Below are 64,254 nucleotides of genomic sequence, written 5' to 3'. Positions count from 1 at the left end.
ACAGCCTTGGAGGGCTTTGGCCTTGTCAAATGTGGAAAAGGATGTCTTTATCACAGGCAGGCTTTGTGGGCAGATGGACTTCCCGAGGGAGATTGGATCAGGGAAGGGAGGTAGATAAGTAGAGGAAGGCGGGTGATGAAAGGCAAGGGTGGGAGAAGTACTATGGAATCAAGATTAGGGTGATTTTTTTTTTTTTAAAGCCATTTTCAAAATGTGGTGATTTGACTGTTTAGTTTTGGTGGTTATTTATAACCCCAGCTGCAGAGGCGGGGAGCTATGCCTGAGCCTGCTGGGATCTGTCCAATACCTTCCCCCAGGGTGGGGTTGGGGAGGGGTGGTGGCTAAGGGGGATACAAGAACCAAATTCCCAAGTGGCCAAGAAGGTAAGAGAAGTTCCAGGCCACCTCCAAGAAGAGTAAGAAAGACATGACCATTCGTGACTGCGCTGACTCCATTTTTAAGGCAGCTGTACACAAAAATATTTTAACATGAATTATGGTCACATCAGCAGCCTCTGAGCTTCTCCCAAAGGGATAGAGACTAAGCCAATACCTCTACTTAGAAGTTACGAGACTGGCCTGGCTACCCTAGCCGCTAAAATGGCCAAGGCATGCTTCTCCACCTGGCAGGTCAGCTTTCTGCACGCAGAAGAAACTGCTGTTTCTAACCCTTCCTAGACCCATCACTGGTCAAAAAGCAGGTTTAAGAGGAGAGAGGGTGGCTGGTTCCTGACTGAGCCAACACTTGGCAGTGGCCACTGCATTCACTGGGCTCTTTAAGATGTCAGGCAGCAAGGGAGAAGCTGGAGACGGTGTAGCCAGCCAGGCAAGGCTCCCAACCTCCAGGAGCTCCCAGGCCTTGGAAGGAGACAACCACCAACCACACTTTGCATCTGATATATGGTACCTATCATTTTACTGACAAGGGAGCATTTTAAAGGAAGTTGAGGGATTTTTTTTTTTAACATTTTATTTTACTTTTTGAGAGACAGAGAGAGAGCACAAGCAGGGGAGGGTCAGAGAGAGAAAGAGAGAGAGAGAGAGAGAGAGAGAGAGAGAGAGAGAGGGAGGCACAGAATCCCAAGCAGGCTCCAGGCTCCGAGCTGTCAGTACAGAGCCCGATGGGGGTCTCGAACCCACGAATGGGAGATCTTGACCTGAGCCGAAGTCAGATGCTCAACCGACTGAGCCACCCAGGTGCCCCAAGGAAGTTGAGGAATCTTTTAAAGAGCTTACAAATGTGACTGCGACAAGATACAGACACAAGAAAGAAAATGCACAAGAACATACACAAAAGACTACCCCCACTTCTGACCTTGCTCTGTTCCTCTTCAACTCAGGGCAAGTTATCATAGAGTCTGATGTTTAACCAACTGAGCCACCCAGGCACCCCAACACAGATGTGAGAGACAGAGAATTTTTTTTTTTTAGTTTTTTTTACGTTTATTTAGGTTTAAAAAAAATTTTTTTTTAATGTTTATTTATTATTGAGAGGCAGAGATACACAGAGCATGAGCAGGGGAGGGGCAGAGAGAGGGGAGACACAGAATCTAAAGTAGGCTCCAGGCTCTGAGCTGTCAGCACAGAGCCCGATGCAGGGCTCAAACTCACGAACTGTGAGATCGTGACCTGAGCTGAAGTCGGTCGCCCAACCAACTGAGCCACCCAGGTGCCCCTACATTTATTTAGTCTTTGAGAGACAGAGCATCAGCAGGGGAGGGGCAGAGAGAGAGAGAGAGGGAGTCACAGATTCCGAAGCAGGCTCCTGGCTCTGAGCTGTCAGCACAGAGCCCGACGCGGGGCTCGAACTCAAACCACAAGATCATGACCTGGGCCGAAGTTGGACGCTCAACTGACTGAGCCACCCAGGTGCCCCCCGCACCCCCCCCCCCCAATCTGTGTTCCTTGAGCTGAAGTGAGGTTGAACAGACAGTAAGCAATCATTAGACCATGTGCACATTCACAAACATTAGGATGCTAGCCATGACTAGGGTGACTGGAATTATAAATATCAGTAACGACGGCCATTTATTGAGCACTTACTCTGGTCAGGAACTTTGCTAAGCGCTTTACCACAATCACCTCTTTTGAGCCTTACAACAGCCTTGTGGGGGCGGCTATTGGCATCTCCATTTCACAGATAAGAAAACCGAGGCACAAATTCGAAAACTTGCCCGAGAGCACCGCAGAGAGAAAGTGGCAGGGCTGAAATTCAAAGCCAGATCTGACATCAGAGCCCTGTACCAGACACTAGGAGAGCTGATGAACGAAATAAATAGGAGTTATGTTCCTATTATCTGTTTGGAAAGGAGAAAGGGGAACAGGACATCTACCAAGTTGTATAAGGAAAAGTATAAATATAGCAGTGCAAAATATCATATCACGGTGCCTTACTACCTTAGAATGAATAAATCAGGAAAGACTTTCTGAAGAAAGTAAATTTTTTAATGTTTATTTGTTTTTGAGATAGAGAGACACACACACAGAGAGCATGAGCGGGGGAGGGACAGAGAGGGGAAGACACAGAATCCGAAGCAGGCTCCAGGCTCTGAGCTGTCAGCACGGAGCCCGACACGGGGCTCGAACTCACAAACTGTGAGATCATGACCTGAGCTGAAGCCGGATGCTTAACCTACTGAGCCACCCGGGCACCCCGGAAGAAATACGTTTTAAAGAAAGTTGGGGAGAGGCATCCAGGCAGGAGGAAAAGCCTGTATAAAGGCAGGAAAACCAGTGGAGCTACCTACGTTAAGTCTGGTGGATGAGGATGGGCAGGGGGCAACTTAGTCAAGAGACTCTGAAACGCAACATCAGTCCCTGCTTCAAAAGCTAATTGTGCCACGATGAAAAATGACCCTCAAAGTAAAGATTATATTTAATTCAGAAAAAGAAAGGAAGAAAAAAAAGCTTTTAGGGTTCTCTCTTCCCCATTCTAAATACGCCTACCCATTCCGCTTTAAGTATACATTTTCCTTAGGACCATCTTTCTATCCTATTGATGTTAGTTTTTTTCATCTTTTTTCCAGAGTGCACATTTTCCAAAGATAAGAACCATGTCTAAATGAAACTGTACATTCTTTCGTGTCAGCCGCAGTGTTGGAGAATCCAGTGTAAGAGATTAATGTTGAACATTCGTAACGCTGGTGTTCGTATGACGAGTGGTTACGTCAGGATAAGATCTTCTAAAGTGCTAATTTCCAGGGAGGGATATTTCACCATCTTTGAGGGGTATCCATTCAGAGGCTGTGAAAGGGTAAACATGATTTGATTGACTAGCAAGCATTTCCTGTGCATAGAGGACCGTTTGGGCACTACTAAGGATGACACACAAAGCTGAGATGTGCTTTTAGCCTTAAGAGCTCCAACAAGTTCTTATGTCCAGTTCAACCTAAAGCAGGTTATTCAGAGGTATTTATACTAAACCCTAGAAGCTAGATACTAAATACTGAAAGCTGCTGGGGCGCCTGGGTGGCGCAGTCGGTTGAGCGTCCGACTTCAGCCAGGTCACGATCTCGCGGTCCGTGAGTTCGAGCCCCGCGTCAGGCTCTGGGCTGATGGCTCAGAGCCTGGAGCCTGTTTCCGATTCCGTGTCTCCCTCTCTCTCTGCCCCTCCCCCGTTCATGCTCTGTCTCTCTCTGTCCCCAAAATAAATAAACGTTGAAAAAAAAATTAAAAAAAAAAATACTGAAAGCTGCCTGTATTACCACCGGCCCAGAATGCCCCCCCCCCCCCCCCCCAGGAGAGTGCTGGCTAAGGGTCTGGAACTTTAACTCTTCCTAGTTCTCTGTTTAGCGCATCAGTCAGATGTTTACCTTCGGCTGCTTTGTTCTTTAGCTCTGCTCCAGGGGGAAAACTCCATCTTACTTGGCCTCAGGTGAAACTGGGGTCCAGGAGTCTAACTTAATGACTGAGTATGCCTGGATTCCACCCGGTCGCTCTTCGCCAAACTTTGGTCCTCTCAAAGCATTTCCTCCAGAGAGATTACATCCTCAAAGCCTGCTCTCCATTTGCCAGCCTTTTTAAATTGCTCTTCTCCTAGCCTTACATCCTTGACCAACTCTTCCTTCCTCTCAAGACAGGCCTTATTATTATTATTATTATTATTTAAATATCCATGCCTTTTTTTTGTTAAGCTCCAGCTTTACTAAAAATATTCCTTCTTCTCTTCTTCCCTCCCCCAACTCCTGGCTCAAGCATCTAGATTTCCAGAGTTAACTTGGGCTAAGTGGGGATCACTGCTTCTCCGACTCTCGCTACCGCACCAGCACCCGCCCCCACCCCCGCGAGCCACCCAGGGCTCTCAAACCCACACAGAACGGGGGAAGGAGATGGGCGCTCACCATAGAGCGAATTTGGGAATTCTCTGGAGCTACAGCCTCTGGAGAATGGTTCTGCCTCTTTCCGCGACCTGAACGACTAACTAACTTACTTGCTGTTCGCTACGGGCAAGGACAATGTCTCCTCTACCAGACAACAAACTTCCTGATGATGGACGCTACCCTTCAGTTCCTTTTACAAGCCCCCATTCCCATCACTTTGAGACACAGGATGGCTTTTAAGATGCAATTTCCGGGGCAAAATATCCCTTCCCAACGTTGAGTTTAAAGGATAAACAGAAACGTCCTTTGGTCAACCAGGCAACCAAGGGGTTAAACCTCAGCCACCTGATGGATTCTGGGGGTTTCCTTCCTCTACTTCAGAAATTAAAACGAACGGGAAGGGAAATTTTGCCCAAGGTAAAGATGAGAACCGTTAACTTCAATTGTCAGGCTTCAGCCCCAAACAAGAATGGCTGCCCACGTCCACAAAAGGTGCCAATCCCCTGACTAAACATGGCTGGCCCGGGTTTCTACGACCGCGCTACTTTCTGCCCAATTCTAAAATGGCGCTCACTAGCCTCACCAGAAGGAGCGAACCTCCCAGCACCCTCTCTGGCCCGTAACGTCAGGTGACGCGAGCCCCAGCCGGAAGTGAAGGAAAAAGCGCCTCAGCCCGCGGCGCCTGCGCAGAAGGGTCTAGACGCTGTGAAGCAGGAGGCACTTGGGATCGTCCGCAGGATTGGGACTGCTACAGAGGCCGCCACGGAGCCCGCCGGAGCCACCGTTCCTGCTGCTGCTGCCGCCGCTGCCCGAATCGGAACTGTCGGGCCGCAGCCGCCGGCAATGCCGCGAAGGAAGGTGAGAGGAACAGGACAGAGGGATGGCGGGTGTCTAAGGACAGTCGACTGAGCAACGTGACGCAGTTGGCCACGCCTCACGGTGGTTGGGTGCCAACTTCCCGCTTCCCCCAATCTAGCTCAGCAACCCTCTCTTCTGTCCATACCCGACAGAAAAATGTGGGCCCGATCCTGGCCTCGGCCTATGCTTGCAACTATTCCCGCCCTCTGCTTGCCTGGCTCGGAGGCGTTCTTCTCGGTAATTGGTCGCTGAAACGCCTGGAAGCATATTGATTGGCTGGTGACACCGCCCATTTGGGTCCAACGGTCACCTCCCCGCGTGCGGGGGCGGTGTCGGGGCCTGGCCCTACAGCTCTCCGACTGGCTGTAGAGAACGATCCCTCCTCTCTTGATTGGCTAGACTTGGCAGTCTGTCCCGTGGGGGCGCGGCGTAGCAGTAGCGCGATTGGGGGCACGAATCCCCGCCCTTCCGGCCGGGGATGCTGATAGGTGCATGGGCGGGGTTTTGGAGCATCCTTCCTCTCCAGGCGGGGGGCACAACAAAGCAGAAGACTGGGTGGTAGAGAACCAGCGCCCACTCCCTAGGGATCCCGCTCAGGCCCTTTTGCATCTAAGACGTATTTTTTTCCTTAGCTGCTCATTTGGACAGCGGCCAGAAAATGTAGTTCGTAAAGTCAAAAACTTTCCACAATTAGATAGGATTTATAAGGTCACCCAGGGACACCCCCATCCCTTTTCTTTGCAGCTGAACAAACAGAGGCCTAATGGAGTGCTCTAAGCCACTCCCATTAGGCAATAGCAGAGCCTGGACTACAGAACAAATCTAATTCAACAAATGTTTATTGACTGCTTGCTACTGTGCTAGTTGCTGGGGATTCACAAATTAATCAGACATGATCCCTGGCTTAAGGAGATCACAGTCTGATGGGGAAAACGGACATATAAATAAATGTAGAAGGAGCTAGTAAATTCTTTACGTGGAGGTATATACAAAGTATTATGGGAGGGAAGTAAGAGAGCGATTAAGTCTGCTCTGGAGTAAGATGGGAAGGAGGTTGGTGAAAGCCGGAGAGAAGAGCTGAATTCCAGGGTCAAACCAGGAAGGGATGGTCAGGGATTCAAATAACTGGATAACTGGACTAGATGACCTGTAAGACTCCCCCTTCATCTTATGACTCTGAAGTCTCTGCTCATTTCTGGGCAGTTTACCCTTGAAATATTTGGAAAGCTACATGATGTTCTTGCTTATTTCTGCAGAAATCTTTTTTTTTCGCAGAGGTTTTCAAATAAAACATCTGAACCTTTTATTTTCTCCTAAAATGGCCTACATTGGTAGGTGGTATTTATTTATATGAAGGCTAACCAAATGCAGGAATAGTGTTGGTGCCTTGGAATAGGTCCACAGTCCCTTTTCTGCAGTTCCCAAATACAAAGAGCTTTTGAAAATGTAAGTGTTTTTAGTAACTTATTTGGTGGCAAAACCTGTCCTAAACTATCCTGAGGCTACTTATAGGTTTTGTGTGTCTGATTTGGTGCGATTGTTTCTATATTCTGCTGTAGAAATATTAGTGTGTTTGATTATGGAGTGATGATGAGGGATATATGCAAAGTATTCCCTTTCCAAAAAGCCAAAAAGTTAGGAATTTCAAGCACAACTGGCCCTAAGGGTTTTGGATAAAAAAATAGAGGACTTGTGGTTTGAGGCTTTGTCTTGTTTTCTAAGCAAATGCTCTTTCCTTCCTGGCTTAGTAAAGGGTGTAGCGGTAATGCTCAACCGATAAAAGTTATCTTTATGGCTAATCATCTTCAGGAGGCTAAAAATTGTCAAATGATTATTGAAAAGATGATAAAATCTCTGTTCTTAGATATTTACAAGTCTTCACATGCAAGCCGCTTTTTTTTTTTTTTTTTAAAGCACTTTCAGCATTCACGTGGAGAAACTTCGTAGATAGATAACATAAGAAGAACTTTAGTCTTTTCCTTTAAGTTCTCTTGGGATCAGAGTTGTGGACCCTGGTATTTTGAATTAGTATATGGTTTAAAAAAAAATGTGATGGCTGTTCGTGGAGACTTTGAACAAAAGCTGCTCCAAAGTTAAAAGGGGTCTAGCGCTGACATTTTTCTCCCCACCATGGACTCGAAGTACGTAGTTATGTCAGCCAGACCATTTCGAATTGGGTACTTTTATTTCCAGTTTGTGGTACTGACCTCTAAATGTACTTGTTTCAGAATTAGTGACAAAAAAGTAAGAATTAATTCTCTTTTTTATTTAACCAAGGTGCATTACTTGCAGGTTGTTCCATTTAATGCCTTAAATAAGGGAATTTGGCGGTGGAATCCTTTCTTAGTGTTTTCGGTATCATAATTCATTTTATTTCCAGTGTTAAGACAAACCCACAGAGTAAATGCTTCTGTGCTAATGTCTGGATCTATGGTGTTACAGAGGAATGCAGGCAGTAGTTCAGATGGAACCGAAGATTCCGATTTTTCTACAGATCTCGAGCACACAGACAGTTCAGAGAGTGACGGCACGTCCCGGCGATCTGCCCGAGTCACCCGCTCCTCAGCCCGGCTAAGCCAGAGTTCCCAAGGTATAAGAATTCATTCTTCCTGACCGTGCCTCATAGCCACCTCGTTGGTCATCGTATTCTTGTGGGAATGTGGAAACTCGTCCTTTGGCTTGGTGTAGATGACAAAATCTGGTAAAATGCACGGTCAATGCCTGCAGAAGTATCAGGTTCTTAAAAATGGTTCTGTTGGGGGTTGTCCAGTTTGTAGACCCAAAAGAACTATATCTGATACAATGACTGTGTGGCGCGTATATGTCTTAAGTCATTTAACTTTTGTTTAGAATAATAGTTTTTCCGTGAGTAAAATGGGAAGACCATATTTTTACTTTCTGTTAGAATGGCTTAGACTTAGGCATTTAAAATAGTCTCTTGAACTTGTTTTTGGAGGAGGTTCAATACTTCTAAATACTTCCATAACTTATATGTAATTCTGTAATGTGGTCAGACATGATTCATAGACGTAAGTAGTTGCATCCAACGACTTTACAGTTGTAAATACCCAGAATTTTGCTTTGGTAGTAAAGAATAGAGGACCTCTGTGTTGGAAGGCAGTTTGAAGGTTCTCTAGTGCGATTAGCCATCTGGGCTTTGATTTAGAAGGTACCCCTCATCCCTCCTGGTTCTGCTCTGGGATTCATTCCCTGGGGAGGAAAGAAAGTTTCAGTTAATACAAAAAGCTAATGATCAGTAGCCGATAAGAGATTAAGGGGGAAAATTTTGTAATATGCTTCAAGCACTTAAATAGTGCAGGTCTAGTTTCTGCTTTAGGAGCACGTTACAAAATGAGAGAAAAACATCAGTTTTTCAAGGGAGAAAATGAGAACATTCTCAACAACTGTTCCTAACTTTATTTTTGTATTTAACATTTCAGCCAAAGTATAGCTGTTGTCTTTTTGTAAGTTTGTAAGTTTTGTAAGATTCTCAATTTGTAAGTTTTAATTTTTTTAGCATTGGGAATACCGATAAAAAAACTACTGTAATTCAGATACTATGCTATGTATTGGAATGCCATGATAGAAAAATCGTAGTTCCTGCCCATAAGGAGCTCACAGTTCAGTGTGAAATATAGTACGTCAGCTGATTGTAGTAATGCATTGTGGCTAAGAGCTCTGAGATGTTTGTATAGCATATTAGGGAAGTTCAGAGCTGGGGCCGGTCTCCAAGATGGAAATCTTAAAGGATCTGCTAGGAATTTACAAACTGAAAGGTGGGAAAACATCATTTTAGGTAGAGAGAACAGTATATGTAAAGGAAAGGGAGTAATATTCTCACAAAGTGTAATTGGCTGTGCCCTGGCCACCTGAAAGTTGAAAATATTCCAAACGGCTAGGCAATAACTGGGTCCTGGGTCACTTCTTAGTTGTTCTACTTCATAACTATGGAGTTGGACAACGCCTAGGGGCGTCATTCACAATGTAGTCTGTGTAAGGTGGCTCTCTCTAAAGCAAGATATAGACCCTATTATGAATTGGCTGGGCCCCCTGGAGGCGTGCAAGCTGATAACCTAGCTATGTGCTTTTTTTTTTTTTTTTTTTAACCCAAAAGTTTGAGAATTTCAATTTTCTTCTTTGCAGAATAAGATGTACATATCATCTTAGGATCTTTTGTTGTTTAAAACATGCTTTAGTTTCAGCTTTGAATCTTTTTCTAATTCTTTTTTCAGTGTCATCAAATTAGAGATGTGAAAAGGCTGCTGGGTAATTCAGAATAGTTTTGTTATCCAAAAGAATTTCAAAAGCTGTGTTCTTGCCTTACCCTTCATGAATCCATTATGACTTTGCTTCAGAGTATCAGACAGGGTAATCAGGAAGAACACAAGAGATGTCTGAAGAAAGGAAATATGTGTATTGTTCTACCTTTAGAAGTAGAGTACCTGTTTGATGGTGGGTTGGAATAAGGAAAGAAAGAGACGTTGCAGCTAATACTTCGAAAGCTATAGATTTAGGTACCAGGGATTACGTTAAACGTTTTTATGAATTATCTTACTTACTTCTCACAACAAAGGTGAGGAATGTACAAATAATTTACTTTTTTTTTTTTTTTTTTTTTTTTTTTTTTTAATAGTTCAGGGAAACAGGCCTGGAGAGATGAACTTGCCCAAGATGTTATAGCTAGTTGGTACGGTGCAGGGGAATTGAATGGGAGTCAGTTTTGATTCCAGAACCTAAAACTATTAATTCTGTACTATATTGGATTTCTATGCCTCATCTAGTCTCTTTAGCTTCCATTTTATTTAATAAAATAGACATGTTAATGATCTGTTGGATTTTGTGAAATACGAAGAGGAGGGCACAGGTGGTAATAAGTCATATGGATGAGAAATAAAACAAATTTCCTTCTTTTCTCTTTAATTATTTTATTATCTTTTAAAATTGGGGATCAGATTCCAGCCCGGTTCGAAATTTGCAATCTTTTGGCACTGAGGAGCCTGCTTATTCTACCAGAAGAGTGACCCGTAGTCAGCAGCAGCCTACCCCAGTGACTCCAAAAAAGTACCCCCTTCGGCAGACTCGTTCGTCTGGCTCAGAAACTGAGCAGGTGGTTGACTTTTCAGATAGAGGTGAGTGAGTATAGTATGAATTGGTCAGTTACAGAGAAGATCTGGTCAGTTTCCTCTTAAGGAAGGCTTGGGGCCACTGCAGGTAGATGCCTGGTACTGACGAAATTCAGCTAGGTAAATGCTGTTTGCCGGATTCCTTTCTTGAATGTCTTGCTGAGGACAGTTTTGCTCTAGAGTACTCTTGAAGTTTACAGTCTCTGGAGTATATTGGGTTGGACCTATAACAGGCAAAAGGGACTGTGGCCCTCTTACCCACAGATGAGGAAGGCCTAAACCAGATTTTCTTACGTTCATGCTTGTCTGTCCATTTATCTCTGAAATTCCGGGGAGAGGTGACCTTCGGTAATGGGGGATGGCGAGCTGTTGTGATCGTGATTCACCAGCCCAAATCAGAGGCCTTAGCGCATGGCTTATAGACTGGGGAGCGTCTAGTCTGCTAACACGCTCAGTTGGTTTGCTTGCACAGGGTTCCCATTTTTATTTTTTATTTTTTCAAAGTTTGTTTTGAGAGAAAGAGAGCACAAGCAGGGGAGGGGCAGAGAGAGAGACAGAGAGAGAGGGGCTCTTAAGCAGGCTTCACGCTGTCAGTGTGTGGAACCTGATGTAGGGCTTGAACCCACAAACTGCGAGATCATGACCTGAGCTGAAATCAAGAGTCAGACACTTAATCGACTGAGCCAGCCAGGTGCCCCACTGTGTTTACGCTTTTAAAAGTTTGTTGCCAGCATTTGAAAATACAGAGATTTCATATAAAAACCTGAGTTACTAGTTTCCTTTAAAAAATGCAAGTCTCCGGGAACATGAATGAGGTAACCCATTCACTCACAGTATTGACTAGAGCGGAATAGTAGTTGTCTCCTTGAGATGGACAATTGGGTCTCTGTTTGGCCTTGCCCACCTCCTATAGGCATTTGGTTTACAACCCGTGATTTATAATCTACATTGTTAGATTACTCACAAGCTATCTCGAGAGCCAAGTTCATTCACACTCACACACCAAGCCTGTCATCCATTTCTCTTCCATCCTGTGTGTCTCCTAGGAGTGGAATGGGTTATTTTATTTTATTTTATTTTATTTTATTTATTTCATTGCATTTTTATTTTTGCTTTTTGAGAGAGGGGGAGAGAGAATGAGAGTGCATGCGTGCGTGTGCTGTCCAGCGTGGGAGGGTCAGACGGAGAGGGAGAGAAAGAATCCCAGGCAGTCTCCGTGCCCAGTGAGGAGCCTGAGGCGGGGCTTGATCCCATGACCCTGGGATCATGACATGAGCCAAAGTCAAAATTTGGACACTCAACCGACAGCCAGCCAGGCGCCCCTGGATGGTAATTTTAAAGAAAAACTTGCCTCCCATCTAGTTTTGATTATCCATGGTTGGGGGTTTGTGAGGAACACAGATAAGTGAAATGTATTGGGGAAACTCCAAACTTAATTGTAGTCGGAATGTAAAGTTGCACAAAGGAATGACGTTAGTTTCTCTTCATTTTCATTTATAGCAGATAAGTGGTTAGAAGTTACTGGTTAAACTATAGAGGATCTGGAAAGTCCATAAACTCTTCTGAATAGTAAACCTCAAACAAATGAACTTCATTCATGAGCTCTACCAATTACTTTTGCTTTAGAAACTAAAAATACAGCCGATCATGATGAGTCTCCACCTCGAACTCCAACTGGAAACGCACCTTCTTCTGAGTCTGACATCGACATCTCCAGCCCTAATGTGTCTCACGATGAGAGCATGGCCAAGGACATGTCCCTGAAGGACTCAGGCAGCGATCTCTCTCATCGCCCCAAGCGTCGTCGCTTCCACGAAAGCTACAATTTCAATATGAAATGTCCTACTCCAGGCTGTAACTCTCTAGGTGAGTGCGCCCAGCTTCACGATGCCTGTGTTCTGTGCTTCTCGCCCTCTGGACTTAGGCTCCTGAAGAAATGTTCTGTGTTCCCTTGTGACCTAGCTCCTTAGGTTCTTCAGTGGTGCTCAGAGTATCACTGGGCTGCCCACTTGAATATTTTTGCTTCTTGGCCTGTTGTCCGTAATAACAGATCCGATTGCAAGGAAATTAAGTGGGATGCACCGTTCTGCTTATCGAGAGCTCCCCCCCCCCCCCCCCCCGTGAAAAATTTCCTCCTTTTTCCTGCAAAAAACAAAACAGAGGACCAGTTACCTTCAGACAACTCATTGTATGGTGGGTAGTTCAAACTCAATGAGTGTAAGCTAATGCACAACACCGGTTGTGCGGCCACAGCTGTTAAGGAAGTGAGAAAAACAGATTTCTTGTTGCGTGGCTTTGAAACTAAAAGGGCACAGAGGAGACCCTGGCCTTTTGTGACTTCAGTGGTTTTAGGTCTTGTGTGCTTAATCAATACAAACCAGACAAGTATTTCTTCTCAGATAAATGAGTGTGTCTTTGTTTTCTTATGACCTTGACTCCTGACTGACAGATTCTTATAGTGGTTTAAACCTTATTAATTCTCCTTAGGTGAGCTTCAGTGCACATGTTGGGCATAAGTTTTTGTCTAGAGTTGGAAGGTGCTGACTTTGAGATCACAGGCATTTCTTCACCGGGTCTCCTTCTCAAATTTGTGACCTTTTGAATGTGGCCATCAGGTTCAGAAAAGGTAGAACAGAGTGAGCTGCTGCTTTGTGGGCCCACAGTATGTTTTCCCTAGTATTTAATTTATTTGGATCTTTTCCGGGTCTTGGCACTGGTTTCTCAGATAATTTGAACTCAGAATGCACAGAGCGTAAATTCCCCTGAATGTCATACCAGCCTTCGCTCAAAGAAGCTAATTGGTTCAGGCCTAAATCTGTTTCCTTGTGCAAATAATGAAAAAGTAAGACTAGACCTCATCATATAAACACCAGTGTTTAGGAGCTAGCCAACATGCTGTAAGAGGGTAAGGGGATCGACTTGCCGCACAGCAAGGAAAGGGACTCCAGCGCTGCTGGTCACTGTCCGTGCATCCCTAAGTTGTTCCCTTTATGTCGTGTGTTTTTTTTTTTTTTTTTTTTTTCAACGTTTATTTATTTGTTTATTTTTTTTGGGACAGAGAGAGACAGAGCATGAACGGGGGAGGGGCAGAGAGAGAGGGAGACACAGAATCGGAAACAGGCTCCAGGCTCTGAGCCATCAGCCCAGAGCCCGACGCGGGGCTCGAACTCACGGACTGCGAGATCACGACCTGGCTGAAGTCGGACGCTTAACCGACTGCTCCACCCAGGCGCCCCTATGTCGTGTGTTTAATTAGCTCTTCAGTACATAGTTATTGAATGTTTGCTATGTACCGGACACTGTTTTAGGTTCTGGGGATGTAGCTATGAACATGTCAAAGTTCCTACCCTCACGGAGCTTATAGTCTAACTGGGAAGGTCAAAACAGGTAGGTGTACAATAGGTCAACTAGAGATCATTCTCTGAAGGAAGATAAGGTAGTGCTGAGAGGGCAAGTAAGGTGTTGTGCATGTGTACGGCCATGCACACGCACACACACACACCAGTGCAAAGGGTATGGGACGGGAGAATGCTTAGGCCGTTTGAGGCACACTCAGGGGCCACTATGCCTAGGGCGGAGCAGCCACGGTGGACAGGAGGAGGTGAGGTCAGAGTCGGGCCTGACCGTGTGTTATCTTTGCTCAGTACTTAACCCCCTTAATGGAGTAGATGAGCGGATAAATACAAATCTGTTGCATCAGAGAAAGTTCACTTTGAATTTTGGTGTTAATCTGCTGGCAAAGTTTGAAAAGTGTGAACCTGAGCTTCCAAAATTATTTTTGATAAGGCTGCACCCGGCTGGCTCTGTCAGTAGACCATGTGGTTCTTGATCTTGGTCGTGAGTTCAAGCCCCACATTGGGCAGAGATTACTTAATAAAAAAAAAAAAAATCCATTGCCAAAATTACTTTTGATCCTGTTCCACTCTTTATGTTTGGGAAAATAATGTCGTTAATTTGTGTGTGTGTGTGTGTGTGTGTGTGTGTATAATTTTGGTATAAAAGTATTATGTGCTTGTGCAAACTTACAAGCCCTGAAATGAATAAGTAAAAGTTCTCCTTCACTCATATCCTCGGATATAAAACTATTCTTGGTAGTTTTTTATGAATGCTTCTAGTAAGTTTGTGTGTTTGTGTGTGTGTACGTACACATGTATATGTACATATATTTCCTTTTTGTTATTCACAAAAGGGAAAATACAGTGGTTGGTTTGGCATCTTGGGTATTTTACTTACTTAAGGTTCCATCTATTTAAAAGAATACAGAGCGTTCCGTTATATTGAAAGCTTATAAATTAAAAAAAAAATTTTTTTAATGTTTATTTATTTTTGAGAGAGAGAGAGAGAGAGAGAGAGAGAGAGAGGGAGAGACAGAACATGAGTGGGAAGGGGCAAGGAGAGAGGGAGACACAGAATCGGAAGCAGGCTCCGGGCTCTGAGCTGTCAGCCCAGAGCCTGACGCGGGGCTCGAACCCATAAGCCGCGAGATCATGACCTTGAGCCGAAGTCGGACGCTTAACCGACTGAGCCACCCAGGCACCCCTAAAGCTTATAAATTTTTTAAATTGTACGGTATAAGTTGACATTTATATTTCTCATTTTTAGCTACTTTGAATATTACTATAGTGGATAGTCTTGTACGTATGTAGTTTGATGTCTTGCTAGAAAACCTGTGGAATAAATTTGTAGCAATAGAATTGCTAGATCAATAGATTAGCTATCCTATTTATAAAACTTTTAATATAGACTCATTTGATTGGTTTTAGTTTATTTATTATAAACTAAGACATTTGAATAATTTACTCAGAAGATATAGATGAATAATATCTTAGAAATATCTACAGAAATATTTTTTAGAAATAATCTACAGAAAGAAGACTTTCTAAAACATGGATGCTTTACATTTTGTACATGGTGTTTGATCACTGAGGTTAGTTTTTTGTGTGCAAGGTAAATTGAACAGATCTCTAAAATCACATTTTTAATAACACAATCCTGGAGAAATGGCAGTCTGCATAACATGTATTAATTCCTGTCTTTCCCAATATGTGAACTATTGTTCTTTAAAGCTTACTTTATAAATCATATATGATTTTTAAAATCCCATTGTCTCTATTACCCAAAGGTTTTATAAGCTTTTTGGTTAAAGAGACGTATAAAAAGGAAGTAATGTTCAGTTCCCTGTGTGTTTCCCAAAGCCACATGAAAAATTAAAAAGTGAAGAGATACCCCTTTAAAGTGAGCTTTTTGTATTGTTAACTCCTCACGTCATCCCTTCATAAGAAGGAGCTTTGTGCTAACTTGTGCCTATGTATTTGTGTTACAGTGGTATATTAGTTTCAAGTGTATGATATAGTGACCCAGCATTCTATACATTACCCAGTACTCATGAAGCTAAATGTACTCTTGAACCCGTTTATCTGTTTCACCCCTATCCCACGTGCCTTCCGTCTTTGGCGTCACCACTTTGTTCTCTGTATTTAAGAGCCTGGTGTTTTTTTGTTTGTTTGTTTGTCTCTTTTTTTTTCTTTGTTTGTTACTCTGAAACAATTCCACTTATGAGTAAAATCATATGGTATTGGTCTTTCTCGGACTCACTTATTTCACTTAGCATTATGCCATCCGTATTGTATAAAATTTTTTTTTGAGTTTATTTGTCTTGAGAGAGAGAAAGCACAAGTGAGGGAGGGGCAGAGAGAGAGGGAGAGAGAGAATCCCAAGCAGGTTCCGTGCTGTCAGCGTGGAGCCCGATGTGGGGCTTGAACCCACGAGCCACGAGATCATGACCCAAGCTGAAGTCGGACACTGAACCTACTGAGCCACCCAGGTGCCCCTATACCATCCATATTGTAAATGGCAAGATCTCATTCTTTTTTATGGCTGAGTAATATCCCATTATTAAAAATACCATCTATTAAAAAGTCTGATTACAGAAGCCTAAATCTTTAAACAAAATCAGCCCCCTTCCAAAAAATGAATATATTTAATCTGATTCAAAATTATCAACATACGTTTATTTGCAGAATAGAAGAGTCCATTTTCTTTTTCATTTTCCAGAAGTTTCTTTCGATTATTGAAAGAAGTTCAATTCGGATTGGGTAGCATTGCATAATATGAAGGAGCACTTGATAATACATATAACTTGATAATTTAGCAACGGAAAGTTAAGTTTCACCAAAAGAAAATGTTTCTGCTTGTAATCTTGTTCTTTTTATAAATATATGGCTTTATGATTTTTTAGAATTTGAGAAATACATTATCAGAACAGAAGGAACTGGGGCGCCTGGGTGGTTCAGTCAGTTAAGTGTCCAGCTCTTGACTTTGGCTCAGGTCATGATCTCACAGTACCTGGGTTCGAGCCCCGCATCCGGCTCTGTGCTAACAGCACAGAGCCTGCTTGAGATTCTGTCTCCCTCTCTGTCTCTGCCCCTCCCCTGCTTGGTCTCTATCTCTCTCTCAAAATAAGTAAAAATAAAGTTAAAAAAAAAAAAAAAAGAACAGAAGGAACTACAGTTTATATTGAACATACACAAGTATGTTCAAAGATTGCCAGATCCCTCCTGTGGCAAAAAAGAATTCATCAGTGGGTGCAAGTTATGGCCCTGGCAGCACTTACTTTTGGTGGATTCAATCCGTGATCAGATACATATTGGATAGAAATGATACAGTCAGATTACACAGTTGTCCTATAGAAAACTTATCACTTTGGGGCGCCTGGGTGACTCAGTTGGTTGAGCGTCCGACTTCAGCTCGGATCATGATCTCATGGTCTGTGGGTTCGAGCCCCACGTTGGGCTCTGTGCTTGACAGCTCAGAGCCCAGAGCCTGCTTCCGACTCTGTGTCTCCCTCTCTCTCTGCCCCTTGCCTGCTTGCTCTCTGTCTCTCCCTCAAAAATAATAAACATGAAAAAAATTTTTTTCACACACAAAAAAACCCACGTCACTTTATGAGCTTAAATCTTCTGTCTCGAGATTAAGTTTTTTCCTCTTTTAACAGGACATCTTACAGGAAAACATGAGAGACATTTCTCCATCTCAGGATGCCCGCTCTATCATAACCTGTCCGCTGATGAGTGCAAGGTAATTGTATTCATTATTTGACTCTATACTTAATCTAGTGAGTGCTTTTCCGTTGCCAGGCACTTGGCTAAACACTGGGGATACAATGTGAACAAAATAGGCAAGGTCCTTTTTCTTATCTTCCAGTGGAGGAAACAATAAAAATACAGCTGGGTTTTTTAAAGAAAGATTTAAACAGATAAATAAAAGAATTACAGTATGTAATGACTGCTTCGAAAGAAATTAATAGGGAGATCTGGAACATTTGGAATATCATCCTGTGTGCATTGATATTTTCCTTCGAAAATGGACTTCGGCGAGGCAGGGACCTTTTCCACGAGGAATTAATTTGCCTAAATATGTGATCTCAGTATTTGTGCATTAAGTTCTCTTCTCGTGAATCTGTGAAGACATTTTGCTCTTTAAATTTTTGCATGATTATTTTCCTTTGGCTCTGTTTCCGCAGAATACGTTTCCTTTTTGTTCCTCTCAGTCACACCCACTCTTGGCCAATTTTTGTCTTAAATTCTTGAAAAATATAGTCCTACGTAACTTTTGGGATTTGGGGGTGATGGATTTAGGAGAGCCTAAGATCCTATTTTGTGGGCTCCTGTATCGGCTGCTGCTACCAAGGATGAAACTAATAATGGGGAAGCAGGAGTTGCAAACACGCTTCATTAAATGCATTGCGTGGGTAGTGTTTGGACAGGTTATCCAAGCTCATGGCATCAAAGTATTAACTGTTCCTGTGGTTGTTATTTTCTAACAATGCCAAGGTCACAGATTTATTCCTGTCTGAGCCAGTTTCATCCTAAGAAAAATGAGAATCCCTAACTAACACTAGTTCTTTCCGATTCAGGAATTTGTCCTCTTTTTCTTAACGAGACCACACGATGGGAAGTTTCTTTGCATGTTTAGTCTTTCAGCAAAGTAGTAGACTTTGAAAGCTTACATGGATTTCAAGGGTGAAGACACTGTCATTTTTCTTTATTCCAAATCTCTTGTGTAAGCAGGCTCATTTCTTCTGCTCTGTGTAAGAGTGAGTGGTTGGTCTGCCCATTATCTTCCCATTAGTCTGAGACCAGATCCCAACAGGAGCAGCTCTGCCGGTATCTGCAGCAGAAGCCGACAAGGCTTTGGGTCTTTCATTCTCTGAAAATAACCGTGATCTCTTTCTTCGGGAGTTGTCCTCTACCTCTTGACTTTAAATATCGTGATCCGATACTAAGCGTGGTCTCGCATTGACGTCTTCCTCAGGTACAACTTTCAAAAATTGTTGGCTTGTAGCAATGTGAACGAGTTACCTTAAGCAATTTATTTTTAAAAAAGAAAAAGAAAAATGCCAGTTTGGGGAAGAAAGTTCTGAAGAAAAGGAAAGCATTTCCTGAATTCTTCCTCTGTCGTGTTTTCTTCTTTGCAAGAGAAATCAGGCTCAGCATAATCCATCTTGACTACTGGAACTTGGACGATCCAGAGAATTTCTGAAGGATATAGGTTTTTATTATATTTAGAATCCCAAGTGGAAGAATTATAGACTAACTCCTCACCTAAATTGAAAGCTCTGTCTTTTTTTTTTTTTTTTAATTTTTTTTTTTTAACGTTTATTTATTTTTGAGACAGAGAGAGACAGAGCATGAGCAGGGGAGGGTCAGAGAGAGAGGGAGACACAGAATCTGAAACGGGCTCCAGGCTCTGAGCTGTCAGCACAGAGCCCGACGCGGGGCTCGAACTCACGGACCGTGAGATCATGACCTGAGCTGAAGTCGGCCGCTTAACCAACTGAGCCACCCAGACGCCCCGAAAGCTCTGTCATTTTTAAAGTACTTGCCTATATGTGGTCACTCTGAGTTTCCCAGTGGACAATTGCAATCAACCTTAGGACCGTTTTTATTCAGTTCCAGATTGCTGTGCCAAACACTGTGACAGATATCTGTGGGTTCTGTGAATCCAGTAAAAGACTGCATTCGAGGAGCTAACGTTCTCGTAGGGGGAGGCAAAACACATACAAACTAATCAGTGAAGAAGAATTTCAAGCAGTGATAAATGCTGCGAGGAACCAAAAAACTACAAATACAGAGAGTGGCTGTTTGGGGGTGACGGGGATACGGCACTGTTTCCGCTTGGGTTGTTCAGGAAGACCTCCCGGAGGAGTTGGCATCTGACCTGAGACGTGGCTGATGGGCAAAGAGACGGTTGTGTCCGGATCTAGGAGGAGAGACGTTAAGTAGAAGGACGAGCAAACACAGAGGCTGAGAGGTGGGGGTAAACGCCTGGGTTTGAGGGACCAAGAGTAGGCCAGCGTGGCTGGAACACGATCGGGAATGCGGAAGCCGGATCCAGATCATGAAGGACCTGTTAAGGCCTTGGCGTTGGAAGTGCGTCTTTACTGTGATGGCGGCGGGACGCATTTGGAGGGCTTTAGCAGAGGTGTAATAGAATTTTCACGAGCACTTTTTAAAAGTCACGGCTGGTTCGTGGTGTGGAGAATGGACTGGAGGGGGCAGGCGCTGACCCAGGTAGACTAGTTGGCAGACCGCTCTGAGCTCAGGCAGGAGCTAGTAGCCCGGACTGGCGTTGTATCAGTGGAGATAGTAAGAACTGATTGGACTTGGGATATGTTTTGGAGGGGAGCAGCCTGATAGACTTGCTGATGGATTTTGTGATGCGAGGTGTGAGACAAAGAGAAGCAACGAGGGCCACCTTCTCGTTTCTGACGTGGTGAGGTGCTTAGAAAGCGTTGCTGTTGATAGACGGAATGTTTGGGAGGAGCCGATCTGTGGGAAAATGTCAGTCATTGTGTTTTGACCTGCCAAGTCCTAGCGTGAAGTTGAACAGGCGGTGGGATACGAGCCCTCTCCTTCCCTCTCCTTCCGGGAGATGGTCCTGAAACGGTTGGGAGAGCTGATGTGATCCGTCTTAGGATCACCCGACTCCAGAGGTCAGTTTCCCTATAGACTTGACCCCGGGCGTCCACCCTTTCCCTCGCACTTCTTTGCCCTGTGTTTGCACTTCCTCACGGTTTCTTGTGTCTTATCCGTTGTACGGTGGGAAGGGTCCAGGCTCAGAGTCCTCAGACTGAATTAAAATCTTAGCCTTACCACCAGTCAGCGGTCTTGGTTTCACTTCTCTGACTCTAGTTCGTGGCTGAGGAAACAGACTGTGACGCCTGCCTCGCCTATTCTTGTAGAGATTGTGCTAATAAACGCGAAGACCCTTTGAAAGTGAAAGTGCAACGTAAATTCAAGGGATGACCATTGTATTCTTATGCTTTCAGTAAACTTAGTCTTAGAAGCAGGTGGATTTATTGACGTTGTTGATGGTTGCAGGTGAGAGCACAGAGCCGGGATAAGCAGATAGAAGAAAGGATGCTGTCCCACAGGCAAGATGACAACAACAGGCATGCAACCAGGCACCAGGTATGGGCCTTGTTAAACTCTGGCCGCTCACAGTCTGAGAGCCAAGTCTGGGATCTCCTCTGCCCCGTTAACGGTCTTTAGGTCTATCTGTGCCTCTCGTTCCCTGTGGTATTTCTAAATAACTGGTCTTCAGTCATGAACTCAGAAGCGTTTTTGTTTTGTTTTGTTTTGTTTTTCCAAAGAGTAAAATTTCGTGAAACAAACACCTCTGCCTCATAAATGAAGGACTCGTGCTATTTATGATAATGATAGTAATAGTGATAAAAGATTATCCTCATTCTTTGAAAGATACACTTGCTGCTCTGTTTCCTCACTTTGCATCTACTTTTTAGCCCTTTGTTACTTTCAAACCCCTTCGCTCTGCTGGCATGTTTCCGAGGTCACCGGTGACTTTTCCTTAGCATTTGACACTTGTTGGTCATGTCATTTCTCTTCCATTTCTCTCTTCCCTTGGATTCTTAGATGCTGCTTTGCCCTAATTTGTCTACCTCTTTGAACGTTCGTGCTTGTTGATTACGCTTAAATTCCTAGTTCTTCCACGAATGCCTTTGGTCTTTGGTCTTGCTGTTTTTCTGCCTAACTCTGTGCCTATACCAAGAAGAAATTCTGCTTATCCTTCAAGGCCTTCAGCACCTCTCAGCTGTGGTAGGAATTCTTCCTAGATCTCCTATCAAGAATGAATTTCTTCCTCAGCTGTTCCATCGTAATGTTCTCCGAAGGCTGGTTTAGCCTTTATCACAGTTCATCATATGGATGTCTCTTTTTGTGGTTAGATTATAGGTGGATAGCAGAGGAAGGCATGGTGAGGAGGGAGAAGTTTGGGTTTGGAGCCAGACAGATCTGGATTTGAATACTGTGATTCTGTGACTCTACCTGTGTGGTCTTGGGCAGGTCAGCTAACCTCCCTAAACTTTCTGTCCTTGTAACACACCTGGCATTTTTTTGTTAATAAAAACGAGTGAAGAAGAATACCTACCTGGTAGGGTCGTCAGCTAACAAAATACCTATATCCCCAGTGCTTGGCAGGTAATACGCACTCTGTAAGTGGTAGCTCTACTTTTTTTCATTGTCTGTCTTGGGTTCTAATCTTTCTCAGTGTAAAAATTGTATTCCTTGTCGTATCAGTACTTGGAAAACAGTAAACGTTCAATAAATGCTTACTGAATTGAAATCATCTTTATTTTATTCGTGTTGCTCTGGTGGAGACGTCCCTCCTTAATATGTGTTCTTTTGGGCTTAATATTTAAAATAAATATGAACTGCCTGTAACCACGGTGTTCAGGGAACCCAATTTGGAATTTTAAAATTGCCGTCATAGGCATAGGGTGGCCTTCACACGTCTGGCGTTTTTTTCTTCCCTGCCATGTTTTGTTTTGTTTCGTTTCATTTTGTTCTTCATTTTGAAACTTACTGACATAATGAGTTTTCTGGCTAGCTTCTCAGTTTTCTCTTTCCTTTCAGGCACCAACAGAGAGGCAGCTGCGGTATAAGGAAAAGGTGGCCGAACTCAGGAAGAAAAGGAATTCTGGGCTGAGCAAAGAGCAGAAAGAGAAATACATGGTGAGAAAACGTTGACCATTGGCATGAACTCGTGTAATTGCATGTGATTGCTTTTGGTTTTCTAAACTCTGCTTTTCAGGTTTGCTGTAAAAGGTTAAATTTAGCCCCTTGAACAAATACCAAGATATTGGAGATGTCTGTATAAGGAAAAGTATTCCAACTGAGTGAGAGTCTGTGTATTTTTAATGGGAAAACAAAATTCCTACATGATAAAGAGTATTAATTGGGGGGATGTATTCTATATAATAAGATTTCTTTGGTAGTATTTTAATTTTTTTCTAGTTTTAAAAGTAATGCACATTTGTAATAGGGAATACAGACCAATTAAGAAAAGTACAGGGAAATAGGGACGCCTGGCTGGCTCAGTCAGAAAAGCATCTGACTCTTGATCTTGGGGTTGTGAGTTTGAGCCCCACATTGGGTGTAGTGGTTACTTAAAAGTAACCACAGTTAGCGTTTGGGGGAGAGCCTCCTCCTGACCTTTTCTGACCTTTTACATAATGCCTTATTTATGTCATTTGGATATTACTGTAAGTACAGCTTTGAATTTCTGTGTTTTCACTTAAATGGTTTGAACTAATTTCCTCAAGTTCATGAAAAATTCTTCAAAACATTTTTGCAGAAAATTTAAATAAAGACTTATTGTAAATGTGATATATGAATATATGTAATTGATAAAGATTTATAAACGTGTTCATAAATGCTTACTATTGAAAATACCAAAGGGCACCTGGGTGGCTCAGTTGGTGAAGCATCCGACTTTGGCTCGGGTCATGATCTTGCAGTTCGTGGGTTCGAGCCCGCGTGAGGCTCTGAGCTACCCGCCTGGAGCCTGGAGCCTGCTTCAGATCTTGTGTCTCCTTCTCTCTCTGCCCCTCCCCCACTCGCACTCTGTCTCTCAAAAATGAATAAACGTTAAAAAAAAGAAAGAAAGAAAATACCAAAAATACAGAGAATAAAAATCACCCTCTGAGATGTAACCCCCTGGGTGTTTTGCTGTGTGATCTCTGGGTCTTTTTCTGTTTTTTATTTTTTCATGGAATTGGAATTTTGGCTTCTTGAGTCATCAGACTAGATGGGTTGTGAGTGCTTAGACAGCGTGGCTTCACTAAGGCCAAAACGTGCTAAACTACGTATTTACTTTATTTGATGGTCCTTCCTGCCCTGAGAATGAGAATCTTATGAATAAATAGCAAACAGCCAGTAGGAGATGGATGGTGGGCTAATTTGTAGCTAAACACCTACACCAGACTGTTGGGTTTGTAGAGGGAGGGCTCTAGTATGAGGCTGACTGCTGCTTCCCTTGGCCTGGTTCAGGGCTTTTATTCACATGTTGGGTAGATGGGGCATAAATAATACGGTAATAGCATTTATCGAGTGCTTGTGTGTTAGTTGTTATGGTTACGTTGTTCCCATCATTTCTAGGACAGCCCTCTATGACGGATGGCGTCTTACCTATTTCGTAGATAAGAATGGAGAGGTTTAGAGAGGTAATTTGCCCAGAAATCATATGGGTATAAGGAGTGTCCGAAGGAAAAGCTCCTGAAATTTATCTTACAAACATCTACTTTGCAATAATCTGAGCTAGGTGATGGGGACCCAACCTTCCTGTTAAAAATGCTGGGTAGGGTATTTTTTTTCACTTAAAAAAAGATGTGTATGAAACTAGAAAAAATACTTTTAATACTGAGAACCTAAATCGTAGATAACAGTCCAAATTCAAAATATACTGGTCAGATGGGCTCAGAAGAACCTGAAGAAATTGTAATAGCTTCAAGATATTGGTGAATGGTTTTTTCATATGCTAATATGTGTGTGAACTCTATAATGGTCTCCCTAGGATGAGCCATCCACTCCACTTAACAACCATTATCTCCTATTCTCTGGGTGGGAGGTGGAGTCTAGGATCAAGTGGGAAGGGCTAGAATTGGAGGTTTAAAAGGGAAGTTTCCCTCGTGCCCTTCCTTTCCTGCGCAAGGATACTTTACTATCATGGTGAGATTTGATACTTTACTTATTAAGAACTGGGTTATTTTTATGCTTCGGATTTTCTATGAATATTGCCTCTTTCTTCTTGCTTAATATTTAGTAAAATGTTTTTTAAAGAGGCCATCCTCTTTTGCCTGTGCACTTGGGCTGGAGATCTGAGTCGGGAGCTTTGGGCCTTTGGCAGACCGCAGTGGGTGCAGCGACTCGGGACAGAATTTACCAAGGACCCCTTAGCGCCGCTAACCCTTCCCCTTTGCAGCTTTCCCTTTCAGTCTAAACTCTCAGACTCTGAGTGTCAGAGATTTGGTTTTTTGTTTTGTCTAGGAATGTGTAGTGCCTTTGGGTTTGTTATATTTTTATTTATTTGTACTGTCATGCACATTTTCAGATGAAGAAATGGAGGCATAGAATTCTGATCCTCGAGGTGCTCATTTAGAGATAGAAGAATGAAGCTCCTTTTTGAAGGTGTAGGAGCATTTTCTTTCTAGATTCATTAGGGTGGATAGTGGTGGTTTTTGGCATTAACCTGATAGTGCGTCTTACGCTCAATTCCTGGTGCCGAGTATAATGCCTGGCATATAGTAGGCACTAAGTAAATAGCTTATAGTTGTGCTTGGCCCTCTGGTTGGCATCAGTTGAATAGATGAAGTTCTTAGAAGCAGAGAGAATCACGCTCTGGCTATTTTCCTAGGAACACAGACAGACCTATGGGAATACTCGGGAACCTCTCTTGGAAAACCTGACTAGTGAATATGACTTGGATCTTTTCCGAAGAGCACAAGCCCGGGCTTCAGAGGATTTGGTGAGTATGAAAACCTTCAAGCTCTGGACCACTTGGGAAGGGCATGTGGGACTGCCAAGAATGATCAGCCATCAGTTGGCCAGGAATTAAACAAACGTACTTTGCCGCTTGAATCTCTTTCCCCTTCCCCCAGCTATCCAGCTTTGAGGTGATCCACCCCATTCATAGTTAAAATTAATTACCCCTCCTCCCTTCTCTTTCCTTTGCCTGATGGGTTTTCTCTCTCCCTTTCACCTCCCGGAAGGACCAGTTCGGGTGTGGAGGTATTGAGGCTGGTAGAGACAATAGGTGCCCCTGGGTCTCAGTTGGGTAATTTGCAATTCTGAGAGCCTCTGGACTGGTTGATGAGCCTCTCTGTTCTCTTAACCCCCTCCAGGAACTTGGCTTAGGCTTAGCAGTTTCTTCAGCCCTTCCAGGCTAGCTCTAAAAGAACAGTGAAGAGGAATAATGGAAAAGACTGTAGGTGGATATTTTAGAAAATTCGGCGTTGACCTAGCCAAGTTTCATACATGAAGCTGGTTTTGTGTTCTGCTTTTTATTTACAGTTAGTTTTACACGTAGTTTTGATACCCTAGGCAGAATTTTCAACAACTTTGCTTTTAAAAACTGTGGTACCTCTGATTTAACAGATTAAATGTGTTGGGGGAAACTTAGCTTAAAACCTGAACATCCCGTTAAACCTTTTTTTTTTTTTTTTAATTTTATCAAACACTTAATTTACAAATCCTCCTATAGACTCCTTATTGGAAACGTAGAGGAGGCAGGGTTTGATAGCTGCCCTGGGCTGGGCTGGGTTGGGCTGCTGTGCTATGGCTGGCTTTCTCTGCTCTGCTCCGGAACAGAGCATTCCCCAGGTGAGTCTGTTTCACCGCTCTCCACCTGGTTATGCTGACAAATTCTAGCGATTGAGTAGAGATAGATCCCCAAAAGTATTTTCTACTTTATCTGGAGTTTAGATTACAGAATTAAAGCACCCGTCCATATTTCAGGAATGTTTTTTTTCTCAGGGACCGAGGTTGAGAGGATGGCCCCCTATCCCAGTAGATTTCTGTCCCAACCATCCATAAGCTTTAGAAGCAGATCTCAAAGCACATTCTAGATACTCTCTTCTGTTTCATTTTAGAAGTGTCCAGTAAGGGTGGGGCATTTGCATTCTTGGTAGATTGCTTTAAAATTTGGTTTGGTGCAGGCTGGTTAAAAACAAAATTTTACCAAGGACTTGTTCTGAGGTTCAAGAGACAAGGCCTGGAGCATGGTAGGGGGGAGCAGAGAGAAGCCGCTTGCTGTCTGTTGAGACCTGTGCTCCAGGCAGTGTGTAGACAGGAGTTTTCTAGAAGCCTTCCTGATTATCCATGCCCAGGTAGGTAGCCCTCCATAGTGCAAGTTGCTTGTGAGTTAGAAGCCAGTTCTATTTTTCTCATAGCCTAGCGTGGTAGTATGCATAGTAAGCTAACTACGGGTTTTTTAATAACAAAGATGATCAATTCTAATCTTCTGACTTTGGATTTCTTCTCCACACTAGGAGAAGTTACGGCTGCAAGGCCAAATCACAGAGGGGAGCAACATGATTAAAACAATTGCTTTTGGTCGTTATGAGCTCGATACTTGGTACCATTCTCCCTATCCTGAAGAGTATGCACGATTGGGACGTCTCTACATGTGCGAATTCTGTTTAAAATACATGAAGAGCCAAACGATACTCCGCCGGCACATGGTAAGTTGTCCGGGTCTGGGGTTCCGCGATCATGATGGTGATGAGCTTTGGAGCTCTAGATATTGCTGTCTATCTGGATGGCCTTTATCCATGCATCTCTCCGTGGTCCATAGCAATGAGATAAAGGCATAGGAAATTGAAAGCCACATTTCAGGGTTGGGGGATTCAGCCTGTGGCAAGGTGTGCTGTGTGGCACCTGAAACAGCTGTGCTGTGTGTCCCTTAACCACATCCTGTCATACACATTGCCTGCTCCTTTCTGTTTCTCCTTGAGATATAAATGACCTGCCTGCAGTTTTTATGTGTCCCAAGCTAGATGAAAACAAATAGACTTCATTAGATTGACTTCATTAGACAGAGCAAGGACAACGTTGACTCACTTTTGTATATCCCTAGCAACCAGTGTGGGCAGTAAATGCCCAGTGACTGTTGAATGAATGCTTATTTAAAGGAGGCAAGTTACGAAATTTACAAAATGGGTCCTTTGGTGCCTTCTCAAGTTTAGTGCTTTCTGGTTCCTGAACATTGTCCTTCTTATTAAAATAGGAATAAAGACACGACACTCGCTTTATTGGTTGCTAGAAATTTTGTAGCTTGAAGCCATTTTTCTTTCCCTAGTTGTGGGGTGAAAAGTCTTGTCTGAAACATGGGAATTTCTGGGAGCAGAGATGGGGAAAGACTGGAGCGTTTCCGGCAGGGAACCTTCCTTTCCCTGTTTCTGCAGTCACAGCATATTTGGCTCTAAAACCTTTCAGGGTGTCTTTTCTTCTGTTCCCTCCCCCCTTATTTTCCAGGATTTCCATATGGCGAGCATCTACAACCCAGGGTTTCTGTCTTTCCACTCTTCTCCCTAGTTGGGTTGGGGGATAACTGCATTTTTGTGTTCCCATCGCTGAACACGTGGTCTGTAGTGTTGTGGCCCAGAACCGCCCCTGTGAATTAAGCCATTCAGACCCCTGCACGCTTGACTTCGGGTAGAGAGGGACTGCTGGAGAGGTGGGCAGGACTGGTGGAGACACCAGTGTGGGGAGAGGGTGGGGAGCGGTACCAGAAGGCCTGGTCTGCAACCGTTGTAGACCATGAGAAGCTAAAATACCGTGCTGCTGCGTGAAAGTAAGGCTGGTATTTTTATGGATGTGAACTTCTTACCATTTAAGTCTGTCTTCTTCCTTTTTGTTTCTGGTTATTTAGTGGCATTAACCAATGAAGTAGTCAAAAAGAGCAGGAAATAGTAGTAGAAGGGTAAAAAAAAGGGTTTGGATAAATCTGAAGGTCAGGTAAACATTATGTGTATTTGAGGACCTCCTGCATTAAGTGAGGTGCAAGAATCGAATTTCCGGAAATGAAAACCTGTTTTCGTCCACACCTCTTCTGATTCCCATTGCTTTAGGAGTAATCCCTGATGTGGGCTTTCTTTGGCCTTTTGGCCAAGAGTTTGGCTTCTGTTTCTAAACAAATGAGTGTCACACTAATTAGGTTATTGGAAAGAGCCAGCGTGAATAAGGAGGTGGATATAGGAACAGACTGGATGGAGCTTTCTCAAAATAATTCCAATTAATACTTGGATTTACATGTGACCAATTGGGCCATGATTCTTTTTTTTTTTTTTTTTTTAACTTTTTTTTTTTTTTTCAACGTTTATTTATTTTTGGGACAGAGAGAGACAGAGCATGAACGGGGGAGGGGCAGAGAGAGAGGGAGACACAGAATCAGAAACAGGCTCCAGGCTCTGAGCCATCAGCCCAGAGCCCGACGCGGGGCTCGAACTCACGGACCGCGAGATCGTGACCTGGCTGAAGTCGGACGCTTAACCGACCGCGCCACCCAGGCGCCCCGGGCCATGATTCTTGAGTTGACCAAAAGTCACAATAAAACTTGGTAGAAAATGTTCCACGTGCATGCGCTTCTTAAATGATATTTCAAAATGTATTCACATAAAACTTTTCAAAAGAATCCATCCATGTACAGCAATGGCTGACAGCCTGCATTAAATCGGTTAAGAGGGGCACCTGAGTGGCTTAGTCCATTAAGCGACTGACTTCAGCCCAGGTCATGATCTCAAGGTTCGTGAGTTCGTGCCCTGTGTCTGTCCTGACAGCTCAGAGCCTGGAATCTGCTTCAGATTCCGTGTCCCTCTCTCTCTGCCCCTCCCTCCCCTGCTTGTGCTCTGTCTGTGTCTTAAACCTTAAAAAAAAAAAATTAGATCTGTTAGCCATTGAAGGTGAGGAAAGGGGGGGGGTACATTGTGCCCCCTTGTGGCCGGGTGCCCATCTACCCCTGCAGTTTCTTGTTGCTTGACTTTTTTTTTTCCTTTTTTTTTTTTTTTTAAAGCCACAGAAAGGACTTGCTCCTCCTATTCCTTATATACCAAAAGGAACACTTTGGTGGGGGTAGTTTTTATTACAGGCCTATTTTCTGATCTGAAAACAAGACTAATGGCTAGGTGGTAGCAAAGTTTACTGGTAAAGGTGAACGTCAAGTATTCTTGCCCTTACTTAGCAACTCTAAGCTGCTGGAAATAAGCTGCTTAAGAATTTCCTGTTGGCACAAGGCGTTTTATAATAAGGGTATTTTTTTATTTATCTGTCTTTTACGTAGTAGATGACTTTAATCTCCTGGGTTGAAGCAGGGCCAGAATACCGTCTAGAAACCTTGTTCTAAACTGCTATAAAAATACCATAAAAACATTACTATGATCTTAGAAAAAAATTTTTTTTTCAACGTTTATTTATTTTTTTTGGGACAGAGAGAGACAGAGCATGAACCGGGGAGGGGCAGAGAGAGAGGGAGACACAGAATCGGAAACAGGCTCCAGGCTCTGAGCCACCAGCCCAGAGCCCGACGCGGGGCTCGAACTCACGGACCACTCACGGACCGCGAGATCGTGACCTGGCTGAAGTCGGACGCTTAACCGACTGCGCCACCCAGGCGCCCCAAACATTACTATGATTTTAGAAGACTTTAATTGTTTTACTGAAACAGAAACTCTCTCTTGCTGTACCTTCTCAAGTGTGTCAGCTGTCTGTCCTCTCCGCTAACTAAGGTTTGACCTGTGATTCATTTTCCCTCTTGAGCGGTAGTCTTGTTGGGGAAAGCTTGTTTCCCTGATAGGAACTCCATTCTCCTGCAGGCTAAATGTGTGTGGAAACACCCACCCGGCGACGAGATCTATCGCAAAGGCTCCGTCTCTGTGTTTGAAGTAGATGGCAAGAAGAACAAGGTAAACAGTGGCAGGAGGGGCGGCGGCGGCAGTGGTGGCGGTGGTGGTGCATATTCGCAGGCTTCAGAAGGCGTGTGTTTGGTCTCCATCTCGCCCTGTAAAGAAGATAAAGTTCAGCTATTGACCAAAGTACACTTGCCGTTTCATCAGCAATAACGATCTTTAATTTTAGGCCTTTATCTGATAAGTGTAGGAGTCGCTGGCCCACACATGAATTCTGTTTCTCGGTTTCCAGATCTACTGCCAAAACCTGTGCCTGTTGGCCAAGCTTTTTCTGGACCACAAGACATTATATTACGATGTGGAACCCTTCCTGTTTTATGTTATGACTGAAGCGGACAACACCGGCTGTCACCTGATTGGATATTTTTCCAAGGTCAGCAGGATCTGGAGATTAAGAAGCTAATGGCCACAGCAGGGGTGATTGATGTTGGCATATGGGGACCCAAATCACTGACAAGGAAGAGGCAGTACCCCGGACAGTGATGACCGCCCTTCCCTTGCAGGGGCGGGGGCTCGGGGCTCGGAAATCCATGTATCAAAGGTTGTTTAATGAAAATGTGCAATTCTTTATTGAAAGCTTCTGGTTTATTCATTTCTGGACTTGTGGGCTGGAGCTGCCTATTAATTATTGGCCATGGCCCTGCCTGCTAACCCTTAAAACCCACATTTTGTAGTCAAGCCAACCCTCCTGGCTCTGCCCTCTGTTATTAGCCTAAAACCAGGAATATATTCCTTTTGCCTGGCTTTCTAGCTGGGCTCTTTTCAGTGATAACCCCACTGTGCCTTTGAAGACCGAAGGCCAGATTTTGCCTAGGACTTTTTAATATAAACTTTATTGAAGTGTAATCCACATACCATACGAGTCACTCATTCAGAGTGCATACTTAAGTGGTTTTTAGTAGAGTTGTGCGGCAACGGCACAGGCCCCACTGTTTTTGTTACCCTGGCGAGAAACCCCTAAGCAACATTCCACATTTCCACCCAACCCCTCCCAGCCCTCTATCTCTAGAAGTGTGCCTCTTGTGAACATTTGACATAAGTGGAATCCTACAGAATGTGGTTTGCTTGTTGACCAACCCTTTCCAAACTGGGGGCTTACTGTTTGGGGTCTCCCTCCTTTCCAGTGGGCAACCCCCTTTTAAAAAAATTGCATTTACAGAGGGTTGCCCGAGACCAACTCAGCAGTCGAAACCTCAGACCTCCTTGCCTTGCGCTGTGACTATAAAGAACTCTGAGTCCGCCCCCTGAAAATGAGACTGATCCCAAGAGCTAGGGAAACCCTGGGATTAATGGCTTTGGCCATACCTAGTAGGTGTGGACGTAACAGCTGTGGGCCTGCCAGCCACTCCCCGGGACTGGTTAGCCAGATATTTTGCCAGTGCCTAATTCTGAATCTGTGGGACCGCGGACCCCTCTGGTTCCAAACCCTCGTGACCTGCTTCCATCTGTTTGCTCTTGATTTCAGGAAAAGAATTCATTCCTCAACTACAATGTGTCCTGTATCCTTACCATGCCTCAGTACATGAGACAGGGCTATGGCAAGATGCTCATTGATTTCAGTAAGTGACACTGCTAAGGCCCACGCTCCACAAGGGGTAGGGGCTATGGGAACATTGTCATCTTTCTGTCCTGTGGTCCCCGTAGTTCCGGGCAGGCATGTAGCAAGTGAATGAATATGTGGAGAAAAATCTGAGCGATTCCGGCCAGCCTGGTATACAATGAACCTTCGTTGTACCAACCCGGAGTTGGTACCTGAGAGTAGGAGACAGAGATAGTGAAGTAAGCTTTTGAGGATTATCCCCGTTTGAGGCTTAGGAACAGCACATACGTGCATAAGGCTTCAAATCTGCTCCTGGATTAGGGATTTCGGTTTTGGAAGGCCTTGTCTAGAGGCAGTCCATATATATATATACCTGGTAGGGGCTTCGGGCCGCATCAATAGTGTATTCTGTATTTAGGAATCTATTTTTAAACCCCAAGTCAATACTCTTGGCACTTTTGCAGTCACTTGTAGACACGCACACAGCAGCAAAAAGTTACTGCATTTTCTCAGCTCCAAACAAGCAGGTGCCTTGTTTCAGCATTCATGGTGTAAACAGATGTTTGTTTCACGATCCGTTAGTGCTACATTTTTCATATTTTTGTGCTTTTTGTTGCTGGTTGTATTTGTTGTAAATTTTTTTTAACACTTAATTTTTGAGAGAGAGACAGCAAGTATTGTAAATTTTTTTTTAACACTTATTTTTGAGAGAGAGAGAGACAGCAAGACAGCATAAATGGAGGAGGGGCAGAGAGGGAGACAGAATCTGAAGCAGGCTCCAGGCTCTGAGCTGTCCACACAGCCCGACGCGGGGCTCGAACCCACAAACCGCGAGATCATGACCTGAGCTGAAGTTGGACGCTCAACTGACTGAGCCATGCAGGTGCCCGTTGGTGATTTTAAATTGCCCCTAAGTGTAGTGCTGAAATGCCATCCAGAAAGGCTGTGGGGTGCCTCGCAGAGAAAATACCCGAGTTAGGCAGGCTTCATTCAGGCATAAGTTGTGGCGCTGTTGGCCGGAAGCTGGATGCTAAGGAGTCAACAATGTATGTTAAATAAGTTGTGAAACAAACACTTACAACAAGGTTACATAATGGCGGGTTGATGAAAATATGACCAAAGGCTCATAGAAACCGAACCCGGTATTTCCCGTAGGAGCGGTGGTGCGGTATTTGCCGTGACTTTTGAGAACATTTAACTCCTTGTAAATGATGAGAATCGACTGTATTCTGCGCAGGGTTCACTGTCCTATGACACGTTTTGGTCAAAATCAGAATTCTTAGAGTTAGCCTTCCAGCTTTTCCATGTTTAAACCACCTGGGAAGAGATGAAATCAGGAAGTGGAACAGTCCCACTACCGGGGTGGGGGTGTGTGTGTGCCTGTAACTCTGAAGAGGTAACACCTATCTTATAAACTTGTCTTCATGGAAAATTTCAAACATGCGTAAAAGTAGAATCATTGCCTAAAACCCTCTATAATGAATGATTAGCATTTTCTGGCCAGTCTTGTTTTACCTCTGTTTCTACCCTCAATTACTTTGCTGTCTCTAAAAGAAAAGATCTATTTCAGGTTAAAACATACACAAAACTAAACCTCCCCAAATCCCTTAATAACCTAAGTTAGAGTATTCAGATTTCCTTAATTTTATGATTTTGCCCCTTTAAAAAGCACGCGTAATTATTTACTTCATTCCAAAGAGAATTGATATATTGGCATTGATAGATGTGGCTTGTAAATCACTTGCAGTCTGAGGGTTCCCACTCCATCTGTTTCTTGTTTTTCTTTGCTATTTATTTGTCAAAAGCAGGTTAGTTTCCCAGTAAGGTTTCTCAGAGTGGAGTTTGTGGACTGCATCCCCATAACGAGATGTGGGTACTGAGATAATAATCTATTTAAAAAATTTTTAAATCTCCGAAAACACACAAAGTGATGTAATGAAATGGCTTCCCGTCTCTGTGCCCACTCCCCTGTTCCCAACACACACCTACAGGTAACCATTGTTCTAAAGTTTCTACGTGTGAAACCTTCTCGAGTTTTCTTCCTGTCTCGTACAAGTAAATATTAACATAACGTTCTTTCTTTTGGTTTATCCCGAGGTAGCATACCATACAGCAGCCACACTGTATTTTGTTGAATGTCTGAATCCTAACGTACTGCACAGCAGACGGTTCTCGTTAGGCCTGCCACGTTGGCACAATGTCGTTTGCCGTTCGGATGAAATAACAGCGTGTGTGTTCCATTCCCTGGCAGGTTATTTGCTTTCCAAAGTGGAAGAAAAAGTTGGCTCCCCAGAACGTCCCCTCTCCGACCTGGGACTCATAAGCTATCGCAGTTACTGGAAAGAAGTGCTTCTCCGTTACCTGCATAATTTCCAAGGCAAAGAGATTTCTATCAAAGGTTGGTGTTTTGACTCTTGAAGATGGTTGGTACCCAAGATGTTAATGCCGCTGAGTAGTCCAGCTTTTCCACTGGCCCCGGTGTGCGTGTAACCTGCAAAGAGAATGCCTCATTCTGTGTTTCATCTGAATATGAGAATAGAAGGCCCACTGAATACGGGGCACTGCAGAGACTCTCCCTAAAGGTGCCTACGGGTTCCAGAGCGTTTGGCCCCTTGGGAGTGGTTATCGATTTGGTTTCACAAACCTGGGGTTGGTAACAAAAGTCCAGAAAGAAGAAAAACGTTTATTTTCCATGAAGTCTTTTGGCACACACAGGAGCTGGTAAGACATCCCTGTATCTTTACGCCAGGGTGGAAGAATTTAATCAGGTCTTTGACCTTGATTTCCATAGGGGCCGGAGTGATTTCTTGCTGTACTATTCCTCTTTTGTAGTTACTAGAACTGGTCAAATGAATGTTTTGTAAGCTTTTTCTGAACAGGTTGGGTTGAGTATCAAAGATTCCAACCATTTGGATTTCCTCTAAGTGGGGGGGGGGGGTGGCGGTAGGGAGGCTCAGTTGGGGGTTTGAGGGTTTGCACTTTGACCAGGTTCTCAGTAGTGCTTCTATTTCAGAAATTAGCCAGGAGACAGCTGTGAATCCTGTGGACATTGTCAGCACTCTGCAAGCCCTTCAGATGCTCAAGTACTGGAAAGGAAAACATCTAGTTTTAAAGAGACAGGTAAAGTTTTTGTCAGCTGCTGGCTCATGGCTAAATGTCTCTTAAGGCTTAACAGCGAAATGGGGGCTTAAAAGGCAGCCCTCTCTTTTTTTTCCTTTTTTTTAATGCTTAGTGTTTTGGAGAGAGAGAGACAGTGAGTGGAGGAGGGGCAGAGAGAGGGAGACACAGAATCCAAAACAGGCTCTGAGCTGTCAGCACAGAGCCTGATTCGGGGCTCGAACTCACAAACCATGAGATCACAACCTGAGCTGAAGTCAAGACGCTTAACCAACTGAGCCACCCAGGAGCCCCCCGCCTTCTCTTCTTAAAGGAGGAGTTTGCTTAGATACACCTTTCACTGGGTGTCTCTCTCTCTCTCTCTCTCTCTCTCTCTCTCTTTTTTTTTTCATAGGCAGCAATGTCTGTTAGGCTTATCTCCCTCCTATCTTCCCCTCTCAGAAACTTTGGCTAAGCTCCTGTCTCAGATTTGGATGACACAAGTGAAGCCGCTCAGTTAAGCAGCTTTGTGTCCCACAGTACTCATGTCGTTGCGTGATTTTCTTCGATTGGAAAAAATTGCCCATCTGTAGAGGGGAATCTTCGTAGACCGCAGGGCTCGTGCAAGTGCTTTTAAATTCCTTTAACAAATTCCATCTCAAGTCATGGCCACTTTTAATTTGATTTGGTTGACTCCTGTATAAGAAGGGAAGATGAATAATTTTCACTTCTTACGGAGGACACAGTAGGAAGAAACGGATTCTGCGGGAAAGCATTTTGTAAATCAGGAGATATTTTTATACCTCTTTCGCACCTTAGCATATCATTAAACTTGGGGCGATTCCTTCCTGACTGACCAGCATTTTGGAATCTGTATGTACAAAGACATTTTCGTTGAACGCGTATAATCATTTTTCCTGTTGTTCTCCCCCAGGACCTGATTGATGAGTGGATAGCCAAGGAGGCCAAAAGATCCAACTCCAATAAAACCATGGATCCGAGCTGTTTAAAATGGACCCCTCCCAAGGGCACTTAAAGTGACCTGTTACTCTGAGCCAGCGAACCCCAGCAGTAGGAATCCGTACCCTAGGGATCTGTCTGTCATTTCTGTTGCTCTTGTGATTGGCAAGTACAGTATCCTCTGGGAAGGCCACGCCCCTCAGGACTGTCCTGGCTCCGAGCCTCACGTACTCTGCAGACGCTGGTTCTGAGGAACTGTTGTTTCGGCCTCAGTGAGGTTGCCTGGATGGGATCTCGAGTAGACTTGAGCACAGATCCCTCGTAGCACTGACCCAAGGTGTTCTGTTTGGTACTGTACCTGTCCAGTCACTGGTTCCCCTCGTGCCCTCTAGCCCTTCAGGTTGTGTTGTGTCTCCCGAACTTGGTAATAGTGCTTCTTGCTGCCCCGGTCACCAGACTTCCAAATAATGGTTGTCGCCACCAGGACCTTTCCAGTTACTCCTTAACGTGTTTTGTTTTGTTTTGTTTTTTTTTTTTGGAAGAGCAGGGAAGAGGGAACGCTTGTGAGTGTGTGCCCACTCGGAGGGGTCCATTCCCTTTGGGTTTTTATCTCCCTTGCAGTTTTTTTTCCCCCACCATTTCTATTGAAAGGTCTGGTTTTGGTCAGCGTCCAGCTGACCAGAGACCAGTAGTTTTTAACTTGGTAACAGTACGTAATTTATCCGAATGAAATGGAGAAGGAGGGTCGAGAGGTGGTGATTCTGTCCCTGGCGTTCACCTGCAGTGAACTTGCAGTGTCTCGGGGGAAGCCAATGAGTGCTTCTTGCCTCCCCGGGAAGTGCCCAGTCCTGAATGTATTCTCCTCCCCTAACTCCCCGCCCCGTTTTATGTACGTCCGCAGGTGCCAAAATAGTGTCCAGTTCGCACGCTCCCTGGGTCGTTGGGCTGCACAGACCTTTCTTTCCCCAGGGCCCGCCAGTCCGATCTGGCACACACCCGTACTTCTGTCTGAGTCGCGGTGATTTTTTTTTTTTTTTTTTTTTTTTTGGCCTGGACATCCCTGGAGAAGTAGGAAGTGACCGCGAGGGACTTCCGGATCTCCTCTCAGCCCATGACTCAGCAGGGCACAGTGGCCACCCCCTGCCAACGTTGGCTCCTCTTCCACAGTGCCTCACCCTCCCCTCTTGAACTGAAGCACTCCTGCCCTTCCAAGAACTCCTCCTCCATTTCCTTTTTTGGGATCTGCCACCATCCCTACCCAACTACCCAACCATCCCCCCCCCCCATTCTCTGGTCTCCTATTTTTGGTTCCAAGCAAAGGAAGAGATGCTCCCTCTAATTTCTGTCCGGCCCATTATAACCTGCTATCTTGGGGCAGCTTTTGATGTAGGACCCGCCACCCTTCCCAACTTGGTCGCCTCCAACACCGCTGTCTTCGTGTGGAGCCCTCCCCACAATCCCGACTCTGGTCATTTGTGCCTTTCTCCTGTCATCTCTGTACACTACTTATACTCACTGTGGGTTGGGGGGAGCTAATTTTAAGCATGTTCAGTGGCAGCTCCCTGCCAGTTTCAGTGTCACTGTTAAAAGTTTATCCAAAAGCAACTTCACTGGGGGTTTTCTTAAGGGGTAAAGGCCTTTTATCGAAGCTAACCCTTCCCCACATGTGGTAGAATGTGCTGTTCTATATCTACTCCTCAATAAAGCATGTTCTCTGCTCAAGCCCGTTTTGCGCAGGAGCCTTTCTTTGTCTGGACGGGGTGCCGAGGACCCGGCGCTCCTAGTGCGTGCACTTGGCGTTTATCTTCCCCAGCAGTAAGCGGACTGTTGAGGGATGTGGTTTGTGGCTGTGGAATTTTTTTTTTTTTCTTCTCTGATGCAGGCTATCTATAGAGGGAGTGATTGCTCCGAACTCTTCTCGGTGGGATGGCTTCTCTGTCTCACTCAGTTGCCACTAATAGGTATGCATAGCAGTGATTGGTCGGTATTCCTTTTTTTTTTTTTTTTTTTAAGTAAGCTGTATGCCCAATGTGGGGCTCGAACTCCTAAATCCGAGATCAAGAGTCACATGTGCTACAAACTGAGCCAGCCTGGTGCCTCATTATTATTAGTGCATTTTCCTGTGATTCCAAGTGCAAAGGAACCAGCAGGAAGTTGGATAGCCGGGGTACAGTGGCTACTTGGAGTGGAGTGGGGACAGGTTTCCCTCTTTTCACTAAGCTCCTTTGTTAATAGCATTGTCTCCTCCCGGTCGCTGACTCCCAAGTTGAGAGGATGTCTGAAAGGAGCTCATTTGCCCTGGAACGTTTACCCAGTGCAGGGAAAGGAAGGCTGGCACAGTTGAGTAGCCGACTCTTGATTTTGACTCACGTCATGGTCTTCCGGTTTCCCGAACAAGCCCCTGGTCGGGCTCCGCGCTCACAGCACAGAGCCTACTTGGGATTCTCTCCCTCTCGGTCCCTCCCCCTCTTGCTTACTCTCTTTCAAAATATATAAATTCTTAAAAAAGAAACAAAGACCCTTCTTAAACTCTTAGAATGATGTATACCCAGATCTCCCTATTCCAGATATTTGTATCAAAGGGAAATTCTGTTCACTCGCATTTCTTTTTTTTTTTTCTAATGTTTTTATTTATTTTTGAGACAGACTGAGCATGAGCAGGGGAGGGGCAGAGAGAGGGAGGCATAGAATCTGAAGCAGGCTCCAGGCTCAGAGCTGTCATCACGGAGCCCGACATGGGGCTCGAACCCACGGACTGAGATCACGACCTGAGCTGAAGTCGGACGCTTCACCGACTGAGCCACCCAGGCGCCCCTGCTCGCTCACATTTCTAAAACATTGGAATGCGTCATGTGAGCCTTGAGCCTGGAGTGCTGAGGTCAGGGCACTAGAAGTTTTCTCGCGCACAGTCCGGATCCCAAGACTCAGCTGATTGCCACCCAACATGCCTTACGGAAAAGTAAAAGATTTCTCTAGTTTAAATCCCTTACAGGTATGGGAACAGAGTGTTCACTTCCTGGGCGATTTTGTGTAAGACTGACCCCTCTGACTCTTTTTACCTGCACAAAAGCAACTCGGCTGCTTACGCTCTTTTCTAGCAGAACAAGTCTGGAATTATTCCTGGATCCGGCTCTTGAAACCCTCTAAGTGGAAGCGCCTACTCTTTCCGGAGGAGAAGGGAGCCCTGGCGTGTGCTGGCTACTTCCGTATATGCTTGGCACTGCTATGAGCCTTCCCACTGCCTCTGACCCTCACGTCAGCCCCACGCAGGAGTAATTCACACTGGTTCTGCAGGACGCCTGGAGCCTATGGTGACAATAAACAATGAAGGCAGAACATTCATTTTGTAGTCTGTCCAGCGTGAGAACCTAACACCCTACCCTCTGTCTTTCTCCAGGTTTTTGGTTCCATGATAATCAGCCATCCCCCCCCCCCCCCCACTTTTTAAAAAAAAAAAATTTCTTTTAATGTTTATTTTGGAGAGAGCGTGAACAGGACGAGGAGCAGAGAGAGAGGGAGACACAGAATCCGAAGCAGGCTCCAGGCTCCGAGCGGTCAGCATGGAGCCCGACGCGGGGCTCGAACTCCCCGACCGCAAGATCATGCCCTGAGCTGAAGTCAGATGCTCCACCGACTGAGCCATGCATCCATGCACCCCAGTCATCCTCCCCCTTTTGGATTTCCTTGCTTCAGCCACAGGCGCCCATGCAAGAAAAATAAACGTGGAAACTTTCAGATGAAGGAAAGGACTTCAGTTGATCCTATAAGCAGCAGCTGGGGGCCAGAGACCTGAACCAGGAAGCAGAAGCCCTGCCCTGTTCTGTGCTGCTGATTTTAGGATTGAGCTATTCAGTAAGCATCATCCCTTCCTGAGGTTTCCTTCCCTCCTCATACCTCGCTCTTCTTCATGGGAAAATTGGAGGCTCAGAGTTCTTGCTGCTGGATTATAGAAACCAAGTCCTGATTCCCTCTGATTCCAGACCCGTTAACGATGCCGTCATGAGCCCCGTGATCCCTCTGCCTGTTATTCCCATTTCTCCCAAGGAAGTAGAGGGAGTCAAGTGATTTTTTTTTTTTAAACAATATGGTTTACCCTGTATAAGCCAAGATGACGCTTGTGATTGTTAGCTTTGTTTTTGTCCCTGTAGTTCTGGGCAGATGGCCTGCCTAGGGTTGGGAATGGCCGTGCATGGAGTTGATGCGAAAAGTAGTTGGTTCAACTACTTTTCCCCAAAGTAGTTGGGGCTACGTATGAAAGGCCAGTAGGAAAATAGACCACAGCTTACGGTACACATTTCTGGAATATGGAATGGGATGGAAAGTATCGGCTTACGGGTGTATTAGTAACTTCATCTTCCTGCCTTTTCATCCAAAGAGCCACCGATAGGCCAAATGTCATCCAGGAAGTGCAGGTTGGGTGACCGGTGCCGGGGTCACGCATCGTAGCTCTCTGCAGAGACTATCATTTTTTTTCTTCTGACCTTCTGAGAAAAATTAGCCTTGGATCTTCTGGAATGCATGCGATGCTGATACGCACACATTTGTCTACAGTTCAGGAGACCCCGCCTTCGAAGTCCATTCCTGCATTGAGGTTCAGAAATAAGAAACCTTGGTTTGTGAAAGCTTCTGTGAGCAAGTGTGAACCCTGCCTCCACACCCCCCAGAGCCCTCAACTGGCTTGTGTGTGCAGGCTCAAATGACCGGTCCCACGGAGTAAGGTAAAGTGACGGCTGAGGGAGCGGGCCTGGCTCGCTGTGGCTCTCCACTTCCTCCCGTGACCTCCCAAGCGTGCATATACACAAAATGCGGCACGGGGTTCTGCGTGTTAGGATAAAGTGAAAACTCCTTGGCTGGCTATGTGGGGTGTGCTAGGAGTCGTAGACACGATCTTTGGTCTTCAGCCGGATCATGGAATTCTAAGCACTAGACGCACTGGATTTGCCCCGGCACTTTCTGCTCCAAACTTGTGTGACTGCCTCTCCCAGACTGTCTCCTGCCGAGGGGGGCAGTGTAATTGCCCACTTCCTTTGTGGTGTCTTCCAACCAAATGCCAGTGAGTGTCAGCGAGGAGGAAACAAAGGACCGCCCGGTGGTGACAAATGCCCCTGATGCTGAAATATCAGTTTGTCTCCTCGGCCTTGTGCAAGACCTTAGAGATGCAGGTCATGTGGCCGCCATTTGCGAGTTTGGGGGCTTGTTTATTTGTGCCAAGAGTGGAGAAAATAACCTGTGCTATTGCACAACACGGGCTCCGTTGCTCGCCCCAGACGGTCTCTGTGAGATATAAACACCTTTATCCTTGACCGGTCACGTTCATTCCAAGCAGCCTTCCCTTCACTGGGGGTTCGTTTCTGGGAACAGCTCACCTTCTATTTATTCCAGAGTTATTAGAAACCTACACTCTTGTCTCTCTCTCTCTCTCTCTCTCTCTCTCTCTCTCTCTCTCACACACACACACACACACACACACACACACACACAGGTGTGGTAGATCATCTCCAGAGCTGGCCACCAGCAGTCTCTGCCATTTCTGGCTATGTGTTCTGTTCCTCCCAGCAAGAGCCATCCTTTTCCTTCTGGAGAGTGGGCTGGACTCTTCACTTGTTTTGACCCCTTGAATGTGGCAGAAGTGATAGGCTGGCGGCTTCTGCTTTTGCTGTGGGAAACCAGCTGAGATGTTTCCACACCCGAAACTTGAGCGAAAGTGAAGAGTGAGGGCCGTGCAAAGAGAGACGGGGCGTGGGAGGAGGTGCAGAAGTGGAAAACCGAGATCCCACGCCTCCCTCCTGAATGCGGCCTCGGCAGTGACCCCTGCTGGCACCGCTTGAAACTAAAGAAACGCAAGGGTGAAATACCGTTCGAAGTCCTTCCTTGCAGACGATTTTGACAGCGTTGGGCAAGGGCAGAAGAGAACTTTCGAAATTCGAGGACAGGAATTGAGTTTGGCCTGTAGGTTGCCTCAGCTGGTTCCCTGTGACTGGAAACCAGATGTGCCTGGCAAAGGGCCACCCCCTGTGTAACTCCAGGGGCACTATTCGTAGGCCATACTACGGCATCCTGGGAGCCACTTCGAGCCCGGTGTGGCCATTCAGCTGATTTCAGCTGTCAAGTTGCTTCTGAGGTCCCTGCCTGGCCTTGGAATCTCAGCTACCTCCTTATGGAAGCGGGTCAGGAAGAGTGGAGAATATCCTGCTGTCCACACGTGGCTCGTCGCCTCCCTGCTCATCCACAGGGCTTTCCAATGCTTGTTGGATTAAGGTCACATTCATCCTGGCTTTTAAGTCTTTCCATAAGCTGACTCAGCTCACATGGCCTTGGTGGTTCCCCTACATACAGCCTCAGAGTGCAGCTGGCTTAGTCTCTACCCCCTCACCTCTTTTTTTCTGGGTAATCCTCCCCTAAGTGTGTTCCACTGATCCCTATAGTATGGGCAAAAAGGATACTGTAGCCACACAAGCTAGGAAATCAACTCAGTTAAAAAGTAGCAGTATGTTTCTTGACTTCAGAGCTTCCCAAAACCTCCCTCTTGGGCTTTTCCTAGAGGAAAACACAGTAACATTTCCTAAAACGATCCAATCTGGAAGGAGACTCCTGCAAGACTGGTATGCTGGGGGGGGTGGGGGGGGGGGGTGGGAGGGGGTAGACATTTGGAAGTTTCTTTCCCACCAATTGAAATGGCCCAGCTAAAAAGGAGTTCCTTGTGAAGCCTTAATTCTGCCTGGGACTTGTCTGTACGGTTCTGGCGTCGACCAAGCGAGTGGAGGGGTTTGGGTGTTTGGAGCGAAGGCACCTTGGCTCAAATCCTGGGTCTGCCATTTCCCGTGTAACTTCAAGCGCGTGGCTTATTGTCACCCGCAGAGTGAGGATAGTAACTATGAAGGGAAATTGTCTTGCAGAATGCCTGGCTTATACACAGATGTTCATTTGTCCAAAAAAAAAAAAAAGGGCCTTGCAGTCTCCTGGAGGAGGCAGATAAGAATACATATGATTTCTAATTGTGATCAGTGCCTCGAAGGGAAAAGGACCCGGGGTGGGAGCAGCATTGGAGGCCGCTGGTTGAGCTTGGTTATCAAGGAATCCCTGAGAAGACGCTTTATCTTGAACAATGAGTTGGCCAGGGGTGGGGGAGTGGAGGGATGGGGGCAGCTCTCCCAAGGCAGAGAGAGCCTAGGTATGGAGCCGGGTGCAGATGAGCCCTGGTGTGTGTGAAGGCCTGAGAGAGAGCCCGGCTGTGGGGGAAGGAACAGCACAGGGACTTGGAGCCCTTGACTGTCGGGTTTATCCCTGGAAGCTGAACTGTGGCCAGCAGGGGCTGGCGGGATCCGATTTCCCATTTTAAAAGGTCATGCTCCGGGTGGCGCATAGATGGGGGTGGGTCTGGCAGTCAGGTGGGAAAGCAAGGAAGTAGGGGTGTTGTCGCCCTCCCCGGCAAGGGAAGACTGCGGTTTGCACAAAGGGTGGTCGTGGAGGGGGCAGGAATTTGAGATGGATTTTGGAGAAGCCAAGAACTGGGGGACGTATTCGATGTGAGGCACGAGGAGTAGAGAGAGGGTGGCTCCCAGGTTTCTACCGGGCACGCAGAGGTGCCATTTGTGGAGATGCCCACCACGGTGGGGGCGGGGGGCGGGAGGGGGGAGGAGTGCCTTTGGGGCGGTCGGTGAAGAGTTCAGCGTTAGCACCTGCTGAGGTTGAGAACCACACGGTGTGTGTGTGATAAGCTGTGGCTGCGATTATTTATCTCAGGCACTTGTATTAAGTTTGGCTCCCCCATGTCTCTCTAGAGACAGAGACTCCCCGAGGACAGGAAGTGTGAGCCCTTCTGTCAAAACACTCTCCAAGGACCTCTTAGGCGCCAAGCCCTACTTTGGCTCTGGGATAAAGACGCATGGGATGTGGTCCGCATGCTTGAGAAACCCTGCTGACGGGAAGTGTGAGCTAGAAAGATCCTATATTGAGTGACGTCACGGAAGTATGTGCAAGGTGCTTTGGAAACTCAGAGGCGGGAGTGAATGAGTAGTTCCCAGCTTGGGAAAGCTTTTCAGAGACATTGACCTCTAAGAATTCCCCAGCATGGTAGGTGCGGGAACCAGAAGTTGAGGGAACGTGGTGGGGGGTGAGATCAGGATCAATGGAGAGCAGGGAGTGGCCTTTGCACATCTCGATCCCCCCTGTAAGGTTCGTTAGATCTTCAAGGACAAATCTGTGTCCCCCTTCTTCCGTCTGAGTTCCTGGCCCAGTGCCGGCACAGAGAGGACGCTCACTACATACTTGGGGACTCCAGTCTCTCTTAAATGTCCCAAATTTCAGTCTTCTTTGCCACTCCTTCAAGTTGGGCTATGACAGTGACCCGCCTCTTGGGACCACAGCACTGGGTGGGGGGACGGGGGATAGGAGTTCAGGAGTGGATGGAGTAAGGGGTGCATTAACTGGGGAATTCTGCAGGGGTGTCTGGAGAGGGCTTGCACCGCCCCCACTCCCATCTGGCTCACTGGCCGTGCGTGAGGTGGGAGAAGGAAGAACGGGGAGACCTGAGGTTGATTCAGGGCTCATGATGAACAGGATGGAGGCTATTTTATTACAGGTCGAATAGACGGATCTATCTTAACTGGTTGTGCTGACCCCATCTGGCTGCCCCTAAACCTTCCCTGGCACCCAGATGAAGGGCCTGCCCTCTCCTCCAGTGCCGTCTTCCCCTCCCTTTAAAAACAGCCTGGGGGCGCCTGGGTGGTTCAGTCGGTTAAGCGTCTGACTGCGGCTCAGGTCATGAGTTCACGGGTCGTGAGTTCAAGCAAGCCCCACGTCGGGCTCTGTGCTGACAGCTCAGAGCCTGGAGCCTGTTTCGGATTCTGTGTCTCCCTCTCTCTCTCTGAACCCCCCCCCCCCGCCCCCGTTCATGCCCTGTCTCTCTCTGTCTCAAAAATAAATATTAAAAATTTTTTAAAGATAAAAAGTAAAAACAGCCTGGCCACTCCACTCCCAAAAGATCAGATGTACCCCTCCCAAAAAACCTCTAACCCGTTTCCTTCTTTGTGGAGAGAGGGACACAGAAGCTAAATGTTATGTAGCCTAGGGAATTAATGAATTGTCTTCTGCTGAGCCCACACAACTCCTTACTCGTCCCTTTACGTAGCCCCTCCACGCTTACTCCCTAGCTTTGCCCTCCGTGGTTTCATTCTGGTTGGCGGGCCTGTTTCTAAGCATCCCAGAGTCCTCTGTGCCCTGCCTGCCTGTTAACCCCTGGGGCTGCGACAGTTGTCTCCCCATCAGACTGGGGGCTCCCTAAGGGTAGGAAGTGTTTCGTTGCTCCGGAGCTCTCCCCAGTGCTCAGAGCATGAACCAGCTGCCTGTGTCCCAAAAGCAAAGCAGTTACTTGAAGAGCCCCTTTTTATACGTGAGAATTGATGAAGGAGGACCTGGGATCCAATTCCTCTCCAGGTCAGTGGACCCATGGATTCGGGTCGTTGAGATGATGCCCTGTGAGTAGGGAAAAGGGTGTCTGCTTTCAGGCTGGGGCTGTCCTGCTTACCTGTGTCCCAAAGGTGGGGACCAGGGCTGTTTAGAGTTTCCCTTTGCGGTTCTGGAAAAGACCTCGCCTGCTGCCCTGCCGGGTCCCTGGGCATTCCTGCCATCTACCCTGTGCCAGAGAAGAAACTGCCCACTGTTTGTCCGTTTATTGAGCCCCTACTGTGTTCCAGGCACAGGAGACGTGGAAGCAGGTAGCACTCGGCCCTTGCTTAGTCGCCAGATGGGGGCTGAGAGCCGAGGGAGGGCAGGGTCAGCCCCAGCTCACGACTGAGACAACAGTGCCTTTATGCGTCACCATTGCCTAACAATGAAGAGTCCTGGAAGGAACCGCAGTGAGTTCAGTGAGCTGGCTGGGACACGCACGGAGAAGCGCGTTGGCCTGGCCGCTGTCAGCTGGAACGTCCAGGTAAGGAGACGGGGTTTCGGCCCCTGGGACGTGTGCGGTGGGCGCTCTCACTCTGACCCGTGGTCCTTGTCCTCTCTGCCTGGGAAGGGTTCTGTGCATGACGGTGGCTGTTAGAAGAGCCTTGTCTGTCCCACCCCACCCCCCACCCCTGGAGGGCTTCCCCAGTGACTCCCCTCTGGGCCCTCCACTTCCCTACCCCCAGGCTGTACATATGTTGGACAAATGACAAGTTCATCTGTCGGGTATCGTATCTTCCCGGATTCAATCGTAAGCGCCTCCAGAGCACGGATGGGCCAGCCCTCAGCTATTCTGTCTAAAAGAAGGGCAGTGCTAATCCAGTATTTGAAAGGCCAGAGGCCCTCCTGGAGATGTATAAGGTGCAGCGGACTAGGCAGCAGGAGACCCAGCGTTCGTCCCTGCTGTCCTCAGCTCACTGTGTGACTTTGGGCAAGTTGCTTCCCATCCCTGCAAAATGACGATCCCTGCCCCACACTCTGCATGGAGGGACACTGATCCTGTGTTGGTACTGAGGTGACTTCCATGGCCCTTCAGATGGAATCGCTCAGACATTTCGAAAAGAGTCTTGGGGTGGGGGGGTGGGGGAAACAGAGGACTTGTCATCTGGATGGAGAGGGTCCAGCTTCAGGACTACAGCTGTCTCGGGCCTGGATCATCAAAGGGACCGCTTCCCTGCACCTCAGCTGCGTTCTTCTATGGGACATCTGCCTAATGGCTGGTGGGGACCCTGCTCTGTTTGTCCAGCTGCTGGGCCCCCACCGTGGAGACGCGGTGAGGCGTCTGGTCGCTTTCTCCTGATGCCCTTGCGGTCCGCTGGAGGCTCTCACCTACCTTCTCTAGAGGGTCCTGCCCTGCCCAGGAGGCCCCACGCTCTTTGTGCCTGCTGGTGGGTGCCCTGGGGGTGGAGCTAGAAGAGACAGAAAAGGAGAGCGGCACAGTAAGGCCGTCCTGGGACCCAAGAAGGGCAGGGCAGGGCAGGGCCAGCCCTGGGGCCTTGTAAATGCAGTCGTTCCTCAAGCATCCTGGGAGTTGAGGAAGAACCGTGGATTGGTTCATTTTGCTCACTGATTCATTCATTGATTTCTGCCTCTTTCTCCTTCGCCGTCCCTCCCTTTGCCGTTCTTTCCACAGACACCTAGGGGGCACCTCTCACTGATGGAAACTCGCGTCGTGGGTACAGAGGAGACAGCAGACCTGCTCCTGCCCGAGGTGGGAGGGGCGCCACTCTGGGGACACCAGTGACGTGACCCAGCAAGGCAGGGCAGGGCAATGTGCCAAGGACAGCACGGCGCCCAGGGTAGGGCAGGCAGTGGGAGAAGGAGAGGTGGGGCTTGGAGTCAAGCTCGTGAGAGCAGCCCGGAGGATGTGGTGAGTCGTCAGAGCATTGGACTTGATCCTGAGTCCTGAGGGTGTGGTGGGTCAAGGTTGGTCGGTTTTCTTTTGATTCCCCCCCCCCCCCTTTTCACCAGGGATTTGGGGCAGGGTACCGGCTGCTCAGATTTGCACTTTTCAGATCCTTCTAGGCTCAGTGTGGGCAATGGATTGGTTAGTTTTTCCAATTCCAGGCTTTAGACCCAAAGTGATTTTGAAACCTTTGGGCAGAACTGGCTGCATCCTGTCTTTTCCTTATCCCTGCAACTACTCCCCACCCCCCGCCGCCCCTGACCCCACAGGCACAGACCACCTCTCTAAGGAAACAGCCAGGAAGCCTAGTGTGTGGCCAAACCAGGCTGGCCCCACCCTCTCCGATGCCAGCCTGGCATGCCCCTGGCCAGAACATGTCCCCCACCTCTGGCTTGTTAGTGGCTGGGACAACTCCGCCCTCCCCAGGGAGCAGGCTGAGAGGAAAGCCTAGACAACACTTACCTGTTCTTCTCTCTGGCTGGATAGGAGGTATTCCTGGGGGGAAGAGAAAGAAGGAGTGAGAGCCACACTGCTTCCCTGGTGGCTCTTTGGGGCTCGGTGCCTTTTTTTTTTTTTTAATGTGCATTTTTTTTTTTATTACAAAAGCAGCCTTTGAATACATACCCACTATAAAAAGAGTCAAGTAATGAGAGGTTTGTGGAGTCAAAATTAAAGTCCCTTTCACCCTCTTCCCCTCACCTCCACTTCCCAGCCTCGATGTAACCACTGTTGACAGTTTGATGTCTATCCTTCTAGAAATTTCCGTATCTGTTTGCATATGTATGTAAGTATGTAGTTGTTAAAAAAACAAAACAAAACAGGGGCGCCTGGGTGGCTCAGTCGGTTGAGCATCTGACTTTCGATGCCCTCACCCTTAGGGTGGCTGCACCCCGACATGCCAGAGGCAGCCCTGGTTTTTACACCTGTAGCCTGGCCTAGTGAACTCTCCACAAAGCGTCGCTGTTTGATGATCATTTATACGGACACCCTATGGCACGGGTGACCCCTACCGGCCTGGTGCCTGGGCTTGGTTTCACAGAACCCGCTCAGAACCACCCCTGTCTGGACAGCGCCCATCTTTGTCACTCACCTTCCACCCGCTTCCCCATCAGCCCAAAGAACTGGCTCGTTTTGCCTCTTTTCACCTCCTGAAGCGTGAGCTGAATGTGGGGGACGACACCGTCCTGGGGAAGCAAAGAGTTCATCGTTAGAGGCCGGAGACGAGACCGGGAGGGCAGCCTGAACACCAGCAATGTCATGACCCCTGCTCCGTGCGGGCACGCGGCTCTGGTGCATTCTTTACCCAATACTGTGCCTACTAGACACAATAGATAGCTAACGTTCTGCCTGTTACGTTCCTCACACGGTTCCCGGCGCTTCCGCATATGAACTCATTTCATCCCCGCTGAAACCACACCAAACTAAGAACCGGTATGGTTACCAGGTTACAGACAAAGACACCGAGGCACGGAGAGATTGGTTTGTCCAGACACGGAGCCAGAACTTGAATCTGGGTCACCTGGCTCAAAGGCCAAAATCTCGTTTACTCTTCACAAACACCATATGAAGTAGTGACTGTGGTTTATCCCCACTCTGCAGATGGGGAAACTAAGACTTATGGGGTGGGGGGGGTGGTAAGTGACTTGTCCAAGGTCACACAGGAAGTGGTGGAGGCAGGATTTGAACCCAAGGAGTCTGCCTCCAAGGCCTGGGTTCTGCTCTTAGAAATGTCTCCAAGCATAGACAAGGGGTGGGGGGCAGCTGATGAACTCATGGTGGGCACCTGGTAGGCAAGGCAGGAGATCTCCCCCTGCACTCTCACTCCCACTGCTTCTCCCCTGACTCCCCCCCCCCCCCACAACGTGTGCCCTACCCAACAGCCTGGGTCTCCCATATGGAACATGGCATGAGGCCTGGGGTGGAGGCCATGACCCTGGGCAAAGGCATTTTCTTTCTTTTCTTTCCTTTCTTTTTTTCTTTCTTTCTTTCTTTCTTTCTTTCTTTCTTTCTTTCTTTCTTTCTTTTCTTTCTTTTTCTTTCTTTCTTTCTTTCTTTCTTTCTTTCTTTCTTTCTTTAGTTTTTTTTTTAATGTTTATTTATTTTTGAGAGAGACAGAGTGCAAGTGGGGGAGGGGCAGAGAGAGAGGGAGACGCAGAATCTGAAGCAGGCTCCAGGCTCCGAGATGTCAGCACAGAGCCTGACGAGGGGCTCGAACTCACGAACCGTGACCTGAGCCGAAGTCAGACGCTCAACCGACTGAGCCACCCAGGTGCCCCCAAAGACCTTTTCATCCTTGAGCTGCTGGGCTGAAAGTTCTGGGCCGAGGGCTATGGGTTGAAGTTCTCATTTTTCCATCAGCCTTCATGATGTGGGCCAATGTCCTCTCACTTTCTGGCCTTAACCCCGAAGGGCTTGCTCAGCTCTGCCGAGAGGGAGAAAGGCTTGCTAGTGGAGAGAGTGACAATGGGTGACAGTCATTAGGCCATCTTCACATCTCTGTGCGCCCAGTACCTGGCACAGAGCCTAGAACACAGCAGGTGTGGGATACAGAATGCTGAAGAGGGGCCCTTTCTCTGGCAGTCTGGAAAGAGGGAGGAGGATGGGGGTCTCCTTTCCCAGGAAGGCTGAAGACAGGCAGCTAGAGCCCTCAAGTAACATGAGCCACCTGGCTGGAGTCGCCTCGCCTGGCCTGGAACCGGAAAAGCCTCCTTGGAGATCTGGACCCGTTTCTGAAAAGCTCGTGAAAACCACTTTGGGTAAAAGGCGGCCTTCAAAGGCAAGCTGGAGAGAATGGCTACTTATGAATGAAACAAGACTCCCCTCTCTCCCACCCTCCTGGGTGGCTAGACACTGGTCCCCATTTACCCGGGACAGACTCCTCCCCCTGCCTGAAGCCCTCCTCATGCATTTAACCCAAATCCCCAGCTCCAGGGATAGCTGCATGTGGGGGATCCCTCAGAGCGGGGGGAGGTGACAAGTCATGCTGACCCTGCGTTGTTCCTTCCTTCCGTCACCTCCCTCGTGGAAATGGTTCCTCTACTCCCAGCTTCCGGGGGCTGGGAAGCCCAGCAGACCGGGTGAGGTGCTGTTTCTCGCATGGCTGCGTAGAGAGCTCCCCGTCACGCGGCTCGGTGTCCCTGGGCCTGGGCCAGGTCCCGTGATGTTTGGCACAGATGCTGCAAAGCATGTCACAGCTTGCAAAGAGTCTCGGGGATCATCTTCCCTCGCTTCCCATTTTACAGGTGAGGACACTCACGGCCAGAGAGCAGCCGTGACCTTCCCAAGGTCGCACAGCGTCAGTGGAGAAGCGGAGACTTGAACCCAGCACTGCCCACCCTGCTGTCTTCTCGACCACACTCGGGGACAAAGCAGGGGTTCCTGGAAATCCACCACAAATGGCTGTTCCTTCGATGGCTCTCCCAGTGACCCCAGGGTCACTGACCATCCTGGGACTGGGAGAGCCAGGCTCAGGCTTGCTCTCCTAAAACCCTTCACAGAACACTGGTCCTGTTTGCTCTGCTGGCCTCACTCCCCTGTCTGGGAGCTGCCCAAGGTCAGGGTCTTTGTCTTCCCAATCAGATGGAGTCGGGGCACAGAGGCTGTGTGCCTAATTTTTGGGTTTCTCCCCAGTTTAGTAGAAGATACTGGCAATCAAACTCTTATCAGGAAGTAAGAGTTTCTATACAGAAGATGAAACAGTGGTCCCGCCCCAAGTTGGTCCCCCCTTTGAAAGGAAATTCTGGGGGGGCGAGGGGCGGGGCCTGGGTGGCTCAGCTGGTTGAGCGTCAGGCTTCAGCTCAGGTCATGATCTCGCAGTTTGTGAGTTCGAGCCCCGCGTCCGGCTCTGTGCGGACCACTCAGAGCCTGGAGCCTGCTTCGGATTCTGTGTCTCCTTCTCTCTCCACCCCTCCCTCACTTGTGCTCTGTCTCTCTCTGTCTCTCAAAAGTAAATAAATATAAAAAATTAAAAAAGGAAGGAAATTCTGGAAAATGTCCTCTGACGGACGGATACACCAAATCTGACCTTGGGCAAATGCGCAGTTGTGCTGCTGAATCTGCGTAACCTTGCACAGACTGTTTGACCTTTCTGTGCCTCAGTTTCCTTATCTGTGAGATGGGGATAGTAATGGTATCTTCTCCACAAGGCTGATAGGAGGATTAAATTGGTGAATATTTATGAAGCATTTAGGCCAGTGCCAGGAACATAGTATATGTTAAGACACAAACACACACTCACACACCCACGCTCACCCCCCCCCCCCCCGCACACACACACACCCACTGTTCCATGTACATGTGTCCCTTCGGAGGTCTGCCAGGCCAGGGGCCACGGCCCTGAACCTACCCACAGAGGGGAGTCAGACAACACGGCTAACAATGTACAACCTACTCTCCTGGCACCGGCGGAAGGGATCTTCTAACCCCTCCACCACGGACCAGCCCCTGCCTCACCCCAAAGGTACCTCCTCCAGGGTCACGGTTACCCAGGACCCTGCTTCAGCTCCGAGTGCCAGTTTCTCGTCAACTGTCCCGGTGCATGCAGGCAGCCCCATCAGGAGAAGCAGGGGGAGGCAGGGCAGCATGGTCAGTAGTGTTCGGTCCCAGGACCCTCTGGGAGCCCCTCTCGGCCTGTAGATGCTGCCCCCAGGTCTGGGTCCTCTCTCTGGCTCCTTTCGTGTGTGTGTGTGTGTGTGTGTGTGTGTGTGTGTGTGAAGCTCCACCTATTCTCGGTCCTTCCAGCTACCCTGCTTTTCCTTCGGCTTATCTGACCCCCGAGGCCACTTCCTGTGACTCCCACCCCTCCCTCCCCTGCTGGAAAGGCCAATGATACCAAAGGAGGGACCAGACCTCTTCCATTGCTGCCCCAGCACTTGATCCCCGGGCTCAGCGCTCTGATGCAACACCCGCCTCGCCTTTGGCTGCATTCCCTTGGTGGCAGGTGCACAATGGGGCACTGTGTGGGGCCTGGCTACAAGCCCGAGGGGGCCTTGTCACCCTGGAAATGGTCGGTGACAAGGGAGGGGGACCGTGTGGCTCCTCCCTGCCTGGTGCTCTGCTCCCCTGTAAGAGAGGCCTCTCCCCAGATCTTAGGATCCTACCGCTTGTCTCCCCATTGCTGAACGCCCCCCCCCCTTCCTGCTGTTCCCTTCTGTCCAGTCCCAGGTTGTGTATAGAAACGCACGGTCCCGCCCTGAGAGAAGGAACACGGTGCTTGAAGGAGTGGAACTTCTCCAGAGGGAGAATTGGAATTCGCCAGAAGAATGGCCTCCTGCTGAGGTGTCATCAGGGCTAAACTACTTCCCACTGCTGTCAGAGTGATTTTTCTAGACCCCTAACCTGACCTGTCCTCCCTGTTCACAGCCTTCCAGTGTCTCCCCCATGGCACCTGGCATAATAATGTTGGAGCTCCCCCAGCATGGCATCCAAGGCCTTTCTCCACGTAGTTCCTCCCTGTCTCCCATCCATCCATCCATCCATCCACCTACCCACCCCCCATCCTCCCAGCCCCCCAAACCCCCCATCTATCCATCCATCCATCCATCCATCCATCCATCCATCCATCTTTCTGTCCATCTGTCAGTGTAGGGCAAGGGCCCTGTGGTCAGAGACCTGAATTCCAATCCTAGCTCCACCACTAAATAGTTATGTGACCTTGACACATTACTTAACCCCTCTAAACCTTAGAATCCTCATCTGTAATATGAGATTAACAACAGCACTTATTTCCAGAGTTGTTGGAGGATCAAATGAGATCATGAACGTGAAGCACTTAGCACGGGGCGTGACGATAAATCTTTCACACCTTGAGCTATTATTCCTGTCACTATTATCGACTGGGTGAGGCACTGGGCCACAGGGGATGAATGAGACCCCAACCCTGTCCTCCAGAATCTCGCAGTCCAGGAGAGGAGACCTCTGGCTGGCAGGTAAGCTCTGTTCAGTTTGGTAGGTGGCCGCATAGAGACGGGAGCCAGAGAAGGGCATATCCCCTCCCCAGTCTGCCCGGAAGCCATTCCCTGGTCCCAGACACGCTGCATCACCTGCTCCCAGGACAGGCCGAAACTCCCTGCCCCGTGCTTGCTTCGACCTTGGTTGTTGCTTTGCCCGGGCCTCCTTTCCCACCTGACATAGTCCCACCCAGCCTTAAAGGTCCCGCTTCACCATCACCTCCACAGTAGAGTTTTTCTGCGTCTGTTCCTGACTCCAGCAAGAATCGATTGGCTCTTTTCCTCTGCTTTCCCAGTATCTCCTGTTTACATCTCTTGCAGCCCTGCATGGGGCGATGAGGGGGGGGGGGGAGGCAGGTGAGGGAGGGGGGTACTGGGGAGTGCAGGGTGAGGCCTGCACAGAGTGGCAGCGGATGGAGAGAGTGGATGCGAAACCCAGCCCTCCCTCTGTTCACCGAGCTGCAGTCTGGCTCGAGGCTTTGCACCCCTGGAGGAAAGCACTTTGCTTCCTTTCTCCCAGAGGGGACAGCCGGGCTGAGGATAGCCCTGCTGGTCTGCCATGTTATGCCACGAGCTCTCTGAGAGCGGGGCTGAGATATACATGTGCTTGGCACACAGTGGGTCCTTAAGAAAAGTGCAGTCAAGGGGCGCCTGGGTGGCTCAGTCAGTTAAGTGTACGACTTCGGCCCAGGTCATGATCTCGCGGTTCGTGGGTTCCAGCCCCACATGTGGGCACCTGAGGGCTCTGTGCTGTCAGGGCAGAGCCTGCTTCAGATCTTTTGTTCCTCTCTCTCTGCCCCTCCCTGCCCCCCCTCTCAAAAATAAACATAAAAATAAAAAAAGAAATGAAGAGAGAAAGGAAGGAAGGAAGGAAGAAAGAAAAGAAGGAAGAAAGAAAGAAAAAAGAAAAAAAGAAGGGAAGGAAGGAAAGAAGGAAGGAAAGAAAGAAAAAGAAAGAAAGAAGAAAGAAAGGAAGGAAGGAAGAAAAGAAAGAAAGAAGGTAAGAAAGGAAGGAAGGAAGGTGGGAAGAAAAAGAAGGAAGAAAGAAAGAAAAAAGAAAGGGAAGGAAGGAAAGAAGGAAGGAAGGAAGGAAGGAAAGAAAGAAAGGAGAAAGACAGGAAGGAAGGAAGAAAAGAAAGAAGGTAAGAAAGAAAGGAAGGGGAAAGAAAAAAGAAAGAAGGAAAGAAAGGAAGGAAGGAAGAAAAAGAAAAGAAGGAAGAAAAAAAAAGAAGGGAAGGAAGGAAAAAGAAAAAGAAAAAAAGAAGGAAAGAAAGACAGGAAGGAAGAAAAGAAAGAAGAAAGGAAGGAAGGAAGGGGAAAGAAAAAAGAAAGAAGGAAAGAAAGGAAGGAAGGAAGAAAAGAAAGAAGGTAAGAAAGAAAGAAAGGGAGGAAGGAAGAAAGAAAGAAAGAAGAAAGAAAGAAGGGAAGGAAGGAAAGAAAGAAAAAGGAGAAAAAAGAAGGACAGAAAGCAGGAAGGAAGGAAGGAAGAAAAGAAAGAAGGTAAGAAAGAAAGGAAGGAAGGGGAAAGAAAAAAGAAAGAGGAAAGAAAGGAAGGAAGGAAGAAAAGAAAGAAGGAAAGAAAGAAAAGAAGAAAGAAAGAAGAAAAGAAAGAAGGGAAGGAAGGAAGGAAAAGAAAGAAGGTAAGAAAGAAAGGAAGGAAGGAAGAAAAGAAAGAAAGAAGGTAAGAAGGAAAGGAAGGAAGGAAAGAAAGAAGGTAAGAAAGAAAGAAAGAAAAAGAAAGAAAACAAAACAAAACAAAAAAGAAAAGAAAAGAAAGAAAAAGAAAGAAGTGTAGTCACTCTGAGTCCGGGCCAGGTTAGGCAGCCATGGATAAGGGCAAGTGTGGGGGTTGGGGGAGGACACCCCGAGCCACCACCTGCACCTCCCCTCCAGGAATCTCTTTGATGGATCCTGATGGCTTGCGAATCCCAGCCTGTGCTAAAATACAGACTCCCTAGCTCCGCCCTTTTCTGCAGCCAGCGCCCCCCCCCCCCCCCCCCCCCCCCGGGGTCGGTCTCAACACTCCAGGCGACAATCGCTCAGCCTCCCACTGAACTTCCCCAAGGGCAGGGCAATTCCACCGTCCTAACAAGTTCTTCCTTACGGGGAGCAGGGTTTCCCTTCTAATCTCCATTTTACAGATGAGGAAACTGAGGTCGGTTGGGTTTGCTCTAGGTTACAGAAAGCACCAGCGGGCCGACTAGCATCCCAGACCCCAGTCAGCTGCTTCCCGCCTCCCACTGGGGCCTCAGCCTGTAAGGGCAAGCAACACAGGGCTGGCGGCAGCGTGACAGCATGGACCATTGCATGCATGTAGGACATGGCTTCCCATTTCGCAGGTCCAAACTGGGTGACCTTGGGACTTAAGAAGCTTCCCTGGGCCCCAGCTTCTCCATCTGCAAACCGGAGCTGCTACTCTTTGGGTGGTGGTCAAGATTCCAGGATTTCCCCGCTTGTAAAGAGCTCAGAGCCGTGCCTGGCCGGCACATAGTAGGAGCTCAATTAATCCTAACAGGTTTGGCGGGGGGATTATTCGACCTCTGGAACCCTGGGCCTCGGCGTGGACTCCCGGCCCCGCCAGCGGAGAAGCCACCCCGCGTGGGACAGGATGTGGCGGGTGCCCAGCAGGGAGGAGGCGGGGGCGAGGGTGGGGGGGGGGCACGGGGCAGAGGAGAGGGCGGCGGGAAGAAGGGAGAGAAAATCCCAAAGGTCCGGAAGGCCGGGAGGAAGGCAGGGCACGGGCTGGAAACCGCGGCTATTTGCAGCGTTGCCTTCGGGCTGCGGTCGGGCTGGCGCTCGCGGCCCTGGGGGCCGAGCCCGCCGCCCCGCCCGGTGCCCTCGGCCACCCGGGCACGGCCCCGGCCCGCGCGCCCCGCCGGACCCCGGTCCTCGCGGCCCCGGCGGCCGGAGGGCTGGGGCGCGGCGGCCGGGAGCCGGGACGAGGCCGACGGCGCGGAGCCGGGCGCGACCCCGGAGGGCTGCGTGGAGGCGGGTGCCGGCCGGTCGCGCGGGGCCGGGGCGGGCGCGGGTGGCCGTGTGCCCGCGGGGCGGGTCGCGGCCGTGGCGAGGCTCCCGGGGCGCCGGGTGGGCGCGCAGGATTGCTAAAGGCTGCGGTTTGGCAAAGCCCGCGGAGCCGAGAAGAGAAAGGGCGCAGGAGGGAGGGAGTTTTTTAAAGCTGAGGGCGAGCAGCGAGGAGGGAAACACGAGAGGAGGGCGGGATGCGGGCAGGAAGCTGACGTTTCCCGAGCGCCCACTCTGGCCCCAGGAGGAGGGAGGATGGGCCCCGCGGTGCCGGCCGGCTCCAGGAGGCCGCCCCGGGATTCGAACCTGGTGGATCTGCCACCGCGTGCTCTGTCACCTTGACTGAGAACGCAGACGCGAGCCAGAGGGGAGCGGCGGGGCCCGGAGCGAGGAAGAAGGGAGGCTGGGAGGGGAGACTGGGGGGGGGGGTGGGGGGGTGGGGTTCCTGGGAGGGGTCGCGGCTGCCCCGAGGGGACACTTGCAGGGAGAGGGGCGGCCGTCAGGCTGCCGAGCTGGTTCCACCACCCCAGATGACGCCACAGGGGCCCTGCTTCAGTCTTTCCCACGCCCTTTCAGCGCCCCCATGTGGAAGCTTCTCCTGAAGCCTGGTCTCCCCTCCTAGGTCTCGGAGTGGGCGGATCCAGGTAGGGCAAGAGCTGGGTGCCGGTCCCCCTGGCCTGTCCTCTGGATAGAGGGACAGGAGGTGAAGGAGGGGCTGGGCCGCCAGAGGGGGGCGAGCCTTTTCAGCGGCAGCGTGGTCCTTCTAAGGGAGGGCGATGGATAAGAGTAGCCGGGGCGTGCTGATCGGGCACAACCCTCTGAAAAAGGCAACTCCCCCGCACCTCCGAGGTTACACTCGAGCAGGCATTGATTCTGGATTGACTGAGCACCTTGCAGCATGGGAGTTGTTCCAGAACAGAGATGCAGGAAACAGACAAGCATCGATAACAATTTTTTTTTTTAAATTTTTTTTTCAACGTTTTTATTTATTTTTGGGACAGAGAGAGACAGAGCATGAACGGGGGAGGGGCAGAGAGAGAGGGAGACACAGAATCGGAAACAGGCTCCAGGCTCTGAGCCATCAGCCCAGAGCCCGACGCGGGGCTCGAACTCACGGACCGCGAGATCGTGACCTGGCTGAAGTCGGACGCCCAACCGACTGCGCCACCCAGGCGCCCCAGCATCGATAACAATTTAACCCAGTGTGGAAAGCGCCATGGAAAGGGCATCTGGGGAGAAACGAAGATTCCCGGACCCCCTTTACCCGCATTTATGGTGCAGGCACACTCCAGACACTTGTCCTGGACAGGACACCATGGGTTTGGAAAAGTGAGGGTCTACACTCGGAGCGCAGAGGAAGCAGACAGAGCCGTGGCCCTCTGCGCCCAGAGGTTGTGTGGGCGGATATCTCCGCCCAGAGTCATGGCAGACATTTGGGCCCAAGCCTGCCTTGTGTTTGACATCTAGCCCCTCAGTTGTGCCCCGAATATCTCCGGAAAGGCCTGGGGTTACTGCTCAGTTTCAGAAAGAAAATTCTCCGAGTCCCGAGAATGATTCAGAGCAGCCCCTGACCTCACTCACCCTTATCGGCAGGCACCTCCCCCCACCGTAAAAAGCACATCCTGGCCCTGGGAACTTCCCACCCTGTCTCCTCACCTTTCTCCATAGGGCCTTGGCACCCACTTACATCTTTTTTTTTTTTTTTTTTGCAACCAGGCTCTGTAAGGAAAGACACACGAGCAAAGTGGGGGGGGGGGAGCGGTATTTGTCCCCAAGAAGGATTTAAGTGACGAGTAGAAGCAAACCATGGTTAAGAATAAGACTACGGGTTCAAATTCTGACCCCCTCACTTGCCGTCTGTGTGACTGCAGGCAAGTGATTTAACCTTTCTGAACTTCACTTACCTTATCGATAAGGTGGGGGTAATAAGATAGTCACTTCAAAAGGTTGCTGAGATGTTTAAATGAGATAATGCATAGGAGAACTTCACGCAGCACCTGGCACATTGTAAGCCTTAATACATGGTAGCAGTTTATTGCCATTAATCGAGTAATTGAACAATAACACTCATCCATGTGTTACGGGAAAGCCCAGATTAAGGAAAGTGATTTCAGGCATTTCCTGATATTTTGCCATCGGACTGAGAGTTTCCTAAGGACGGGGACTGGGTCTGACCTGTCAGACTAGGAGTTCCCTTGTGGCCAGGTCTCTTAGACAAGGTTCTGTGAGCCAGGTTTTAAAGGTAGGGTTCAGGGGTGCCTGACTTCGGCTCAGGTCACGATCTCATGGTTCGTGGGTTCGAGCCCTGCATCAGGCTCGGCTGACAACGCACAGCTTGGAGCCTGCTTCAGATGCTGTGTCTCCCTCTCTCTCCCTGCCCCTCCCCCGCTCACACTCTGGCTCTCAAAAATAAATTTAAAAAAAAAAAAGGTAAAAAATAATAATAAATAAATAAAGGTAGAGTTCAGAAGCTTCAGGCCTGAGAGCCGAGGGAGGCGGGTGAAACCCCCCCTTGTTGGTGGATGTGGGTTCAGGTCCCGCCCCGCCTCGACTGTGGGGTGGGAAGAAGTCTCTTCTGTCTGTTTCTCCCAGAGCCCATGAGCAATACAGGCATCCAGAGTCTGACCCCATTAGTGGGAGAGGCGAAGCTCATGATGTAAATCAGCTCTTTTTTCCTGGATCTTGGTTAGCGAGTGTGGGAGAAAAGTGAACAGCTAATTGAAAATATAATTATAATGCACTGTCCTTTGTCTACCGAGTGGAGCCTCCAGACCCCACTGTCTGCGGAACAGTTTGTTTCTCGAGTCCAGGAGGACCCTGGAGCCAGCCACCCAGAGACAGCACCCACGGGTTGGGTAACTTGGCAGGTTGTGGCAAGAGGCTCAGGACTGAACCTCCGTCCTGCTCTCCTGACCACTGTCTGGAACACCTGAGCCCACGGAGCTCTCAGAAGAATGCTGAGTTCAGGAAACCCTGAGCAGGCTTCCCTGGGAAGCCGGGAGGAGGGAAGGCTGGGGAGGGCAAATTTCACCCAGCAGACACTGACTGGGGAGTCACTGAAAGCTGGAGAACAAAGGATTTGTATGGGATTTTGTTGTTGTTGGTTTTTTTCCCCCCTTCATGGGTTCCCAAAGCCGCCTCCTCTCCATGGGGTGACCAAGAGAAGGGGCTGAAAGTGGGGAGGAGTTGGAGACAGGAAAGTCTGTTAGGAGGTAATCAGGATCGTCTAAGGAGACGGGGGCTGGAGGAGGGCTGGCTCAGAGCATTGCAGGGGGGCGTCAACAGGTCTGAGCTCCGGAGGGACGGAGGGGGGGGGGCACTGGGATGACGAAGAGGAAGGAGAACAGGCTCCGGGAGTGTGGGGGAGGAGCTGGTGGGTGTCACTTTGGACGGTGACAGTTTGAACTATCTGTGGATGGAGCTGGGGTGGACCAGGAAGGGCTGGGGGCTTAGGAGCCAAGGTCATAGAGCTTCAGGAGGTCAGCGTACCACGATGGTGAAGCGAGGGGATGACCCAAAAAAAAGATTCTCTCTCTCTCCCTCCCTCTGCACCCCTCCCCAGCTGGCGCAGGCGCTCTGTCTCTCTCTCAAATAAAAAGAAGTAAATAAATGAAACAAGATAGGAAGTCCTCAAACTGTCCATTAACAGGAGAAGGGATTAGTCAGTTGTGGCCACGGAATACTCTACAGCAGTGGAAATGAATCAGTTAGAATGTGGATATCAACTCGGATATCAAGTGTTAAGCAAGAAAAGTAAGTTGCAGCCTACCTATTGTATGATGCCATCTGTGTAGAATTTAAAAACATAGATCCGTATTATAAATGGATACATAAACGTGTAGTGTGTGTGTGTATGTGTGTGTGTGTGTGTGTGTATATATATGTATATGTATATTGTGTATATATATATATATAATATATAATATGGACACAGAAAAGACTCGCGAGAATATGTGATATGTTCAGAAGAGAGCTTGCCTATGGGAGGGGGAGGGCAATTGGGGGACACAGGTGGCTTCGGTTTTCTCTGTAATGACTCATTCAGTAAGCTGGGTACTGAGTATTCATGTGTGCTGTCCTATTATCTGTACATTTAAAAAAAAATTTTTTTTTAACGTTTATTTATTTTTGAGACAGAGAGACAGAGCATGAACGGGGCAGGGGCAGAGAGAGAGAGAGACACAGAATCGGAAGCAGGCTCCAGGCTCTGAGCCATCAGCCCAGAGCCCGACGCGGGGCTCGAACTCACAGACCGCGAGATCGTGACCTGAGCTGAAGTCGGACGCCCAACCGACTGAGCCACCCAGCCGCCCCTATTATCTGTACATTTTTATGTGCTGGGTATTATTAATACATTTTGAAAAACCAGAAGGGAAATATGAAAAACCATGGGGGAGAAGGGTTTTATGAAAGAGGGGCAGAGTGGACAGTATGAAAAGTAAATTAGGGGCAGCAGGTGGGGCCTGGGTTGCCCTGGGGTAGGGGGGGTGCCCACCAGCGTTTCCGGCCCATAGGCAGACGGTCTGCTTTCAGCGTTCCTGCTAAGACCCCTGGCCAGAGGGTTTTGAGACCCCACTCTCAGCCAGTGGTCCAGCTGGGGCCCCCACCGCCTCTGGGACACACGCGGGGACACTGAGGCTCTTGGATGTTGCTGATGATGACGCAGGGAAGCTGTCCTCCTCTGTCACCAAAGGAAATGCAGTTATCACCCTGGGAGAGACTCCTTGAGGATCAGAGGGGTGACAGCAGCCCTGCGGGAGGCGTAGATTGATTGGCCCCGAGGCAGGGGGATGACCATGCTGCGGCAGGAGTCAGCGAGTCTCTGGCGCCCAGGGGGCGGGTGGGCGAGGACAGTGTTGAGGCTTGAAGGTTTGAGGAGGCAAAAGCCAAATCCTGGTGCCCAGGCATGGAGAGTGGGCGATGCCCGGGCTTGGCAGACAGCGGGCTGAAAGATGCAATGCCAAGCTGGGGAGAGGGGTTGCCAGGGCCGGAGATCAGAGGAGTGGATGGGGGAGGGCCCAGACACTGTCAGGGCTTGAAGCAGGAGGCCGCCGGGGGGCAGGGTTGGGGGGGGGGAGGGAGCCCTAGAGCTCACCCTTTCCCCTCCGTCTCATTCAGTTTTGCGACAAAAACAGATGCCTCTTGTTGATGAGCTATAAAGCCTCTGTTGGTGAGTTTCAGAGTCCACAGGGCCCTCTGGGGCCATCTTTTCCAATCCCATCTTTGTACAGATGGGGACAGTGATGCTCGCAGTGGGGCGCTGGCCTTTCCAGGGCCACCCAGTGAGAGTAGCCACAGGACCTGGACACAACCCGCCTGTGTGTCCTTGTCTGTATACCTGTAGGGGTACTGGGTCCGGGGTAGGAGTTGGGGGTGGGGGGAGGGTGGGTGTGCCCGGAGTGAAGGGCTCCAGTCTTGGCCAAGGGAGCCAGGGGTCTTGGTGGGGAGGCAGGCAGAACACATGCAAACCCAGCCAGCTGTGGAATGGTCGCCCGCACCCCTGGGGAAATGTTCTGGGGCAACAGCGAAGTGTACCTCCTGTGAGCTGGGACCTTTGGGAGAGGGGGGCCTATGGAAGCTATAGCTTCGGCAGAGCTAAAAAAAAAAAAAAAAAAATGGAGAGGCACTAAATCCATTAAGAATTAATTTTCAGTGGCAACCAAATGGCCTACAGTACCAGAAAAGACTTCGCAAGACAAAAGTACATCACGAAGGTGGGATTATTACTGGCTGTCTGGAGCTGACCTTGGTAAACCCAGGGGGTCAGAGTGTGGGTCTTCTGATCAGCAGATGATCCTGAAGCCTGTAGGTCTACTGGGGGACACAGTGAAGTTTTTTCTTAATTTTCCTCCACTGCAGGCCCAGGAACATGTACTGCCAGCCAAGGAGGAGGGTCAATTGGGAAGTGGCCCTGAAGAACATTGATCCCCCTCTTCATTAAAAAAAAAAAATGTGGGGCGCCTGGGTGGCTCAGTCGGTTGAGCATCTGACTCTTGGTTTTGGCTCAGGTCATGATCTTGCAGTTCGTGGGGTCAAGGGCCCGCGTCGGGCTCTGTGCTGACAGCTCAGAGCCTGGACCCTGCTTCGGATTCTGTGTCTCCCTCTCTCTCTGTCCTTGCCCTGTGCATGCTCTGTCTCTCAAAAATAAAGATTAAAAAAAAAAAAAGTTTAATTCTTTATTTTTGAGAGAGAGAGAGCACGCGCAGGGGAAGGGCAGAGAGTGAGGGAGACAGAGAACCCCAAGCAGGCTCCCTGCTGTCAGCGGCAGATCCTGACCCGGGGCTCGAACTCACGAACCGTGAGATCATGACCCCAGGGCCGAAATCAACAGTCCGAGACGCTTAACCGACGGAGCCACCCAGGTGGCCCTCTCCCTCCTCATTTTACAAAGGAGCAGATTGAGGCCCGGGGAGCAGTAACATAAATCTGCAATACGACCATTTTTTTCAACACTTCGTTTATTTCTAAGATGTGTCTGAGGCCTTGCATGTGAGCGAAGGCGTGCTTGGCATTCTGGGAGGGCGTTGGCCTGAGCTGAGACGTCCCAGAGGGTAAAGAACGCCCCTAGACGGATGCTCAGTGGCGTGGGCCTGGCTGGGCAGAGACGGAGGGGTGGGGATCTGCCCTGTTGTCCTCTGCTCAGGAAAGGGGACCAGTTTCAGCCTCCACTTCAGGACCCTCCCCCACGGCTCATTTGCCTGGGAGGGCCTGCTTTGGAAGGGCGGCCCACCGTTGGGGAAGGGTGGGGTGTCCAGCAGCTCCCAGGGGCTGCGGGATGGGACCCATTTAGCTTCCATAGTCATCTGACCCCCATGACTCAGGCCTGGCTGGCCCTGCCCATGGAGGGCAATGGGCCAGTCTGAGCTCATCACCACTGCCTGGAGCAGAAGTGGTAAACAAATTCACCCTCTGCCTCCCTGCCCCGTGAGAGGAAGCAGGGAAGAGGGTGAGGTGGGGAGCCCTCGAACATTCCACCTGGCCCAAGCCATCTGCATAACACAGGTGCATGCGATAAGCGTCCGTGGGGCCTGTGCTAGGCTATTGCAGGTGGGCGACGTGTGCAGAAGTGTGTTTGCCTTCACACACGTCCTTAGGGGAGCTGTGGCCAGATTTCTCCAGGGGCCAAGTTGGCCAGGACTCACGGGGACCATCTCATCCCATCCCTGGTGTCTGGGGCCACCAGTTGAAGGCTCATGAGGCTGGACCTGGTCTGAACGGCTGGATCTCGGCCTCCCAGCTTTCAGGTCCCATGGCTCAGACCCGTGTGCTGGGGGGTCTCTGTGGCCTCTGGGAGCCTCTCAGAGGCTGCAGACAAATGTTCTTGGGTTACTGCTTTGGCCTGCCTGGGCCCGCGGCAGCAGGTGAGAGGGCCCCGGCTTCAGCATATCCTCTCCCCCGCCCCCGTCTTGCTGTGGGCCTCTGGCTCCTTCTCCTGTCCTGCCATCTCACTCTCTCTCCTTCTGTCCTTCTCCGCTCCCTCCTTCCCTCCCTCCTTCAGGTCTGTCTTCCTCCTTTTCTGATACCCACTCCCCCCATCTTTTCGCTCAACCCTGTCACCAGCATTGCTACTGGTGGCCACCAGATGGCAGCAGCGCATCGCGGGTCCCATCCTCGTGGTGGGGGGGGGGGGTGCTCCTTCCCTTCCCCCTCCACCCCCACCTGCCCCTGCCGCCACACCAGGATGATTAACCACCCCTAACCCTTCACAACACCCACACCCTGCCCAGTGCTTTAGACATGGAGGAAAAGAGTAGCAAAATACAGGCAGGGCCAGGGTGGGGGCCGGGAGCTCCCTGGAGACGCTCTACTATCCCTGCAGGGTAACACCTCGCAAAAGGTGTTTGCACACACTGCGGCACTTACTCCTGGAAACTGGGAAGTCCTGGAGAGCATCCCCACTTTACACACGAAGAAGACAAGACCCAAAGAAATGAAGTCACTTGTCCAAGTTGGGACAAGTTTCTGTCTTCTCCTTTGTTCTCCCTATGCATCTTGAGGCTGTCTCTTCTAAGGAGGCTGAAATGTACAAGAGCCAGCCCCTCTCTGCCCTGGGAACCCCCAGGCTGACGCGGAGGCACAGCCCTGTCCCGGGAGCCACAGAATGGCGGAGACAGAGGTACGGCCTTCCGGGAGCCTCTACTGGTGTTGAGCCGGAGCTAGGTGAAGGTCATCAGGGCAGGCCTCCTGGAGGAGGCAGGGGCCAAGACTAGGGGAAGGTAGGCTGAGTAAAGGAATGCCTTCCGTGGCAGCTATCAGGCCAGGAGCTGCTCAGCGATCC

At 48.4% G+C, this 64,254-nt stretch overlaps 2 protein-coding genes across 5 annotated transcripts; one reads left to right on the top strand and one right to left on the bottom strand.

The window, feature by feature from the left end:
- Window positions 1-4,959: 4,959 nt before the first annotated feature.
- Window positions 4,960-37,376, top strand: KAT7 (lysine acetyltransferase 7). 3 transcript variants are annotated; one of them, XM_045488462.1, is made up of 15 exons: window positions 4,960-5,176; window positions 7,619-7,766; window positions 10,129-10,305; window positions 11,926-12,165; window positions 17,294-17,376; window positions 20,682-20,771; window positions 22,233-22,331; window positions 25,012-25,122; window positions 26,645-26,836; window positions 29,966-30,055; window positions 30,291-30,431; window positions 31,524-31,617; window positions 33,850-33,996; window positions 34,612-34,718; window positions 35,629-37,376. In XM_045488462.1, the coding sequence occupies exons 1-15, from the start codon at window positions 5,162-5,164 to the stop codon at window positions 35,728-35,730; spliced, it is 1,836 nt and encodes a 611-aa protein (XP_045344418.1). In that variant the 5' UTR covers window positions 4,960-5,161; the 3' UTR covers window positions 35,731-37,376. The 3 variants fall into 3 exon arrangements, with proteins under 3 accessions (XP_045344418.1, XP_045344421.1, XP_045344420.1); XM_045488465.1 differs by lacking the exon at window positions 10,129-10,305 and having other exon boundaries at window positions 4,995-5,176; XM_045488464.1 differs by lacking the exon at window positions 20,682-20,771 and having other exon boundaries at window positions 4,995-5,176.
- Window positions 37,377-45,310: 7,934 nt separating this feature from the next.
- Window positions 45,311-51,788, bottom strand: TAC4 (tachykinin precursor 4). Of its 2 annotated transcripts, XM_045488460.1 has the most exons (5): window positions 51,471-51,786; window positions 48,098-48,191; window positions 47,470-47,502; window positions 46,435-46,510; window positions 45,311-45,676 (listed from the first exon to the last, which is right to left on the bottom strand). In XM_045488460.1, the coding sequence occupies exons 1-4, from the start codon at window positions 51,588-51,590 to the stop codon at window positions 46,440-46,442; spliced, it is 318 nt and encodes a 105-aa protein (XP_045344416.1). In that variant the 5' UTR covers window positions 51,591-51,786; the 3' UTR covers window positions 45,311-45,676; window positions 46,435-46,439. The 2 variants fall into 2 exon arrangements, with proteins under 2 accessions (XP_045344416.1, XP_045344417.1); XM_045488461.1 differs by lacking the exon at window positions 46,435-46,510 and having other exon boundaries at window positions 51,471-51,788.
- Window positions 51,789-64,254: the final 12,466 nt, after the last annotated feature.

This window comes from Leopardus geoffroyi, chromosome E1 (assembly GCF_018350155.1).
Source record: "Leopardus geoffroyi isolate Oge1 chromosome E1, O.geoffroyi_Oge1_pat1.0, whole genome shotgun sequence".
Classification (NCBI taxonomy): Eukaryota; Metazoa; Chordata; class Mammalia; order Carnivora; family Felidae; genus Leopardus; species Leopardus geoffroyi.
Note: the sequence above shows the minus strand (reverse complement) of the source record. Positions and strands in the feature narration are given on the sequence as shown.

What these genes read in the sequence shown, in the direction of transcription:
- KAT7 (XM_045488462.1), top strand. An exon ending in GGCATGCAACCAGGCACCAG is followed by an intron (nt 20,772 to 22,232) that starts GTATGGGCCTTG and finishes CTTTCCTTTCAG; the next exon opens with GCACCAACAGAGAGGCAGCT. An exon ending in CCCGGGCTTCAGAGGATTTG is followed by an intron (nt 25,123 to 26,644) that starts GTGAGTATGAAA and finishes TCTCCACACTAG; the next exon opens with GAGAAGTTACGGCTGCAAGG.
- TAC4 (XM_045488460.1), bottom strand. Translation starts at nt 51,590, where the DNA reads ATGCTGCCCTGCCTCCCCCTGCTTCTCCTGATGGGGCTGCCTGCATGC. An exon ending in TAACCGTGACCCTGGAGGAG is followed by an intron (nt 48,192 to 51,470) that starts GTACCTTTGGGG and finishes TTGCTTCCCCAG; the next exon opens with GACGGTGTCGTCCCCCACAT. An exon ending in CCAGCCAGAGAGAAGAACAG is followed by an intron (nt 46,511 to 47,469) that starts GTAAGTGTTGTC and finishes TGTCTCTTCTAG; the next exon opens with CTCCACCCCCAGGGCACCCA.